General features: G+C 41.8%; 1 protein-coding gene across 2 annotated transcripts; it reads left to right on the top strand.

Annotated features, from left to right (window-relative positions):
* The first annotated feature begins 26713 nt into the window (after window positions 1–26713).
* PGM2 (phosphoglucomutase 2) lies at window positions 26714–57682 on the top strand. Of its 2 annotated transcripts, none has more exons than XM_045550510.1 (14): window positions 26714–26812; window positions 30748–30915; window positions 34754–34860; window positions 36327–36411; window positions 38491–38574; window positions 38705–38898; window positions 41351–41540; window positions 42257–42354; window positions 43593–43773; window positions 43863–43956; window positions 45016–45145; window positions 46018–46207; window positions 49956–50089; window positions 57101–57682. In XM_045550510.1, exons 1-14 carry the CDS (start codon window positions 26714–26716, stop codon window positions 57201–57203), a joined length of 1857 nt encoding a protein of 618 aa, XP_045406466.1. In that variant the 3' UTR covers window positions 57204–57682. The 2 variants fall into 2 exon arrangements, with proteins under 2 accessions (XP_045406466.1, XP_045406467.1); XM_045550511.1 differs by lacking the exon at window positions 26714–26812 and adding an exon at window positions 29144–29313.
* Window positions 57683–60948: the final 3266 nt, after the last annotated feature.

Genomic DNA, 60948 nt, shown 5'->3' on the forward strand with positions numbered 1-60948 from the left:
CTCCAAAGAGAATCATTTACAAATTAATCTCTGTTCCTCGATCCATTCATTCTCCCTAGTAATCATTTATTGCCCCTTAACAGAACTACTCATACCCCCCATCTCTCCCCGCCCCTCTGAAATAAGGCTAGATAAGTATTTAGGACCCTTTGAGATACGGGGGGAATCACTCTGTAGTTCTACCTCATGTGCACGCTAATAAATTTGCATGCCATTCTTCCTGTTAATCTCCTTTTGTGAGTTGATTTGTCAGCAAAATTTCAGAGGGGGAAGGGAAAGCTTTCCCTTGGCCCCTACACACAAATGTCCAAAAACATCTTACTGTCTCTGTGCCAACCCCAGGTCCTTTGTCAAACCTGTTCAGTACTTATTTTTGAAAAAAATACGTTCATTTCTCCAAACCAGTAGTTCTCTGTAAAGATGATTTTGCCCCCACTCCCACCCCAGGGGACCTTTGGCAATGCCTGGAGATATTTTCTGTTGTCACAGCTGGGCTGTTGTGGGGTGAGGGTAGGGCTACGCTGCTGGCAGCCAGGGGGTAGAGGCCAGAGATGCTGCTAAACATTCTGCAATGAACAGGACAGTCTCAAACATCAAAGAATTATCCTGCCCAAAAGCTAATGGTGATGAGGTTGAGAAACTCAAAGATGAGTAAAAAGTAAGAAAGAGAGAAAGAAAGAGTACTTTGAGTCTTCTTAGACTCATGTTTAGTTCTTAGTTGTACTGATGTATTTCTAATTTATTTGTTTTGTTATTTGTTGACAGTGTCTGTGATTAATTCTATTGTAACATAACAGGACAAAATATGTTCTTACAATACAATGACAGTAACTGCATATTTAGAAACACTTGCTAATATTGATTTTCTTGCCTACCTTCTTTTGTATCACATTTTTGTTTTTTAAGTCTTTAAACAAAATAATCCATTAACATCCTTTCTCCTTCTTCTTCCTCCTCCTCCTCTTCTTCTTCTTCAAGTTATTCAAACATCTTCTATTGTTATCCTTCCTTTTTTAAAATTTATTTTTTGTACAGATGGGGTCTGGCTATGTTGTGCAGGCTGGTCTTGAACTCCCAGCCTCAAGCTATCCTCTAGCCTTGGCCTCCTGAAGTGCTAGAATTACAGGCGTGAGCCACCATGCCCAACCAGCTTAGCATCCTTTCTAAAGTAGAATGATTAATCCAGTTTTGGACTTGTTCTTCATCACAATCTGAGCATTCTACCTAGGAAAGACTACAAACATAATAATTCATGATTGGCCCATAACAATTAGACAGCCATCACCGCACTGCTGTAATTAACCTCTTCCCTCTGGGTTGACATACTTTCCGATCCCTTGCTTGACAGACAAGTCATATTCTCTGGCTACCTGGGCTCACATCATTTCCTCTACTGATCCTCATTATTTTAAATTCTACCAGTCTCATCTATTTCTCCTTTTCAGAAGCTCCTCTTCTTCTAAAAAGGAAATTCGGATTGAATTTGTCTTCAATCAGCTCTCTGCCTTCAGAATTCTAAGTCTGTTCTCTCTTCCACTCGCACAGTGCTTAATCAAATCCATGTTTGTGATGGCTCTCACATTTTGGTCCATATGGTTATTAAACATTTCTTTTCTCTCCTACTAGAGAAGCTCCTTTGGGGCAGGGACCATGTCACTTTCGTGACATCCTGGAGCACCAGGTATAGGGCTCAAACAAAAAGGCATCCAATAAAAAGTGAATAAAATATAGATCATAGATGTGTATATTTAAGACAATGTAAACATACTATTTTAAGTCCTCAGATTCCTAACTGGCCATCATGAACTGAAGGAAAAGCATCTCATCTCCCTGAGAAAACCTTTCCTGCAATAAAAATCATAGGTAAGCTTGGCCAAATTTCACATGACTAAGTCCTAACCAAAAAGAAACTTGATCCATGACCTTCAGTGACACACTCAATGTAGAAAATGTGAATGAGGTTAATGGTTACTGGTGATTATTAAAAATTAAGGCTTTAAAAAATTTGTTACTAAAGCCGCACATACCTGGAGGTATTAGGTGATAGCCTTGTTGACCTAAAAGGAAGAGGCTGAGGCACAAAATGTAAGTTTAAGAGTTTACTTGAACCAAAATGAGGACAGCTGCCCAGGACACACTTCCCACTTGCCTTGGGGAATGTTTCATCAGCTTTTGTTTCAAGCAGACTTTTAAAGGCAAAGGGAACAAGAAGTGGGTTGATATAAGGTTGTTCGACAGGCGTTCTCATTGGTTTGCAGGGAAGACGTTGATCACACTGATTGGCTATCCATCATTGAACTACAGGGCATGGGCTCTGGTGTCCAGCACACGGCGTGTTGTGTCCAGTTGGCATCAGTCACTCTGAGCCCACGTGGCTGCAAAAGATAGTTGTTTAGCGCCAAGGCGAGTGGTGTGACTGCTGTTTCCTTCCAGTGCCTCTCTGGGCCTGGTAACTTAAAGGGTCTGGTCCGATGGCAGTGGGTTATCAGAACTTATTAACATTGGTGTCACTAAAGTTGGTATTCAACCCCCCCACTGCTAAATTTGACTGGCTTTAGAAAAACTAAAAGATAATTTAAAGGGGCTTGTATTCTTCAGATAAGAAGTTTCTTTTCTTCTTTTTTTCCCACATCCTTCTGACCAAATTTTTCTGTTTCCTGTATTATTTTCCTTCTAATGATCTTCAGAGCAAACGGCACAGCTAAGCCAACCAGAACAGCTGCAGAAAACACATTTTCCATACACCTAGTGTGTATTTACCTCTTAAATGCATACCTGATACTAGGACCAAAGACTTGTCTCAAAATAAATTCATTTAAAATACACGAAAACATTATTTCTTAGAAAATTTGAAGTTTCATAATAAAACAATGTCTACTATGCATGATGTGAGTTTTTATAACTTTCCAAAAAAGTTTCTCTTTTGCCAGTAAATGCCTATCCTATTTCCCACAGCCCTGGGATAGTGTAGATTTATTATACACTATTTATCTCTAAAATATTTTTCTGAACCAAAAAGGAAAGAACTCGTCACATGCAACAGGCCGCTGTTCGGGAGGGAAGTACAGAGACACTGTAGAGCAACAGTCGAGAGCTATTGGCCTGCCCTGAGTGGAGATGTCTGAAACAGGCATTGCTCTCTGCGTGCCCTTGTTAGCGAACAGTGTTACCCGCTGGCTGACAGCCCTTGAGCAATTGAAAGTGCTGCACCTGCAGTAAACAAACACAGGAAGACTCACCCCCCACCCCCAACGTTAAAGTGCAAGTTTCAGTGCAGCCCGAGGGCTACAGGGAAAAGACCCAGGATTTGTAGTGTAAGGAGCAGCAGTTGCACATCTGTGGACGCCTTTGACTTCTTGAAGAGTTTCCCACACAGTGCCTGGGCTGGGAGAGCCGGCCTGCGCTGGAGGACACACCGTGACCAAGGCAGGGAGGACCTCAGAGAAGAGCAGCTGCCAGTGCGCCGGGAAGCTGGGGTCTCGGAGACTGGCCTGCTCTGGCTCCCGAAACACGGACTGTCCCCGTCAGTCAGGGCCTCAGTTCCTGTGGGAAGTTCCATTGTCCCCATGGCAAAGTAAGGATATGGGGACACTATACATTTTCCTTAAAATTTAAAAGTGCAAGCACCTTTATTCTCCACATTCATTTGTTCATCCATTCATTTATTTAACAAACATCCGTTAAAGTGTCCTTTTGCTGAGCGCTGAGGATGCAAAGGCAACAAGGCAGGAACTCCCTCCCCATAAGAATCTTGCATTCCCACGGGGGCCAGGTATGGGGTGGGATATTCCCTGGTGTCCCCCCAGATTCATCCTCCACCTCCCTGCACCTTGCCCAGTGCCCCTGGCAGCTAAGTTTTATGGGCAGCATCAGCTGGGCTCCCTTGCCCTCTGTCTTTAGTTGGGTTCAGTCAGGAGAAAGCACAGCAGGAAAAGAAGAGTGGAAGAAGAGAAAGATGAAGCTTGTTATTCCCCGACTCCCTCCCTGCCCTGCTGGGCTTGGCAGTGGCTCAGCCACTGAGAGGCAGCCTCTGCCCAGAGCTACAGGAACTCTTCCTTCCTGGGTTTGGCAGGCCTGGGTTGATAGTGGCTCCCTACAGTGCAGCCTTGGAAGAGCTTTTCATTCCTCTTGGTTCCCCTTGACCTGTAAACGGCCCCTTCATTAAACTTTCTTTCATTTATTTCCTAGATGCCGATACAAGGATGCAAGCTGGGCAGTAACAAACGTCCCATGGTGTCAAGTGTGCAGTGAGGAGGAGAAAGGACCCATCGGTCCTACGTGGGAGGTCAGGTGAGGTGTGGCCTATGCAGTCCTGCTCCTATGTAACCTTTCAGTTGCATGCTGAAGTCTCCCCAGGAAGGTGGAATCAGCCGCGTTATTTCCCAGCAACCGCAATGGGAAAATCTGATGACATCCCCAGGAAGCAAGTTCAGTGGCCATGTGATTGACTATATCATGAAGTTCCAACTGTCTAAAAATAGGACTTTGCTCAACTTACATTGATGCATCTTCCAGTTCTGTGACACACTACCTACTTAAAATAGCACACAGAGCAAGTAAAGCTATTTTTAAGGTCTAATCTATTTCTAGGTGAGTAGTAACAAAAATGGCTAATGGTTATTGAGTTCCCAACTAATTACATGCAGTATAATGTAGTAATTATGTATGGAATTACACTATAGATATTATGTACTTTCTTTTTCTTTTTTTTTTTGATACAGAGTCCCACTCTGTTGCCCGGGCTAGAGTGCCGTGGCGTCAGCCTAGCTCACAGCAACCTCGAACTCCTGGGCTCCAGCGATCCTCCTGCCTCAGCCTCCTGAGTAGCTGGGACTGCAGGCATGTGCCACCATGCCTGGCTAATTTTTTCTATATATTTTTAGTTGTCCAGATAATTTCTTTCTATTTTTAGTAGAGATAGGGTCTCACTCTTGCCCAAGCTGGTCTCAAACTCCTGAGCTCAAATGATCCTCCTGCCTCGGCCTCCCAGAGTGCTAGGATTACAGACATGAGCCACTGCACCAGCCTACAGTAATTTCTTACAGCATCAAGATGGAATAGACTATTATTATTCCCATTTTATAGTCAAGGAAACTGAGGCTTAGGGAGATTTAGTGACTCACTGGAAGTCACACAGCTAGTAGGTGGCAGAGCGGGGATTTCAAGCCCATCTACCTCCACTCTTGACCACTGTGCTCCCCAACAAAGCATTTTCTCATGTCATGCATTAGTTAAGGCAACACCGGATGCTGTGACGGATAAACCCCGCCATCTCAGTGACTCACCATAGCAATCTTCTCTCTCTCGTAGCAGGTGCGTTTGGTAGTAGTTTGTGTGGGGAAGGTCGGTCCCACTTAGACAGTCAAGGACGCAGGCAGACAGGGGCCCTGACCTCTCCGACATGTACGTCCAGGGTGGGCCTGAGTGTTAAAGAACAGTCGCAGAAAGAAGAGAGAGAGAAGGAAGATTTTTGTGATTCAGGCCTGGAAGCTCCAGGCATAAATTTTACCCATCTTCCCTTTGTCGGCACTTCATTGCGTGGCTGGGAAACCAAGTCTAGCTGAGCGTGTGGGAGGAAAAGGAAAGGATTTGATGGACGGCGAGACACACACCGCTTCTGATTGTAACTCCCCGCTTGAACAGAAGCGCTCTCAGCTGACAGGAAGCTCTTTCTGAATCCGATGACCTTAGAATGCAGAGGAAGATCAAGCGAACTCTACAATATTTAGTTTTTGCTATCAATATTGCATCCGTCAGGGTCCAGTCAAGAGAACAGATAACAAACACTCTAGACCTTTCAAACAATGAAAATTTAACAAAAGGAATTTATAAAAAGGACTGAGAAGCCAAACAGGGAACAGAGAGACTACCCAGGGGCTACAGGTCCAGGACTGGAAGGGCAGTGGGAAGAGGGGTGTCGGCAGAGCCGCAGAGCTGGGTTTTCCAGTGCGAGACCCCAGAAGGAGGGCGCTGTCGGGCAGGGGGGCCACAAGGAGAGGGGGGGAGAGAACACTGAGACTGTCTTCCTCATTGCCCCAAGCCCTGCAGCTGAACCTGTCAAGAAGCCACTTGGCAAAGAAGCCTGAGAAAGGCGGGTCCTGGCAGTACAGAGCAGAGCAGGAAGAGGGCAGAGAACGGGCCCAGGAGCAGCCAGGCAAGTGACCTGCCGCAATGTCCCACCCGCGCCAAGTCTACCCTGTACACCTACCAGTGGACACGTGAACTCTAATTGTTTCACTGATGTCTACACAAAGAAAGCGGTATTAATACCTAGTTAGGGTCAAAAGCTAGTGAGACCTTTATAGCCTTTGGTGGCTCTGCTATATCGTATCTTGAAGTCATGCAGACAGATTAAGTTATTGTCAGAGTAAATATTAGGTTCAACTATCTGCCTTTATAAAAATTAATCAAAAACTCTACAAAAGAAAAGAGTCCATTCAACATTCACTCACCTACTCATTCAGGTGTGAGGCTCTCTGCTATGAGCTGGGATAGGTCTACAGCCTAACAGTGGTCCAAACACCCAGCTGCTTTCTTACCACAATGAATAATAGCATTTCGTTGTTGTTTGTTTTCCTCTTCAGTGTCTACACGGCCTTTCTAAGTATGGACAATTCCCACAGTGAGAGTCTGCTGGAAGGTAGAGATTCACCCCGCTGTGGAAGCTGAAGACGCCAGATACTTCTCTTTCCCTCCTGGAAGTAGCGACGGGCCACGTGACCAAGGCTTAGCCAGTTGGATGCTCGTGCTGGAGGCCTCAGCTCTCAACTGCCAGAGACAAACGGACAGTTGAGGAAGTGTCCTGCCTGCAGCTTCCAGACAAGCCAGGTCCAGAGGTGGCAGTGGGGCCCCGTGGCAACACCACCGCCCTTCCGGCAGAGGCGTCCCCGCTGGTCATTCCTGTGGTGGCTGTCTGATCTCCCTCGGCTGCCATCTGTTCTTTCAACCCGGTTCATCAGCCTTCCCTTTGATCCACCAGCTATTCCTTTTCTACTTCAGTTAAGGGGTCATATCTATTTCTTCAACCAACTAACTGACACATTTACCAATACTTCAACTCACTTGCCCCTTTGTTGTTCTTTTCGTCTGTCTGGAAACTTCAGCCTTTGTTTGTTGACTCTGTCTCCCTTCTTTGTTCCCACATCCTAAATTTGGATCAGTACCAGGAAAAAAAAATCAACTCTCAGACTGGAACAATTTCAGAAGTTCAGGCTCTGTGACCTCAGCCATCATCCTTCCAGGAACACTTGGCTCCATGCCCCAGTCCCCCAAACAGCCACTGCAACATTTAGACGTCCTACCCAAGCCCCATCTCCGCCATCTCTTGTCCTCGTTGTTCTCAAGAACTTGCAACAAACTTGACCCCCTGTTTCACAGGGAAAATATTAATAGAGACCATGAGATATAAACTCAATTGAATAAGCAACCATCGCATGAATTGCGACAGCCGCACTCAGTACATGACTACTGTCTAGTGCGTCCCTGTTTCACCTTAAGATTCTTTTCTTTTTTTTTTTATAAACTTTTTTAATTTCGGCATATTTGGAGGTACAAAAGTTTAGGTTATGTATATTGCCCTTGCTCCCCCTAGATTATTTTCACTAAAACAATTCCAAGTCATTGTCAGAGCAAATATGAGGTTCAACTTTCTGCCTTTTTAAAAAATAAATCAGAAACTTAGGAAACCCTACAAAAGAAAAGAATCCATTCAACATTCACTCAGCTACTCATTTAAGTGCCAGGGTCTCTGCTATGAGCTGGGCTAGGTCTACAACCTAACAATCGTCCAGACAGACCACATAAACTTTTTCTGTCCACAGAGTATGTCAATGTGTGTATTATGTGTGTGTGCGCGTGTGTGTGTCACATTGCATCTTTTTGTTGGAATAAACTCTCTGTTTCTATTTATTTCGTACTAGAAATGGAGTCAGCTATATTTGTGCTGTAACTAATGTTGTTTCTTTTAAGTTTATTTATTTAGGGTATACTTCCAAAATAGAATTACTGGGTTAAAGGGCATGAAGAATTTTTAAAGAAGCAGCTACATATCATAAACTTATTCTCCAGAAAGATATAACCTTTCTGCGGTAGAAAAACATATTTTGTTTTCTGAGGGTAACCATGCAGTGCTGGCTACATTGGATATTATTATTTCTATTAATTTTTGCTAACCTTATTTTATATTCCTTTTTTTCTAATAGCACACAGACTCTTTTTCCATGAGACAATGTATTATCTCTTCTTCTAGATCACCTTTAATTGCCTACTGAATGTATTCTACCTGTTGATTCTTATATTCATGGGCTTGCTATATTGAAACAGTAAAGCTTTTACCAGTTGTCCCATTCATTTCCTCTATCTTGTTAATTTCTTTCACTATTTAGTAAACTGTGCATATGAAAAATTTGAGTTTGACTTGACATATTTGATTATATTCATTGCATCCCTGATCAGAGCAATACTTCTTAAAGCTCAAATACTTCTCTCTCCTCCACAGCTGGATTAGATTGGCAGGATGTTTTCCAAAATATTTTTTTCTTTAATAGATTGTTATTAAATATTTAACTCTTTGAACCTCCTGAAGTTTACTTCAATATATCATGTGAACTACAGATCGAATCTAATTTTCCTCCATACTGCTATCTGCTTGCTTGACAATATTTATTAAACAGTGATTTATCCCCCACCGCCACCCTCAGCAATTTTTTTTTAACTCCTGACAATGATTTTTCAATCCAATAGTTTTCGTTTTGCAGTCAGAGGAGTGAATCACTGGAGGAAGCTAATATAGATAATTTAGACCTAAAAAATTTCCTTTAAAAATCAGAGATTTTTGGCTTCAAAAAACCAACTGATAAGCACATAGAAAGTTAGGGCTAAAAGGGATTTTAAAATTATTTTGTTCAACTCTTCTCTCCTATTACAAATGAGGAAACTGAAGCACCAGGGAATTAAATATGGTACAAGCACTCTGCTAGGGATATGGCAAAGTATGGAGAACTAAGGCATGTAGCCAGAAATTAAGGAGATGGATTGCAGATGGAAAATGTATACAAGCATAAAAAATACTGCCAATAAAAATATATAGCTTATGATATACAGAAATAGACAGCTAATAATAAAATATACCACTACTAATAAAATATATACAGCTAATAATAATTGCAGCTACTATTAATTGAAGATTTATTTGTGGTCCAAGCACTGTGCATCTCTTTTAAGCCCCATAATGACCCTATAGACTATGTATTATTATTCTCATGTATATCCTAGTAATTTGCCCACGATCTGCCAGGCAGAAGCCAGGTCCCAGCTTTGTCTCTCTGACTTGGAGGCCTTTTCCCACCACACAACACTGCCTCCCAGCTACCCGGTGGTAAAAGACATGCCAAGCTAGTAGACCCTACACTACAGAACCTATTCCATTAAGACAAAACCCAACCATCTACAAAGTTCATTTGAAACTGGTTAAAAGAGCTGTCTCAATTACTAAAATTGTGTGATGTGGGACAAATCAAGGGGCCTTTCAGAACTCAGTTTACTCAGCTCTGAAAAGAGGGCATCAGACAAGGTGAACTTTAAAATCTCTTCTGGTTTTAAAATTCTAGGATGCTAATTTCTACTCTCCACTTTTTGTTCTTCCACATATAATAAAAATAGAATAAAATTTTAAAAGAAATAGAACCCATTTTTGACTGGATTAAAAATATTTTTCTGAAGCATAATTTTAGGACCAATAAAACACTTTATACAAATTAAGTTTAGAATGGTCATAAAAGGAAAATCATAAATTAATTAAAATATTTTACAACTATTTTAAACTAACATATAGTGTAAAAAGCTGATTTATTTTAACAGATTGAGTACTATGATGCTGTAAGATGATATGAGAGAATAAACATCATGTTTGATGTAAAGTTACAATAATATTATAATAATAAACATATGCCTGTTCAATGAGTTCACAAGTGAGCAAATTTTATTTAACTAGGTTGTAATGCCTGGTCAAAAAGATATATTTATTAATTCTGAGCTACTAATGCTACAACTTCAACTATATTTTTTAGCAATTATTAACTAAATGATAAATTTTGTCTAAATCATTTTCATGTGAATGGAAGCATATGCTAAATATTCAGGCTAACCAGAGTAGCCCCACCAGATCTTAGATCTGAGTAGATTTTTTCCTTTTTGAATAGAAATAGAATTCTGAAATACTTGCGAGAATATATAAGCTACTGCCAATAAGCAAGAAATTCAAGCTTTTGCACCATTGGTGCTACTACAGGTCAAAAGAGGTATCTGATGATACCATTTCTGTAGCTGGATCTTAAATCTTCCAGGAAGGGAGCCTAAGGGGTTTCAAATATTCAAAAGAAATAGAAATTACAATAAAAAGGAAATGAGGATTTAAAAAAAACTGATTAAACTAGGTCATATTATTAAATGGAAATAGAAAAAATTCTTTACCGGAGATTTCTAAAAATAAAATACTTTGGATTGATTAAGAATGGACATTAAAAGAAAGAATAAACACAAAACATCTCACAAAATTCCACTTAGTCCTGTGTTCTGAGTTCCTGGGATTTTTAAGTCCACATTTTCTAGTCAAAATCTTTAACAACATTGGAGACATATTGCCTGAAGAGGGCACTGTTTCCTTTAACACGAAGATCCATTTGCTAAACCCCTAATAAGCAAACAAATCTGTGAAATAGCATTATGTCAGCTACATAGCACTATATCACTACATCAGATTTCCAGTAGCAATGCTTTCTAAAAAATCACGTTAGGCCGGGCGCGGTGGCTCACGCTTGTAATCCTAGCACTCTGCAAGGCCAAGGCAGGAGGGTCCCTCAAGGTCAGGAGTTCAAGACCAGCCTGAGCAAGAGCGAGACCCTGTCTCTATTAAAAATAGAAAGAAATTAGCTGGACAACTAAAAATATACAGAAAAAATTAGCCATGCATGGTGGCGCATGCCTGTAGTCCCAGTTACTCTGGAGGCTGAGGCAGGAGGATTGCTTGAGCCCAGGAGTCTAAGGTTGCTGTGAGCTAGGCTGACGCCACGGCACTCTAGCTCTGGCAACAGAGTGAGATTCTGTCTCAAAAAAAAAAAAAATTTAATTGAATTGAATTTAGTAAAAAAATAGTCACAGTGTATATTTTTATATAAATAATACAGCTTAAAGCATGAGAAGGAAAGGGACTCCTGCAGGTCCAGAATTAAAATTAGGAAATAGAACAATTCCAGTAACTTGGAAGCCCCTCTACACTTCTTCCAGTGATGGCCAACTCTTCCCATCCTCGAGGGAACTCCTTTCCTGAATTTCATTTTGGCAATTTCCTTGCCTTTCTTTATAGTTTTATTACCTACATATTGTTTAATTTTGCCATTTTTCAGCCTTAACTGTATCAAACTGCGTGAATTCTGTGACCTCCTGCCTTGACCGATATTAAGTGTCTGAGATGCAGCCACACTTACATACGCAGCCGGCGTTCTGCGTTTTGGGTGCCGTGCAGTGTTCACAAGCTCCTACCTACCGTCCACGCCTCCATGGCAGGCTCTGTGCTGCGGCCGTTGTCAGTGACACTGCTGGAGCCTTTCTGCGCGAGCCTCTGACACACGCGGGCAACAGCTTCTTTAAGACAGGGATTGGCAAACTCCAACCCACAGGACACAGCCAGCCCACTGCCTGACTGTCACATTTTAAATGGTTGAAAAAAGGAAAAAGAGAATAATATTTTGTGATGTGAAAATTATATGAAATCTAAATTTCAGCATCCGCCCATGAAGTGATGATGCGACACACACGCGCCTGCTCACCCACGGTTGTCTGTGGCCGCTCTCGCCGGCACTGCAGCTCAGCGGCTGGGACGGAGCTGCGGGCCCTGAAGCCAAAGCGTCTACTGTTTGGCCTTTTATGAAAAACGTTTTCAGATCCCTGCTGTAGGTTATGTAATTAAGACAGAAAGGCTGAAACAGAATACGTACATTTTAAATTCCATTTGTTTTCCAGGCGACTCTAGCAATACATACCCCATCACCAGTGCGTTGGCCTTCTCATGTTAGAGCCAGTTCCCCTCGGCCCGGGAACAGAAAGACAGAGTCACTGAGGCTGCAAAGGCAAAGGAGTTTTATTTTGACTAGCTCGAGCTAGGGTCCAGGTCCCAGAGCACCAACGCAGTGGTCTCTTTACGAACCAGGACCCCGCCCTGGGGTAAAAACAAAGCTTTTATACTTTTTTTTGCTGGAGTCTGTTGCTAGTTATTTCCGATAAGAGACTCCTTCCCAAGAGATTCCCTCCTAGGAGATTCTCTCCCCAAGGACGCTTGCCCTGCACAGCCGGCCTCCCTATCAGGAAGCCACCTGCGGTGCGGTTTTTTTCTTTTTCTTTTTCTTTTTAACTGCATTTGAGCAGGTTTTAGCTCTTTATCGTAATCAAGCAATACGCAAGCAAGCTTTGTGTACAGAAGCGGAATTTGGCTGTTAGCTAAGAGCAAAAAACAAGTCACCATCAAACAAACTAAAATATTGTTTTAGTCCTACTCTACACTCAGTGTTCTCAGGGCAGAAACAGGAAAAACCCATCAGCTATAGAAATAAAGCTACTTTTCTGTGTACGTATGGCTTGTGGTAGTAGTTTGCAGCACTCTTGCTATAGTCGCGATAAACTATTAATAATAATTGCGGTGGTCTGAGCTAATCTTGGATAATCTTCCTTAGTTTAAGCCTGTCTGTCCTGGAATGTTAACATTGTCTAGTTAAAATCCTCCCCTGGTGTCTCGGCCAAGGCCATGCCCGGGGCACCCAGCCTTCCCACGCAGGGCTCTAATCTGGCTGAAACCATCCATGTGTCCTCACGCAGCAAGTATGTCAACAAATATTCTAGTATCTACTGTATTATTTTTTAACTCTTTGCTCTTTTATATGACAAAATTAATTTCAACAAATATGTAATAATTAGTCATACTGTTCAATTTCTTGATTTTATAATTTAAAACCATTAACAATTAAAAAGATGAATACAATCCAATTGTAAAGATATTTGTTCAAACACACTAAACTGCTTCACATAACCCAAATTTGCATTTTACCAAAAAATATTACACCTCATCGTTTCTATGACATTTCACTGTTTTAAAATTTAAACACACATAAAAACTCTAAGTAGTCATAAAGAATGATGAGGCCGGGCGCGGTGGCTCACGCCTGTAATCCTAGCACTCTGGGAGGCCGAGGCGGGTGGATTGCTCAAGGTCAGGAGTTCGAGACCAGCCTCAGCAAGAGCGAGACCCCGTCTCTACTAAAAAAAAAATAGAAATTATCTGGCCAACTAAAATATATATATAGAAAAAAATTAGCCGGGCATGGTGGCGCATGCCTGTAGTCCCAGCTACTGGGGAGGCTGAGGCAAGAGGATCACTTAAGCCGAGTCGTCTGAGGTTGCTGTGAGCTAGGCTGACGCCACGGCACTCACTCTAGGCCGGGCAACAAAGCAAGACTCTGTCTCAAAAAAAAAAAAAAAAAAGAATGATGGAGTGGAAGTAACTCACGTTCTGTTTCTTCTCTTTATGGGCACTGTTTGTTTTGAATCTGCTATTTACATGCAGGAGTACCTGCTGCCACGGGGATGGGGATGGAAATGCAAACTGGCCTGGAGCCATCTCTACTCATCCTACCCCTACACGGCTCCCCCAGAGACCGCACCTGGGCTCGCTGCCGCCCGTGCGCCAGGGCAGTTTTAGACTCTGGGAGTTCTCTTCATTACCTTCCATGTGGAATTCAACACGTATTCAGGAATCACTAATAAAAATGCACTACATTGATGCTGACTTGGATAGAGCTAGGGATGGGATAGAGGCAGAGACAGAAAGAGGTTACTGAGACTTGCTGGTAGCTGCAGCCCTCGCCTTGCGGTGTCCCTTGTGGAACCACCTGCCCCACACAGCCCCGAGCGCTGGAACCGAGGCCAGTCTGCGCCGAGACGCCATGTCACAGTCAGATGCTCATCACAGTCGAAGGCTTAAGATGATAAAAGAACGGAAAACATTTGTTGTTTTAACCTGCTGAACTCTAGGGTAGTTTGTTACCTAGCAATAGAAAACTAATACAATAGAAAAGAAGGAAACAATAACATGTTTCAAGATACCCATAAATTGTTTTCTTACTATTCTCTTAATATTTATATTAGCTTTGACTAACTTAGCCAACATTTAATTTTAATGGACATTGAACACATAATTATTTTTAGATAATTAAAAAAGAAATGTTTTCATTCTCCAGATGGATATATTCACAACACTGTGAATATACTCAGTGCCACAGAACTATATGCTTACCAAAGATTAAAATGGTAAATTTAATGTTACATATACTTTACCACAATAAAAAATGTTATTAATAGTTTAACATCTTCAGAGAAAATTATACTATTATGTTACATAATAGAAATGAATAGCCATTAATATTAATACAAAAAATTATTTGTTATTCTTACTGTTACAGAAAGTCACAGTCTCACTCTGTTGCTCCAGGTAGAATGCAGTGGCATCATCACAGCTCACCGCAACCTCAATCTCCTGTGCTCAAGCAATCCTCCTGCCTCAGCCTCCCGAGTAGCTGAGACTACAGGCACACACCACCATGCCTGACTAATTTTTTCTATTTTTGGTAGGGATGAGGGTCTCACTCTTGCTCACGCTAGTCTTGAACTCCTGAGTTCAAGTGATCCTCCCACTTTGGCCTCCCAGAGTGCTAGGATTCAGGCGTGAGCCACCACGCCCGGCCATACAGAAACACTTTATGACTTAAAAGATGTCTGCAGGATTAAAAACTGAACCATGAACTGTTGGATGGCTAAGTTCTTCTTTTACAAAAGCCTTTGAAATATTAAATAACAGTTTGCCTCTCTGTCTCAAAGCCTAACACATATCATCAAAAGGAAAGTCTTTAATATAATACTGAATGACAAGTGTGGTTATGCATGAGAATAGATGCCACTTGTAGTAACATGACCCTCTTGAAGAAAAATGCCTTACAAAGAGGAGTCCATTCACTTTCTGTAATGCAAAATGAATATTTTAAAATAAGATGCTCAAAAACAGGCTGTATATGAGGCCAATATCAATGGAAGCTTCACATATGTGAAGTATTAAGGACAAAGTATCTAAAGTTTGAATATCTGAGAGATTTGAAGGTGCGCCCAGTGCCCAGCTATCAGCTACTGCTCTTGACTTTATCAGCCAAGCCAGTGCCCCCCAAGCCTTGTTGACCACAAGAATCAGCACTGAGACTTCCTGAAATGCAAATTTCTAAGCTCTACCTCCTACAGGCCCAAGGTCCAACATACAGCTCAGGTTTTGAGTGTGTATCTATGTGTGCATATACATGAGATAGATTTGTTTGTTTCTTAAGGTTCCCCAGGTAATTTTGGTTTGGGAACCACTGACTAGGAGGCCAATGGCTTTTTTCTGTAGGCTGGAACTATCAAGCAAATGCCTGGGATTTATCTTCATCCAATGGTAATTTCAGGACTTTCTGACTTTCTTTTCAGCAGCATTTGAGAAAGCTGACCATTCGTCCTTGAAACGCTTGCCCCACTTGGCTTCCAGGAAGCCACACTCCCTGGCTTTCCACCTACAGCTCTGGCTATGCCTTCTCAGGTGCTTTTGAAGTTTGGGGTGCCCCGGACTTTAGTCCTCGAATGAAAACCAAGTGGACCAAATTGATGTGCAGCACACTGGGCTTCACCACAAAGCCTCTTCTTTGATACAGATTTTTTAAATTATATTTTTCATCAAAGTTATACTATCCATAGTTTAAAGAGTTACATAATTCCAAAAGGCTTGTTAAGGAAAGCAGCTGCCTCTACAACGCCACCATTTCAATATAATGCCACTACATTTCACTCTTTTTAACCGACATTTTGGTATTTCACTCAATAGCTCTAAATAGTATTCTTATATAGATATGCTTTGATTGATTTTTAACTTTTAAACATTATTGATTTCTCATCATAGGAGATGATGATATTACATGTTTTTTTAATGCAGACACACACACACACACACACACACACACACACACACACTCCTCTCAATGTTCCCCCTCCCACTGTGTTTTAAGTTTGGTTAGATCAATATTCGGTGTTTCCCTTTTGTGACTATGTAATTTGTAAACACTGTTGATAGCTAATTCATATATTATTTATTTTCCTTTCCTGTACAATTTATTTCTCTAGAGCTTATAACTAACTGCCTTTTTAAAGAATGTGCCTAAATTTCTAAGTACTTAATGCTGATTTATTAGCAACTTTTCTTCCACTTGAGCAAATCTCCTCTCAGTACTTTCAGACACATGGGCTGGAGGGTAGAAGATTTTGAAGCTGTCTTTCCCAGTGCCTTCTCACCTGCTCGCCTGGACCGAGTGACGTGCCGGCGAGCTGCACAGAGCCGTGCTGGTCTCCCCGCAACACCGCCCGAGACGTACATGCCCTTCATCTTTCTCTTACGGACCACCTGTTTCTTGGATCCCATGTCATCTTGTTGGGTTCACTCCCTCATTTAGGTAGAATGTTCTGAAATTGCACTGTCATGTGTCTTAATGTGAATCTCCTTAGATGTATCAGGTACTCAGTGAACCCTTTAAATCCGGAAACTTGGCTGGGTTCAGTGGCTCACGCCTGTAATCCTAGCACTCTGGGAGGCTGAGGTGGGAGGATCGTTTGAGCTCAGGAGTTCGAGACCAGCCTGAGCAAGAGCGAGACCCCGTCTCTACTAAATATAGAAAGAAAATTAGCTGGACAACTAAAAAATATATAGAAAAAATTAGCCGGGCATGGTGGCACATGCCTGTAGTCCCAGCTACTGGGGAGGCTGAGGCAGGAGGATCGCTTGAGCCCAGGAGTTTGAGGTTGCTGTGAGCTAGGCTGATGCCACAGCACTGTAGCCCGGGCAACAGAGTGAGACTCTGTCTCAAAAATAAATAAATAAATAAATCTGGAAACTCATGTCTGGGAACTTTTCTAGAATTATTTATTTGATGACTTCCTTCCCCTCCATTTTCTCTATTATCCTTTTCAGTAACTCCTAAATTATGCCTTTAATTTCTCATTTAAAAAACATTTTTCCTTTTCTTTGTTTTTTTTTTTTTTGTTGTTGTTCTACTTTCAGGAAGACTTCCTAAATTTTTTCTTCCATCTATTCTTTGGAATTTTTCATTTTTACTAATATGTTTTTAATTTCCACAAACTATTTTCTATTCCCTAAATCTTCTCTTATTTTTAATTATCCTGTTCTTAACACAAATTTTCCTTATCTTTCCCAAGATACTAACTTTGCTTTTGTTTCTCTTTCTCTTTTCTGCCCATAATCTCCCTTTTGTATAGGTTATTTCCTTTTTCTTGTCTGTTTATTTTGGCCTCTGTCTTTCATAACGGAGGATTTGCTCAAAATCTAGCGATTCTTAGCTGTCATCTCAGATTTAAGAGTAGGGGACAGAAAGCTGATTAGAAGTTCTGTGTGCCGCATGGGCTTCGCTCACGGTGACTTGGCTGCCCATTGCATTGGGGGAGCTCTCAGTATCAGTAGTTCTTGTTCTTTCTTCTTGGATGGTTATACTCTTCATGTAATGTTCTACCAGCACTCCCGGAAAATAGATCAACAAGATGCATGGGGTGGTATCAATACTCAGTATACACACTTTTCCTTATTCCCCCTGTCTTCACTTTGGTATCCTGATCTGAACCCATACCTGAGGTTCTTCAGTCAAGAAACCCTCAATTTACACATCAGAGACTAAATCTCCAGTCTTTCACTGGTGTGTGTGGCAGGGGGCAGTCACCACTGACACGGTCTGACATGTGCCAGAAGTCTAGAGATCTGGCTGCTTCTTAAACAGGCTTTCAGCCAGTCTTTCTGCTTTTAGTGCCACCTTCACCTTGGCTTCCAAGGGTACCTGGGTCTACCAATTCCTGAATCTTCTGGGGGTTCTGCCTCTAAACAGGCTGTTCTTGGCTTTCCCACTGCCAGTGTGGGATTCAGCTCTCTTTTTTTCTCTTATCTTTTTTTTTTTTAATTTGAAAGCAATTTTATGTGTGAGTGAAAGAGAGGAGAGAGGAGCCCCAAAGAGAAGAGACACAGGGCAAAAATCATGCAGCCCCAGCACCCATGTCTGCGGCTGCCACCTCCCTCAGTTCTCAGCCAGAACCACGTGGCCCAGCCCGTGCCGAGCACAGGGACTCAGCCCTCTCGAGGCTGCTGTCGGTTCCCACTGTGCCAGCTGCTTTCCAGCCTGCAGAACTTGCTGTGGTTTTCCACCTCTTCCTATTCTCTTTGTCCCTGGGAATTTTTAAATCTTCCTAAAATATCCCTTTATTTCCATCTTAGCGTGGTTTTAAAAGAAGCAGAAGCAAATGTTTGTGGCCAACTAGCTATTTTTGATGCAAAGCCTCAATTCACCTTTTGCCACTAATAAAACTAATATTTAATGTTTATCTGTCAGATTGATTCTGTGATTTGGAGTTATTAATTAACCTTTCTCAGCCCTTTTTTTTCTGTTTTATCACATTCATTGTAATATCCCCTACATCTAGCCTTCCGTGTACTAGATATATCATTAATGTTACATAAAATTTACCATGCACTGTTTTAGCAAATTCTTATGAAAAACAACATTTTTTTTCTTTGAGACAGTCTTGCTCTGTTGCCCAGGCTGGAGTGCAGCATGATAGCTCACTGCAACCTCCAACTCCTGGGCTCAGCCTCCCCAGTAGCTGGGAGTGCAGGCGGCCACGATGCCCAGCTAATTTTTCTATTTTTAGTAGAGACAGAGTCTTACTCTTGCTCAGGCTGGTCTCAAATTCCTGAGCTCAAGCAATCCTCCCCCCTCAGCCTTCCAGAGTGCCAGGATTACAGGTATGCACCACCGCACCCAGCTGAAAAACATTTTAAAAGGCCATTTAATAAAAAGCCATTTTATGGTTGAGTATGGAATTTTTTCCTCCATAACTAAAACCAAAAACTAATATGTACATACATGAACACATATTTCTATGGACTGCATGTTTGTGTCCCCCAAATTCATGTTGAAATCCTAACCCCAAGATGATGATATTAGGGAGTGGGGCCTTTTGGAGGTAATTAAGTCATGAGGGTGAAGTCCTCATGAATGGAATTAGGCCCCTTATAAAATAAGTCAAAGAGAGACCCCTCACTACTTCCACCATTTGAGGACATAGTGAGAAGGTGCGGTCTATGAGAACGTGGGCCCTCACCAGACACCAAATTGGCCAGCACTTTGATCTTGGACTTCCCAGCCTCTAGAACAGTAAGAAGTACATTTCTGTTGTTTATGAGCTACCCAGTCTATGGTATTTATCATAGTTGCCTGAACAGACTAAGACATATACATACATAAAAATATAAGTGAACATTAAGACACAAAACTATGGGAATAGGATATTTGACATACAGAAATGATTAACTGTACTGAAAACCTTCAATTATTTAGATGTCCAACTATATAATTACCTAAGCCTTCAATTTCAGAAGGAGCTAGTCTAGAGCAAATTATAGTTGTCAAACCACATTTTAATAAGATTTCATCAAGTCAAACTGTGACACATTATTTTTTAGACTGTGATAATTACCCTTATTCAAGAATTGGAAATTTTTTTTCTTTGTCCTTTTTTGCAGAAGTCTTTATCTCTGTGCCAGTCAGAGGACATTTTGTAAAGCAAAACATGAAAATTTTGATAGTAAAAACTTTTTAATTATTTTAGGTATATGGTATCTGGGGTTTGCTAAAAAATAATTGGTTTTCTTATCATTAAGAAGGGGTTAAAAAGTCTGGTTTTGTCTCATAAAGGACAAAAAGTGGATGTATAATCCTCCTACAAGGAAGAGGATGCATGAGTCATTTAAAATAATGATATCATCTCTATAGGTGGAAAATGGAGAGAGCGAGAAAGAGCAGGAGAGAGAGGCAGAGAGAGATTGAGTACTTAAATCACTGAAAGAAAATGGGATTAGAGAAAACTTGCATAGCAATTAGTATGGGAAAGCTCACAGGTTTAAATTTTTTTTTCTTGAGTAAGACACAATAGTACTTTAACAAATTTAAGGCTGTATGATCCACCTTAAATTATGACTTGTGGGTTATCTTTGATACATAATTTTATTTGAGGTTAGCATTTCTTTTAATAGTACACATAGGTCTCCTTTCTAATATTGTTCACTTCAGGAAGTACAGACTAAATTCCATACTAATGCATATAGAGTTGGAAATGACAGAGCCGAGAAGGGGGTAGATCAAAGTATTCTTGATGAAACAGAAAAACCCAGTGTATCAGGCAGCTTCATTTGGAGCACGGTAATTTCCCAGTGGCTGCCCAGACAGACACTTTCGGTTCTATGGGTTCTGACTTAAAATGCAAGGCTGAATATTCAGTTGCCCAAACAGTGATGTTTCAGAAACATCAGGAATGATGTGGTGCTCAGAAAAAAGCAAAGAACAAACAGACAACCAAAAAGCACCTTTTCCTTCCTGCTAAGTCTCTTAAATTCAATGCTTTGTAGAGATGCAGTTTTTAGTGCAAGGCTTAGTCCCATGCTGCAATGAGTATATTAGCACTTTAGAAACTTGAAGTTTTCAAACACAAATCTTAGAGGGTTTTATGGGTAGGGCATGTGTCTGACCAAAGCAGAAACTAAAGCATATAGCAATTTGGTGATATTGCTTCCCTAGGTGCAAGAGCTCATTAGTGTCTGGTCCAGCACCTAAATGCCTCAGGCAAAAGGACACAGTGATGCTTAACTGGACACCAGCCCCTTAATGAGAATGTCTGACTCTTGCCCTGAGATCTGGCTGTGCAGGTAAGGGTGGGATAGGGTGGGGCGAGCTAGACAACAGGGTACCCTTAGGAGGAAAAAAGAGGAGGAGGGAAGAAGCTGGAGCCAGCTCTGGTATTAAATTGTTAATGATCAGAAGGCCTAGTGGTAATTTAAGTGCAAAGAATTACTGAAATGGATAATGAGAGAAAGCTAGACAATTTTATGAATTTAATGAAAATAGGCATAAATAATTGATAATTTAAATTTTCACCGAGAAAGACCATTAAACTCCAGCTGGTCTGCAGAAACGTTTGCTGTTGGTGTGCTTTGGGTTTACAGCCAGCACTGAGCACACTGATAAAGTCCATTGGCACATTATTTACTCACTCTCTCCACAGCCTTGAAATGGGGCACTGAAGAATAGTGACAAGAGGTTCATTTTTCTTTGTTAAATTCAGAAAGGTTAACTTGTTTTAGAGAAAAGGTTTGTGTAGTTTTTGTACTTGTATCATATATTGTTATTATATTCTATTTTTATTTTTTCTTCATGAGTGTAAAGGAACCCAGTGATTCCTTCTTCAGCAAATACTTATTGAAAATCTATTATGAACTAAGCACTGTTCTAGGTGCTGGGGACTCAGGAAAAAAGAGCAGAAAAGATAGACAATAGTTTAAACAATCAAATATATAATACCATGGCAAGGAGCAATAAATGCTTTGAAAAAAATAAAGTAGGAGAAGAGGGTGGTGAAGACTCCATTTTGACCACAATGAACAGGACAGTCAATGGTATGCTGACAAGAGCTCGTGCCAGTTCATGAGAACTCACTATTAAATTTCTAGGAATTTTGTGTGCCAGATGTTAAATGCAGCCATTATTGAAAATTAATTGTATAAACTTGAAAGTAAATACATTATATTAAAAACAAAGGTTATAAATACTCGAACTCACCACCTTTTATTTAGTTTACTATCTCTTCCCATTGTGTGTGCTTTTTAAGTTATTTATATCTATTATGTCTGTGCATTGGACACATTCCATAATGATGTGCTATTGTGATCTCTGCACATCTCCAGGTTTGGTGATGTCACATATTGCTTGAAATCAGCCATGACGGATGCATTCACACCACGGAAATCGGCAAATACTGCAAATCAGGGCTTTTTATCCCAGAGAGCCAGTTGTTAAACATTTCCCAGCACTTTACAGAAAAGTGGTCCTTCTGATGGACTGATATTTGAGCAGAAGCCTGAATTAAATGCGGACATTAGTCACTGGAATATCTGGGGGAGAGCAACGTAGGCAGAGACCTGAGATCACTTGCTTGACATGTTGAAGCACCAGCCCAGAGAACAGCACGGCTGACCACAGTGAGCGAGGGAGAAAAGTGACAGGCAATCAGGGGACAGATTAAGTAGAACATCAAAGCCCATGGCAAAAGACACAGATTTTATTCGGAGTACGTTATGAAGTCATGGGAGAATTGAAAACACAAGAGAGACATGATCTGATTTATATTGCAAAGAATTACTCTACTGTGTGCATGAAAACAGACCGTTCTATCAGGTGGTGGTTCTAGATTTCAACTAGTAATTGAAATTACTAAGAATTACTCCTTGCTTGTTAGAAATATACTAGAACCATTGATATTTGCAACCATCCTAACATTTAATACAGGCACCACGGAATGCATGCTAGTGCCCACAAGGGCTCATCCCTACTCAATTCTCTTCTCCTTCCTGAGCACAGGGTTATCCTATATTCCAGCACCTTTTTGGTTCAGTGGGTTTATGTGAGGAGTTCTAGCTAATGAAATGTGAGCAAAAGTGACATGTGCCATTTCCAGGCGGAAGCATTTAAGAGCCACTGTGCGACCTCCATGCTTTTCTCTTGTCCTTCCATGGTGACTGCAGAGGCCACACATTAAGATTGGGTGGCTATAGGTGGAAGCCGAGGATGCGTGAGTGACTGCCTGCAGTGTAGCATCCATTGACCACCCTGGATGTGTAAAATAAGCAAGCAAAAAAAAAAAATCTTAGTTTCCTGGAATCCTGAAATTTAGTGATTAATTTATTACTTCAGCTTGGCTTGGCCTATCCTGACTAATGCAGAATGCCACGCCAGTAGGACTTCCGTAATAATAGCTATGCATTTATTTATTTACTCATTTATTGAGCATTTACTCTATGTCAGGCACTATGCTAAGCACTTTACGTGGATTTTCTCATTTAAGTCCCACATCCCCCCATGAGGTGGACACTATCATTGGCTCTGTTGTAGAAATAAGAAAACCGAGGCCAAGAGAGGTTAAATGACTGCCCAGGGCTGCCCAGAGAATAAAGGGTGAAATCGAGATCCCGTCCCTGGCAGCCTGATCCTACCTGAGGAAAGAACCAGCAGCCACCTGATTCTATTCATTTCTTTATCCATTTATTGGGCACTCACAGTGCCAGGCTCTGGGTAAGCAGAGATAAATAGGACAGCATTCCTGCCCTCCAGGAAGTCAGAGTCCAGGGAGGCAGAGCTCACAAAGAGAAACTCATAGTGGAATTGAGCCTACAGGAAAGACAGGGGAGAGCAGAATGCGCTGAAGAACACCGGAGTTGCAATCTGCAAAATCGGCACCAAGAAACCTGACAGGACGAACCACCTAGTTGCAACAACAAATAAATTGCAAAGACATTGAGGCAGAACCTACAGAACAAAAGAGACCTGAAAGACTTATCAACCAATGGGAAGATTATTTGGCTCCTGATTCAAGCAAATGGTAAAAAAAAAAAAAAAGACACCATAGACGTATGGAAATTAGAACACTAAATGGACATTTGATGATATTAATGACTTATTAACTTTAATTTTTAAAGTTTTAGGTGAGATAACGGTTTTGTGGTTATAAGTGTCCTTATGTTTCAGAGATGCATGCCAAAATATTTCTAGGTCAAATGATATGGTGTCTGGAATCCTCCTCAAACTAATATAGGAGGGGGAAGCGGGTGAATGAAACAAGATTGACCACGGATTGATCATTGTCGAGCTGCGTGACGGTTACATGGGGATCGATTCTAGTAAACATTTAAAACTTTCCAAAAAAAAGTTTTAAGACTGTTTCTGGCTGGATACAAAGGAACTGATAGAATCATTGACCAAGTGTTTGGGGACATTGGGAAGGTTTGCAAGGAAACCAGGATACCCACGTGTGAGAGCTCTTAGGCAACAAGGAGCATGCACAAACAAATGAAATTATTTTAAGCATCGCCTAACGCTATCTATGTCAGACATAGTTAATATTTGTTTTTCATCAAGAGCCTGCTGTTATCACATGGAAACAGGTTACCAGAGTTCATGGAACTTTCTCTGAAATGGACATGTGTAGAACGGGGCTGAATGGAACGGGAGAGGGAATGAACATCGGACTAGGAAATCCGGAGACCCAGAGCGAGAGTCCTGGCCCGGTCATTAACCGGCCGCGTGTCTTGGAAAAGGGCTCTTAAATTTTCAGTCTCCATTTCTTCACCTACAAAATAAGAAGATCTAAGCTGTTCCCTAAGAACCCTTCCTGGTGCAATAATCTACTATTCCACCTGGGCTTCTACCGACACGAAATGATAACTGTGGGGTCGTGTGTACTAAATCAGCACCTTCCGGTCACTGGAGCATCATTGTCAGACCCTCCGGTGTCAGCACCTTTGTCGCAGGAGACCCTGGAAAAGTCTCAGGCAAGTAGAGGAGCTCCTAATACAACCACCTGTTCACACCGGGAGCAGATGGGAGTAACAGAGTGTGACTATTGTGCATTGTTTTTTGGCAGCACCTAAGATCTTAAAGTCTTAGTAAGGAAGGAAAATTTATTTACAATTTCATAATTTCCTTGTTAAAAGTTCCTCTCTACTTGAAAAATACTTGCTTTCTACCCTTGTTTCTATAAAGGAATATTGGAGAAATCTGCTCCTTGGTCCACTTCCACACCTTTTGAAGCACAGCAGAGACTCAGCTGTAACCACCCCCCATCATGGAGGGACCAGTATGAACTCAGAGGCCCAGAACTGCTGGATATTTGAGACACTCCCTCCCCAGCTCCCTCCTACTTGGCAGAAGGCTGGAAGCCCCACCGGCACATGTGGGAGAACTCTGGCATTTGAGAGGAAAGCAGGGCTGCGTGAGACCAGCCTGGTCCCTGCTTCTCAGTGTCCTGCAATTTCAGCCCTAGCGTGACTGAGAAGGTTGGTCTGGTGCAGAGGGAGGAGACAGCCGTGTGCGGCAGACCCAGAGAGAACCTGACAGATGGGTGAAACCAAGGCTGCACACTCTCCTTCTCCTCTTCTTCCTCTGTGCTCCAGTCCCTCAGGCCTTTCAGTTCAGGGGACGGACCATACTCTGACTGAAAAGTGTTTTCCAGGCTGTCTGCCCCAGTGTCAACCACCGCCTTCTTCCCTCACGTCTCTCATAAGCTCCCGGTGCTCAGGGAAACTTCCTGACTAGGGCGGCCTCTGTTGTCCTGAACCCTCGTGGGATCTTGCTTTCCTTCCAGCACGATCAGTTTGCAATTCTATGACTGATATGCCTCTCTCATTACACTTAAACAGACATCATAGACCCTCCTTACATATTATTTCCTTTTTAAAATTGAAGAACACAGAAAATGCACAACTGGTATCATGACAGCAAAATATTACCAGGTGAACACACCTGTGCAACCACCACCCAGGCCAGGAAATGGAACAGTCCTAGAATCCCAGAGGCATTTTCCCTCGTTCCCAAAGGTAACCACTCTTCTGACACACGTAGATGAGTTTTGCTTCCTTTTTAGCTTTTAATCTTGACTTAAAAAAATTGCAATATAACTTACATACAGTGAACTTTACCCTTTATAGTCTACAGTTCTATGAATTTTGATAAATGCGTAGAGTTGTGCAACCATGAGCTCAATCAAGATACAGAACAGTTCCCTCACTCTGCAAATTCGCTTGTGCCCTTAGTGGCCAACCCCTCCTCCCACCCACAGCACTTGGGAACCACTTATTGTTTTCTTTTCTATTGTTTTTTGGGGGTGGGGCCTGACTTCCTTCAATGTTTGTGAGTCATCCATGATGCTGGGTATAAAGCAGTTCATTTTCATCGCTATGTGAATATACCGTAATTTATTTATACGAATTGGTATGACTATACCACCATGTATTTATCCACTGTAGTGTTCATGGACACGTGGGGTATCTCCAGTTTGGGGCTTTTACAAACAACGCAGCTAGAAACACCTGCACATGCCTTGTCACGCTCACGTGCCCGCATCTTTATGCCCAACGACATGGAAGATGTACCTCTATATTAGTTTCTAGAAGTTCCATTTTACCTTTCACGCTTAAAGCTACAATTGCCCTGGAATTAACCCCTGTGCGTGATGTGAGGGGGTCAAGGCCCCGCGTGGCCAGCCGGTTGACCCGGCACAGGGCTCCGCAGCGCCCCCTCGGGAATAACCCGTCCGGACCCCGGGAGCTCCGACTCCGGAGTCCGCGCTAGCTGCGCCGCTCTGGGTGTCGTGATCTCCCCACTCCGTCCTTGCTTCTGGGGCTCCTTCTCGCCGTTCTCGCCCCGCTGGATTTCCACGTGATTCGCAGGCTCGGGTCTGAGCGCGGCCGGCGCCCCGCGGGGCCTCGGTGGGGACCGCCGCGCACGGGGCGGCCGCGGAGCCTCCGGACGCCGGCACTGCCCGCCCCGGGGGCCCGGTCCCCGCCACGGCCCGCTCGCGTCGCCGTCCCCGCGCAGCCCCGGCGTCGCGCCCGCAGCTGCGGCCCCGCCCCGGCGCTCCCCGCCCCGCCGCGCCCCCGCGCGCCCGGCCGGAAGGGCGACCTCGCCTGCCACAGCCTGGCGGTGGCGGCGCGGGGATGGCGGCGGCGGCGGCGCAGGCGGCTCCGGGGGGCAGCGACGCGGGCACGGACGCCCGGCTGGACGGGGAGACCGCCCGGTGGCTGCTCTGGGACAAGGTGAGGCCGAGCGGGAAGCGCCGGGAGGAGGTGCCGTGCTCCGCCTCCGTCCCCTGCGCCGCGCCGGTTTCCTTTGGCGAGTGGCGGTGGCGGTGGCGGTGCTTCCCTCCCTCCCCTGCCACCCCGCAGGGTCCCGCGGGTCCTGCGGGAGCACCGAGGAGCAAGATGCCCCGGCGGCCTGGCCGGCGTGTGGCCTGTTGGGAGTTAGGCCGGGACCGCAGGTTCGGGGCTGCGGAGCGAGCCAGGGCGGTGTTGTTAGAGCCGGTTCCCCTGGGCCCGGGAACAGAAAGACAGAGTCACCGAGGCTGCAAAGGCAAAGGAGTTTTATTTTGACTGGCTCGAGCTAGGGTCCAGGTCCCAGAGCACCAACGCAGTGGTCTCTTTACGAACCAGGACCCCGCCTTGGGGTAAAAGCAAAGCTTTTATACTTTTTTTTTGCTGGAGTCTGTTGCTAGTTATTTCTGATAAGAGACTCTTTCCCAAGAGATTCCCTCCCAGGAGATTCTCTCCCCAAGGACACTCGCCCTGCACAGCCGCCTCCCTATCAGGAAGCCACCTGCGGTGCGGTTTTTTGTTTTTTTTTTTAAACTGCATTTGAGCAGGTTTTAGCTCTTTATCGTAATCAAGCAGTAAGCAAGCAAGCTTTGTGTACAGAAGCGGAATTTGGCTGTTAGCTAAGAGCAAAAAACAAGTCACCATCAAACAAACTAAAATGTTGTTTTAGTCCTACTCTACAGTGTGAATGCGGCGCTCTGGCTGTGTCTGGTTGAGGCGCGCCCGCCTTGCTGTCACTCAGACCGCTGGCTCGTCCTCTGTAGCCCTTGGTGCATCCCCGTGGACCCGGAATCGCTCCCTCCCGCCCATCCTTTTCGCGTCTGGGCAGGATTCCGGTCCACCTTCTCAAGGGCTTGGTTACAAATGTGGGTCCTCCCCGGTGGGCCCGCCTGGCTTCGGGAGTCTCCCTTAGAACTCTGACTTTGCTGAGGTGAGAAGGAGCCCTTTGGACACAACATAGCTGTTTTCCTCTTTTATTCCCTTTCTTTGACGCTAGAGCAAGAAGGGATCAGGGACCCAGCTCTGGACATCACTCCCTCTCTCCTCTCTAACTTGAGTCTCCCTCCCTCCCTTCCTGTTCCTTCGTGCATATTGTTGTCTGTTCCTCCCTGCTCTCTTCTGCTGACTTTGTTTCTCCTGTTGTGACTCATGTTTCCGGTCTGAACCTCAATGTAGCCAACAGAGAGAGTCCTTCCCTGGCTATGAAGTGTAAATTATTTCTCCCTAATGGCCTCTCTAAACTTGTTTTTTTCCTTTGTAGGTCTCACTGCAATTGGTAAAAACAACCCCGCCAAATCCACCCCACTTGTTTGTAGGTTTGTCCAATGTCTGTCTCCAGGGCTGACTTCAGGGTGTGAAACCTCTGCAGTCACGCAGGACAGGGTGCTCCTGGAACGGCCCATTGTTGGTTTAATGCTCTCCTGGCCTGTCTTGAAGTTTTTAATTGTTGAGCAAGGGGTCACCCATTTTCACCTTGCACTGGGCCCCAGCAAATTATGTAGTTGATCCCCTCTGCTCTCACTAACTTCCACGGTTTGCAGTGCCTGGCGCCGCACATGATGCTAGGAGGTCCCTACAATATTTGATGAATGAATGAAGGAGAGTGCAAGCTCTGACGGATCTCTGTTTTTATTTACTGTTCTCTGGCTCCTGTAAATGAAATGGCAGCAAACCCCATTTTCATAATGCTGTTGGCAACTCCTTGGGTGGTTTTTCTTTTCCTGGAACTCTGTGATTCTTAGTGGGGAAAATGTTTCCATTTCTGATAAGTTAGTAACTTACAGAGTATAGAATTCTTTTGAAGTCAGACTTGGTAATGCATTATTCCATAAAATTTTCCCTTTGAAGCAAAAAAAAAAAAAATCCTAAATTCTACATAGTGTTGCATCTATATATAGAAAGACTGTACTTCCTGGGTCCAAGAAGAGGGGATGTTGTCGTTCTTTAATTTTGAATTTTTGCCACTCCTCATGTTCTTTCCTCTCTCAAAATTTCTTCTTTGGCTTGAGAGAGGCACCTATGTGGGAAGGAGCCCTTTCATCCTCCAGTGACCCTCCCAGCCCCCAAAAGCATGGCAGCCCTGTAATCTGATGCCCCCCACGAGTGGCAAGGCACCCCAGTGGGTGTCTCGCGTTTCCACCGTGCCTTCATTCCTGCTGTCTTCTCTGCCGTTGGTTTTGGTCACTGTCAGGGCTGGTTCTGATCTCTGTTCCCCTCTTGACTTTTCCTTCTTATCTCTGTCTCCTTTGTTCCTCTTAGGCTACTTGGTCTTTTATAGATATCAAAGGCCAATTAGGGTTTCCCAAGTCTACACTGAACAAGAGAGGATCTCTGGATATTGGGTGTGACAGTGAAGTGTGTTTTCTCATTTGCTCCGCGAGCATGTATTGAGCCTCTTTTATGTACCAGATCTGAGCTCTTCTTTGGGGCACCTGACAATCTGATAGGTAAGACTGTGTTCTGTGATTAATGCCTATTGCTTTTAACAAAAAAAAAGGTGGGAGTTACTTGATCCTTGTTGAGCCTGGAACAATCTGGAAATGTGGGCTTAATTCCAAAAAGCCAAGGTTTTATTGCATTAGCATTCAAAGTTTAATTGTATGGCCACATCTTTCCTGAGTGTTCATCTAAATGGATGATGACTGTAAGATAGGAACATAAAGTACTTTCTCTGTTGTTCCCCTGAACTCATAATTTAAAAGTCTCCTGTGAAATTAATGTGATTGTCATTATTTTTCTCCCATCTTAACATTATCTGCAATTATTGAACAAAGAAAATAGAGCAATGTATAATGAACTTAAATGATTCATGTTAGTGTCCATTTGAAGCAGTTAATGTTATAGAAGAGCCACTACGTTAATGCTTATCGTGCAGCCTAAGCAAGTCACTCAGTCTCTGAGGCTTCCGCATCTGTAAAATGGAGTTTTTGTAATTTGCCTGCTTCTTGGTGTCGTTGCAAGATTCAGACTTGACCACATATGTGAACGCATTGTACAAATTATAAACTATTACAAAAGTAAGGGGTTTGTTTTGTTGTTGTTGTTATTTATTTCTTCAGACAAAGTCTTGCTCTGTTGCCCAGGCTAGAGTGCAGTGGCATCATCATAGCTCACTGAAGGCTCAAACTCTTGGGCTCAAGTGATTCTTCTGCCTCAGCCTCCCAAGTATCTGACACTACAGGTCTGTGCCACCATGCCCAGCTAATTTTTTTCTATTTTTGGTAGAGGCGGGGTCTTGCTCTTGCTCAGGCTATTCTCGAATTCCTGAGCTCAAGCCATCCTCCTGCCTCAGCCTCCCAGAGTGCTAGGATTACAGGCGTGAGACATCCCGCCTGGCCAAGGTTTTGACTTAGATTGTATAATCTATCAATCTCTGGGAAATATGAGGACATTAGAGAAGAAAATGAACATTTAATTGCAACAAAGTGCCAGGCAGAGAAAAATACTTTACATTCATTTGATATAATCTACCTAAAACCTTAAAAACTGTGTAAGGAAGGTTCTGGATTGTTTCCATTTTACAGATGGGGAAACTAAAAATTTGAGAAGCTAGGTAATCTGCCAAGCATACAGAATTAGTTGGTAAGTGGTGTGGCTGGAATCCCATTCTGGGCGTTAGACTCCTGTGCTAAAAACCTCTATTACCATTTCTCCAAAAGTGCTTATTACCTTAGCAGGGAAGAAAAGAATACTTACATTTTAGTGTCAAATAAACTGGTTTCATGTTTCAAATTTCAAAAGCATCAGAAAATTGAAAAGCTTATGTGTATGTATGTAATTTTTCCCCATAGGTTAGAATTATTGCAGGGTTTTTTACATTTCATACTTTTCTTTCTCTTACTTGTCTGGCTGTATCTGGTCTATACATTTCTGTTTTGCAGAATCCTTTGACTTTGGATTTAGTGAAACGACTGATAGCGGAAGGTAACACAGAGGAACTACAGAAATGTTTCGGGGCCCGAATGGAGTTTGGGACAGCAGGCCTTCGAGCTGCTATGGGAGCAGGCATTGCTCGTATGAATGACTTGACCATCATCCAGACCACACAGGTACCACATTTTTATAATTCCTAGTTACTCCTAGCTTATCCCCTGGTTCCTTTTGTATCTGATAGAACTAATTTGTTTTAATCATGAACGAGTCTTACCAGCTTGGCTGGGCACAGGGAGTCCCCACCGCGTACTCTGTAAATAAGGCTTGCACGGTTGGTTGAAGCAGCACTTGTCTCAGGACTCATATACGCATGCATGCTCCATTCATTCATTCCTTCATTTAACAGATTCATTGAGTGCCTGCTATGTATGTGTCAGGCACTGGGGATGTAAGAATGACTAGAACAGACAGATTCCCTCATGGAGCTTTCATTCCAGTACAAATGCACCAACTAAGCGGTGCAGCTTTTAAGGTCTTATAATTTTTGCCATGGTTCTATGGATGCAAGCACTAAAACGCTTTTCCAACTGCCAAAATTACCAAAAGCCGGTTCTATTTATGGTATGGGTTGAATCTATTATTGAATTTTCTTGCCTTAATTTATGAATTTTGTTGTCAGAGACTAGACCTAGCTTATAGGAATAGAGATGAAAACTTTGACAAACCGGAAGAGCTGCCACTGAGTATTGGGAGTACTGTTTGTAAGGGAAATGAAATAGAACAGATTATTCTCACGATTGCTTCAACTTAGACTTGTTAAAAATGAATGTCACTTTAATTGTGGGAAAGTAAAGGCTAGAAAAATTGCCTAATAATGATTATGTGTGCCTCCCATGTACATCCCAGTGTGAAAGGTAGAGTCAGGCATGTTCTAGCAAAACCCCAATAACCTAAGGGTACAGAATTGCCATGGGAACTCCTGCCCACAAACTCTTACTAAGCTAGAGATCTTCTTGGAGGGAAGGTTTAGAGTGGAGTGAGTGTGGGAAGCCCGTTCCAGTCACTAGGGCTATAACACATCGTCCAAAACATAGTGATTTAAGACAACAGCCACATTTATTTTGCTCACGAATATGTCATTTGGGAAGAGTTGCGTGGGGACAGCTCATCTCTGCTCCATTCAGTATCAGCTGGGCCAGTTTGGGTTGGAGTCATTTGGAGACTCCTTCATTTACCTGTCCAGTTATTGCTGGCTCTGGGCTGGGATCTTAACTGGGGCTGAACACCCACATGTGGCCTCAGCTTCCTTGCAGGATGGTAGCTGGTTTCTAAGGGAGCTTCCTGAGAAAGAGGGAATGTGCCAGGTGGAAACCGTACTGACTTTTATGACCTAGCTTTGAAAGTCACGCAAAGTCACTTCCCCATATTCTATTTGTTAGAAGTGAGTCGATAAAGCTGGCTCATATTCAAGCAGACGGCACACAGACATCCACTGTTCACTGGAGAAACTTCAGCATACATTGCAATACCATGTGGGATGGGGTATGTTGCTGTGGCGATCTTTGGAAAATCCATCTGGTCCCACCTGCCATGAGGCCTAATTGTTAGGGGGTTCTAAGGGATTCTAGAATAACCTTGAGACTTTTTTCTTGTGTTCATTTACATCTAGTTTCCAAGAATGATGAAATGTATTTCCATTTAGGACCTATCTCACCCACCCACCCTTTCCCCTAGAAGAATTGGAAGTAGACCCTATGGTAGTTAAGGATCCTATAAAACCAAGACGATCAATAATTTGAAGATCATCTAGTTCAATCAGCCACCCCCTTGGAATAGTTTTCTCCACAACCCCACCACTCTGCAGTGGTCACCTAGCCTATACTGGGATGCTTATAACAGGAGACAAGGATGTTAAGAGTTAAGAAAGTTGTATCTGAGCAGCAGGTGACTCTGTAAGATTTTAGGAGTGGCTGCAGAATTAGAGGAAAGAGGATTCCCAGAACAGACCACTTAGGCTTCCACCGTGAGCTTGGGCAGCGCTCGCTGGCAGAGTGCTGATGTGCAGATCCAGTGGTCCCTTTTCGCCGTGCTGACTTGCACTGTGGCGTAGGGCCCTTCCTGCTGGCCTTCAGGTGTGGAGTCGCAGCCTGCTGTGCCCCCAGGTTTGCCTGCTCAGGTTAAGGAAGCAGGTGTGTGTGATTCAAGAACATCTCGCAGGAAACAGGATAGAAACTGGAGGACAACTTTTGTCTTGTTTGCCTCATTTACAGAGGTTATAATTTCCTTTTATCAATGAATTTCTGCTCTATTTTATGCTTGATTTGTGACCTATGTGTTCTTAGTTACTTAATCTATCCATGTCACATCAGTGATGGAGAACTCACTGTCCCCTGAAATAGCCCATTCTGTATTTTGTGCTATTCTCATTAAAAGATGGTTTCATTATTTTGAGCCCAAATCTGCCTTTCTGTAGCCTTTACGTATTTGTTCTAATTTTTGAGGCCATATAACAAGCTTGATTCTTGTGTTTTATAGTACTCCAATTCTGAAAACCTCCCTCTTCTCCCACTGAGTCTTTTCTCTAGAATACGCATTCCCTTTTCCCGTAGCTGTTTTCTCAGGTCCTCATCCTCAGCAGGCCCCAGAAACTTTTAGAGAATCTGGAGATGGTTTTGAACTGTGACCAAATGCTTTTGCCCCCTTGAGCACTGGGTCTGGCCTGGCGGTTAACCAGGGAGGGGGAGGGGTGCTGTCACTGTGAAGCCTCAGAGTGTCAGACATCTGAGTACCTTCTGGGGAACCCACAAAACCAATACACACGTGTCTTTATTTCCTGGTGTCACTCAACCTCAGAAGACATGCTCAGTGCAGTGTTTGTCAAAGAGAATTCTAAAGTCATTCTGGGGGTGTGATGTGTCCGCCTACCAAAAATTAGAATTACATATATTATTTATGACACTTCCTTTAACCAAAGTGAAATAAATAATAATAACCGTCATTTTTGCCGAGTCAACCAGAGTTCTCTTTGTTCTGCAAGGCTTTGAAGGAAAGTATCGGTAAAAATAATGCTCATAATGGCAGACACTTGGTGTTGAATTCTCAGCACTTTGCATGTTTTAATTAATTAACTCCTTATAACAGCCCTATGAGTTGGGTACTATTATTTTCCTGTTTTACAGAAGAGGAAACTAAGGCATCAGGAGATTAAAGAACTTGTAATTTGCTTATAGGGGTCAGAGTGAAGTACAAATCCACAGATTCTGATTCTAGAGTGTTTATTTTTTTATTTTTTTTTTTTTTTGAGACAGAGTCTCACTTTGTTGCCCGGGCTAGAGTGAGTGCCGTGGCATCAGCCTAGCTCACAGCAACCTCAGACTCCCGGGCTTAAGCAATCCTACTGCCTCAGCCTCCCGAGTAGCTGGGACTACAGGCATGAGCCACCATGCCCGGCTAATTTTTTTTTTTTTGTATATATATTTTTAGTTGGCCAGATAATTTCTTTCTATTTTTGGTAGAGACGGGGTCTCACTCTTGCTCAGGCTGGTCTCGAACTCCTGACCTCGAGCGATCCACCCGCCTCGGCCTCCCAAAGCTAGGATTACAGGCGTGAGCCACCGCGCCCGGCCTAGAGTGTTTATTTTTAAGCCCTACATTGAGCCACCTCTTACCAGACCTGGGCACAAACCAGGCTCTGCTATTGTGTATCTGAAACTAGGCACGTGACAGTATCTCTCTGAGCCTTTGTTTTCCCATCTGTAAAATGGCATTTCTTGGCAAACTTGATCGGGGGTTAGAGATAATAGATGCTAAGTGCCCCACACAGATAGATAGGCAATGATAAAGCTGTTATTTTCTTACTGTTCAGTTTGTTTAATTACTGAGAGGTTTTCCCCCCTCTGCTATAACATTCTCCTATGAAAGTTGAGAAAACTTGATTTTTGGTTAATTATTCTATATCGTATAAATAAAAGATGTGTTAAACATACAGTCTTTCAAGCCATGGGGTATTTTTAGGGATTTTGCAGATACCTGGAACGACACTTCAGTGACCTGAAGCAGAGGGGTGTCGTGATCAGTTTTGACGCTCGAGCTCATCCATCCAGTGGAGGCAGCAGCAAAAGGTATTTAAACATTTTTAGGAAATGATTTTTTTGTAGTTTATTTTGCAGTTTTATTTTTAATCACCATTTCAATATCTTGAGTCTTGACTTTAAATACATCTGTTAGCTACCTTGCTTAACTGTGAACTGACGAGTAAATTCTGTTTGCAACTTTGTAAAATTCTGGTTATATACTTAGATTAAGAAAATAATATTATCTGGATGATTTAGAATATAATACCCATCTAAATGAAAGACATTTTTTAAACTGGCAATATTATTTTTCCCTCTCATTTACTTCTTTTTATGTAATTTTTTTCCGCTGCTATTCATAAGTCTTATGACCCACTTCTCATGTCAAGCTGCATTTTTGTAACATTCCCGAACTGATGGGACTCTCTCGTGTAGCTGTAGGTATGAGATGATGGTGATAGTAATAGTGGCAGTCATTTGAGTACTGATTATGAACCAGGCACTTATGTATTTATTCATTGAATCCTCCCAACAACCTATACGGTATGCACTTTTATCTCTTTGCCCTGCGATCATAAAATGAGAGGAGGAGTCACAACAGCATAAGGACACTTGCACCAGAGGTCAGCAAACTTTTTCTTTATAGGGCAGATAGTCCATGTCTTACACATTGCGCACCGTATGGTCTCTGTCCCACTACTCAACTTACTGCAAAGCACAAAAACACCCATAGACAATACATAAATGAATGGGCATGGCAGTGTTCCAATAAAACTTTATTTACAAACTGGGCTGTAGTTTAGCAACTCCTGCTCTTAACCATGTTACATGAGCCTCTTCTTAATTAAACACTTGCCCTATTATGATGAATTTTTTATCATTCCAGAGCATAAGTATTAATGGTTTCTCAGATTGGGAGAACATACAGATACTTGTTATTAATGAAAAGTCTCACTGACTCTGCAGAGCTGGATGAATTTATAGAGTCCTGTCTTTGCCCACCCAGAACTTCCGATCTAAGAGAGAAGCCTTGATGGCAACAAATGTGTGGCCGTGAGGAAGGGAGTGTGGCCAGGGAGAATCCCCAGATGATGTCAGCCCCCAGACTGAACTCAAGAGGGCATAAGGTTTTTAGTTTTCAGCTTTGCAGGCTCAAAAATGTGATTTTTTTCAATAGAGCAAGAAAAATGTTGTAGCTCTGGGAGATGAAGGCGCATGAAAGACATGTGATGTGGCATAAACCAGGTATCAGCTTGCGATTTGCAGTCAGTGAATGTGCATTTGCAGTTAGACCCAGATCACAAGCATGTTCTGCTGCCTCGGGGCGGTCAGATCCGCTGGCCAGAGCAGTACAGGTATGTGCACAGTGAATACCGAGGCTAAATCTGCCTGTCGTCCTTAATCTGGAGGTTGTGTTCTACCTAAGGAAGTGTCCGGCATTCATTTCCTTCTTCCTGTCGCCTGAGGTCTTGACAACTTGACTCTTTTTCTTCCCTGTCACTCTGCATTCCCAGGTTTGCCCGACTTGCTGCAACCACATTTATCAGTCAGGGGATTCCTGTGCACCTCTTTAGCGATATAACCCCAACCCCCTTTGTGGTAAGTAGCTGCTTCCTTTTATAGTTTCCTGTCACGGGATCGGGGATGAGACTTGGCTGACTTTTACAGTCTTAGGGCTGCTGGGGTTGGACTGTTTGAACGACAGAAGAACTTAGCATTTATCAGGCGTTCTCTTTTCTCTCCAGGAATGCTTCTCCCACATCCTGGCGATTTTTCTCTGGTATTCAAGTTTTGATTCGTCAGAATTGGGTTTTTAAATGTGCAATTTTCCTTTTGCTTGCGTTCTGAGGGTGTTTTAGCAAGTTAGCAAAATGATGTTTTGTCTGTTGGTTTTTTAATTTGATGTGTAGTTCTTTTTCCCAGCTATCGTAATTAGGAAACTTCTTGTGTCTAAATCTGAATTCACCTCAAATCCTCTCTTATGATGAATATTTTTGACAAATTGAGGCACCGGCCTTTTATACATATGTTTCACGCTAAATGCTATTCATGGTTCACACAGAGAGCATGCTTGGCATGTTTGAGTAAGACATTTTATCAAATTCTTCATGTAGCAGAATCTAAAGAGAAGCTGTTGCTTTGATGTAGTCAGACCTTTTAAGAGCTGAACCAGATGCTGAGAATATATGTTTTTAGAAATGATTTGGATGCAGTTACTTGCATCAAGTAGAAACGAGAGTGTATCAATACAGAAGTCAGTCCCACTTGTTTTGTGTTTGCCATTTCTAGTGCACTGGCAGGTAAATGCAACACCTCCCAGATTGTAAATAGCCCAGGACACACACTCTATGTCACATCCAAATGTAGTTCAAGTTGCCTTGGTTTTTTGTTTGTTTGTTTGTTTTTAGAGACAGGGTGTCTCTCTATCAGCCAGGCTGGAATGCAGTGGTGCAATTACACCTCACTGTAACTTCAAACTGGGCTTAAGAGATCCTTCTGTCTCAGCCCTCCAAGGAGCTGGGACTACAGGTGTGCACCACTGCACCCGGCTTTTTTTTTTTTTTTTTTTAATAGAGACAAGGTGTCACTGTGTTGCCCAGGCTGGTCTTGAACTCCTGACCTCAAGCAATCCTCCTGCCTCAACCTCCCAAAGTGCTGAGATTACAGATGTGAGCTACCGTGCCTGGCCAAGTTCATTGATGGAAAAATTACAGTGTGTTCAAGCATCCTAACTGTCTTCTGTACCAAGTATTAATAGCTATTATTTTTATAACAGAAATGAATTAAATGAGTGTCTCATGATCATTTCCCCACACCGTGGAGTGGTTCCCCCCTTTCCTTTGCCCCAGGGTACCTGGAAGATGTGACATAACTTTTAAGGGGACAGGAAACTGCAGTGATTCTCGGCGGGTGGCTGGAGGGGACCGGTGGTTGGATCTCAGGTTGCCTGTGTGCAGTAAATCTCATTTGCAGCCCCTCCCCCCACGGTGGGCAGTCGCCTTGTAAAGATGGGAGCTAAGACACAGTGTAAGGGAGGGATATTTAACCCTGGAGTGAGAGATAAATGTGTAACCTATAAGAGCACTTTGTTTCCTGAACTTTCTGCTCAACTGTTTCCTTAATAGCAAATGAGAAAGAGGAGGAGAAGGAGAAGCAGTTGGAGGGAATAAACGGAATTTATAAGCTCCTGCACCAAGTGGAAACCTAAAAAGAACACTGAGGGAGGCTGGACATGGTGGCTCATGCCTGTAATCTCAGCACTTTGGGAGGCTGAGACAGGAGGATCTCGTGAGCCCAGGAGTTCGAGGCTGCAGTGAGCTATACTCAGGCCACTGCGCTGTAGCCTTGGAATAGAAGTTTAGACCATTTTTTTATTTGAAGTGTTTTCTCGCTCTAGCACGTAGAAAGAAGACAGAATGAGAAGACGACGCCTAGGAAATTACTCACCTTTCCGGTTAGGACACAAGTCCTGGAATTGTGAGCAGCCAGTTAGTTCCAAGGGTAGTAAGAGTATACTGCTTGGGTGTGGCACAAAAATACTGGATGAGACGTTATGATATTTATATACTGTGTTTATTGAAAGGGAACAAGTTGGCACAAACAGTATACAATAGACATTGTATATATATCTAATTTTTTGTTAAAAATTGTTTGCTTTTATTTCCTGCTACATTACAGCCCTACACAGTGTCACATTTGAAACTTTGTGCTGGCATCATGGTAACTGCCTCCCACAATCCAAAGCAGGATAACGGTTATAAGGTATTTTTATTTTTCTCTCCACATTATGTCCTTCTGTAGGAATCCTGTACGTTACTGTTTGGGGGCGTAGGTAATGGATGCTTTATTTTCATTAACTCTAAACTTTTCGAATGTGTTCTGGGCTCTCTAGGTCTATTGGGATAATGGAGCTCAGATCATCTCTCCTCACGATAAAGGGATTTCTCAAGCTATTGAAGAAAATCTGGAGCCGTGGCCTCAAGCTTGGGACGATTCTTTAATTGATGGCAGTCCGCTTCTTCACAGCCCAGGTGCCTCTGTCAGGAAAGCCTACTTTGAAGACCTTACAAAATACTGTTTCCACAGGTAAATGGATTGTGTCTTTACTGACCTTGAGTTAAGTTAATGTGATTCAGCCAAATTCTATCAATTTTCATGAAATTTTCCTCTTTAATTGGTGCATATAGTGCATCTGATTTTAGAGGCTGTAGACTGGGGTTGGCAAACTTTTCTTAAAAAGGCACACAGTAATTATTTTTGGCTTCGAGGGCTGTGTGAATTCTTTCTGCTGTTGTAGTACGAAAGCACCCATAGATGATACGTCACTGAAGGAGTTTAAACACAAAAGCGGGTAGCTGGCTCTGTCACCTAGACTGGAGTGCAGTAGCATCAAAATAGCTCATTGCAATGTCGAACTCCTGGGCTCAAGCAATCTTTCTGCTTCAGCCTCCTGAGTCTCTAGGGCTACAGGGGCACGCCAGCAGGCCTGGCTAATCTTTTCTATTTTTTGCAGATGTGGGGTCTCACTATGTTGCCCAGGCTGGTCCTGAACTCCTGGGCTCAAGCAATCCCAAAGTGTTGGGATTACAGGCATGAGCTACCACACCTGGCCCTTCTTTTTTTTTTGTATTTGGTAGAACTTCTTTGTTTATGTAGAAAACTACCTTTATTTATTCTAATTACACTTATTTATTTTAAAATGTTTTTCCTTGTTACCTTTGAAAAAAAATTTTTTTTTTTTTTGAGACAGAGTCTTGCTCTAAGGCCCGGGGCTAGAGTGCCGTGGCGTTAGCCTAGCTCACAGCAACCTCAAACTCCCGGGCTCAAGCAATCCTCCTGCCTCAGCCTCCCGAGTAGCTGGGACTATAGGCACCACCACCACATCCAGCTAACTTTTTCTATTTTTAGTAGAGACTGGTCTCTTTTTTGCTCAGTCTGGTCTCCAACTCCTGACCTCAGGCAGTCCTCCCACCTTGGCCTCCCAGAGTGCTAGGATTACAAGCATGAGCCACCATGTCTGGCCACCTTTGGAATTTTTTTATTAAAACTTTTGCTGAACTGTTTTTAAAAGTTTGATAATATTTATTAATCTTTTAATTATGGCTTCTGGGTTTTATGTCATACTTACTTAGGAAGATCTTCTCTAGACCAAAGTTATTTTTTTTTTAATTCCCCATGATTTTTCTAAAACTTTCATGTTTACATTTCATAGTATTTCAATCTTTCAAGTGATTGGTAACTTTTAATTTTGTATGGGGTGCAAAGTAGGAAAGTGGATTCAGTTTTTCCTAAAAGGTTTGTGGTTGTACCAATACGATAAATTGAAGAATCTATCTCTTTTTTTGGCTAATTGGATACGATACCTTTATGAAACTGTTTCTAACATTAATCAAGTGCTTATTATATTATATATAAGATAATTGCTAGAGGCGCTTCACATATAGTTTCATTTTAATCCTCATGGTAATGCTGAGGGTAAGTTCTGGTACATTACCATGTTATAGATGAGAAAACCGCAGCAAAGTGTGATTAAGTGAATAGGCATCAGTCACACGGCTTGTAGGTGTCAGAGTTCCACGATTTAAATTTGGGTCTGATTCCAGAGCATGTTAACCACTAAGCTTTACTGCTGCAAATGTGCATTTCCCATTTCAAATTGGATCAGCTTCTGAACTCTCTATTCAGTTCCTTTTGTCTGCCTTTTTATATATAGTACCAAACTGTTTTAATTATTGTAGCTTTATAATGTATTTTAATATCTGAGAGTTTTTTTCAGATTTGTCCTCCCTGATCTTGCATATTTATTTTACTAAATGCATTTTATTTTCAAGAGTATGTTTGTTTTAAACCACTATTGTCTTAGAGAAGACCTTGTTTGTTTATTCATTTCTAAAAGAAATGGATAATAACCTCAGATTCTAGCGGTCAGAGCACTGGAAATTTTAAAAATCTTATGTTTACTTTTCTATAACTTCTTTCAATTTTGATGTTTCTTGTTATTCTACATTAAGTCCCTAGATCATGGTACTTTGCCAAACAGAATTGTTACTTGGCAAAGAAAAGTTTTATCTTTTATCTGTTCGTGTATGGGATAACCCATCACATTCTGTTAAAGGAACAGCTTGAAAATCATTCCTGAAGCTAACCCAGGCTGTGCGGAGCCCTGGAGCTGGGACCCTCAGCTCCAACTCTGCCGTGGCGGCCGCCCACCCCGTGCTGGAGCCGGAGCCTGAGGTTCTCTGCTGTGTCCTACTCTGCATGTGAAAGCTGCTCCATAAAAGAGAATCTGTAAATAATCACATTTGCTGGAAATGACTATGGAGTAAAATTTAAAACTTGAGTATGTTGGCGGGGATATGTATATTTGAGAGAGGGTGGATTGTTTTTAATAGAATTGGAAAGATATTCAGTTGTACGTGCTTATGACACCAATTTCTTACATTCTTTTGACTCTGGCTCCTTGACATTTTGCAAACCTTCCAGTTGCGAGAGCCGTATTTCTGTCTTTTCTCATTTTCCCTGGTGTGTCTGATTCTAGGAGCGTGAACAGGGAGACCAAGGTGAAGTTCGTGCACACCTCTGTCCACGGGGTGGGCCACGACTTCGTGCAGTCGGCTTTCAAGGCTTTTGACCTCGTTCCTCCCGAAGCTGTCGCCGAACAGAAAGATCCTGATCCTGAGTTTCCAACAGTGAAATACCCGAATCCCGAAGAGGGTAAAGGTGTCTTGGTAACCACATTTTTTTTAAATTCTAAAATCTACCTTTTATATTCAAAGCTATTACTGTCAAGTAAAATATGTTTTTATGTGTTTTCATTGTGTTGAATAACTGATTTCATCGCTGGAAATATGTATATTTGTTAGTCATTAATTTCTTAAAGATCTTTCAAATTAGATATCCTAGCATTGGGATCTGAGAGCTGAAATCTAAATGCTGCTTTAAATTTAATTAACTTAATGTAATTTTAGTTTAATTTACTGTGCTTCCTTAATGCTAGAAAAAACAGTAATAGAATGGAGTTTTATCACATTATGACTTTTATTCCTTAATTGTCATTTTTCTGATATGAAGAAGTATTGTTTACATTGTTACAAACCTATAGCATTTCAAAGGTTGGAGTACCGTGATATTCAGAGCGCTAGTGGTTTGGCTTGTTTGTGCGGCTGACCACATGGCAATGCCTACAGCCGTCCAGCCACACATAGACTGTCTTGTGTGCAGTGGATCACACGGGCGCTTTTGGGCCACACACGGATGCTCCCGTTGTCTGATCTCTGACTTAGGAAGGTGATGTGTGACCAATCAAGACCAGCTCCAGAAATAAAATTCAGCCTTCATTTGGGGAAAGTACTCTTTTAATTGTTAAAGAACTGAATGTTTTTAAAGACTACCATATGCTTGGTTCTTGATTTAAGTAATCGTTTATTTTCATACTCTTTTTCAGACTTTATCTTTTGCTTTGGCTGACAAGACCAAGGCCAAAATTGTTTTAGCAAACGACCCAGATGCTGATAGACTTGCTGTGGCAGAAAAACAAGACAGGTAAATTAATTGTGATTACCTATATTATAGAAAATATAATGCAGTAAAATGTTCCTGGGGTCACCAGACCCATGTGGAAACATTTCCCATTTATTTTGCAAATGATCATCTCACTGACCCTTCTGTGGAGTCCTCTGATGTAGAGTGAGGTACTGACCTAGCCGGGGCAAGGGGGGGGCGTCACGTGATTGGCAAGCGTAACTTAGGGTAGGTAACCCAGTATGTATTTGGAATTGAAGTTACTATTTGTGATCTTCCCTTGATTTATGATTTGGAAGGGTGGTGGGGAGGAAGAGGAAGAAAAACATTTATAATTGAATACATTATAAGTGATGTCCCGGTGCCTACTGAGGGCAGAGTACTTTGGTGCTGGCTTTGCAGTTCAGTGTTTGCTGATGGGTTTGGTAAGGAGCTGAGCCTTCAAGGAACTGGTGGATTTAGTTTGGACAGACCAGAGAGGAATGCCTGTGGGTACCGGCACAGTGTTTACGACAAGTCTGACCATAGAGTTTGTACAAAGGAAAGTAAGTAAGTGGGAGAAAAAGTTGAAAGGTGGGCAGGGTCCCAGGGAGTTTGGGTGTCAAATAGCCTATGTGATGTTTTGGGGGCAGTGGGTACTGCCGAAGGGGTAGGGTTTTAGATTATGATAAAACAGGTTCCATTCTATATAAGTGTTTAGAAAGTTAGGCTCAGGTGATACATGACGATATGTGAGATTTACTGCTAGTCACCTGGACCCCAGAGAGGAGCAGAAATCACATATCTGTTCTTTGGTGTTCTGACCGCTTTGGGGCTGAGCGTGATCTTAAGGAATGCTTAGCTATCACCTCTCAGAGTCAGCAATACTAACCAGTCCAAAAGTTGAGATATCAACACTTATTTTACACATGGGGGGATCTTGCCAGCATATTTCTGTTATGTTTAAAACCAAAGCCTTTGCCAAAGATTAAAATAAAAGCATTATGTGTCATCGGTGATATCCTTTAAAAATAAGTATAATTCTATAAAATCAGAATCTTCAGACAGGATGTGTGTCTAGGCAAACTGGGTGATATGTAGGAGCCACGCAGTGTTTATGAAATGGTAGGGACATTAGTGACCAATTATTTAAAGATGATGCATAACAAGAACAGACTGGCAGAAAATACTTTAAGACTTCTTTGCTTAATTGTCCTATTCCAGTGACTTCTAGTGTCTTCCTTACGATCACGGAAATGAATAGTTTTTTTTTCCTTCAGGGGTGAATGGAGAGTGTTTTCAGGCAATGAGTTGGGGGCCCTCCTGGGTTGGTGGCTTTTTACTTCTTGGAAAGAAAAGAACCAGGATCGCAGTGCCCTCAAAGACACATACATGTTGTCCAGCACTGTCTCCTCCAAAATCTTGCGGGCCATTGCCTTAAAGGAGGGTTTTCATTTTGAGGTAAGGTATTTGTGGGACTTGCTCATTTCCTTTCTTTTGCTCTGTAGAAGATCTAAGGCATTTCTTATTCTTTTGGATTATCCCTTCAGGAAACATTAACTGGCTTTAAGTGGATGGGAAACAGAGCCAAACAGCTAATAGACCAGGGGAAAACTGTCTTATTTGCATTTGAAGAGGCTATTGGTAAGACGTGATAATGAGGATCATAAAATCAGTTGATATAGAATGTAAGTAAATGAGAAAAAGGTTTGGATTTGGGTTTAAAAGATCCGCAGTGAAACAGGAACACACAATTTACTTTGCTGTTCTAGTGCTCAGGTTGAGCGTTGAACTGTCCCGCTCCAAAATTAGTATCTCAGGTATTTTTAAGCAAAAAGGAGTATCTTACAAATAGTCAAGCCACTAATGTAAGAATCCTTTGTCCAGGTGACAGTGACACCAAGTCCAGCTGAGTGACTGAGTAACCCTTGCCTTAAACTGTCACTATAAACGAGCAGAAAGGAGAACTCACGATAGAAATTTGAAATTCATGTTTGTGCCAGAAATTTTTTAGCTATTACTTTAGTGAAAACTAACATGCATTAAGTTTATTTATTCATACATTCATCTGTACATTCCCTGCAGCACCAACACACGCACATGCTCTGACTAACTGAATAAGGGGCAGTAGCTCAGCCTCTGCTCTTTTGTTGTCAGATTTGGCAGACTTGTCTCTCTGTAGCTTTTTAGTTTTTTAATAAAAAACTTTTCTTACATTCATTTATCAAATATTAATTGCGTATCTATTACTCAGTGACTCTGAAAGAAATGGATGACCCTGACCTTAGCCTACAGCAGCTTATCTAGATCTAGTTGGCAACCACACAAGAGTATAAGAGGCCAGGTGTCAAAAGGAATAATGTAACTAACAAGAGTATTGGGATTCAGAGAAGAAGTGTCTGTTGACTAGAACTGGGAACGATCTCGTGTGACTGGAGGGACTCCAGCAAAGCTAGTGAATGAGCCCCATTGGCCGGGAGAGGAAACCTCCTCACGGGCTCTTCAACAAATACTTCCTGAAAGCCTGCTGTGTGCTGGGCACCAGGCTAAATTCTTTCATATGTGACGATAAATGAGAAACATGCTTACACGTGACACCATGCAGCCTCTGGCGTGCGGTGGCCAGACGCACATGCATGTGTGGCTGGACACGGGGCTGAGCAGGAACCCGCTCCTGAGGCCGTGTGTGATGTGTTTCTGCAGGATACATGTGCTGCCCTTTTGTTCTGGACAAAGATGGAGTAAGTGCGGCTGTCATAAGCGCAGAGCTGGCTAGCTTCCTAGCAAGCAAGAATTTGTCTTTGTCTCAGCAGCTGAAGGCCATCTATGTGGAGTAAGTTGCTGTTGACTGATTAAAGTCTTATTTTTAAGTGTTCTATTATGTTCTTGTGCATGAGGCACTAATATTCTTTCTAATGCTCTTTGGTGATGAAGTCTATTTTTTATGAAGACTAAGTAAGAGATTACCTTTTCCTTCTGATACTTAACCACTTATTAGTGATTACCATTTGTGATTGCATTAATTCTTAACAAATGAGAACAACATTAGTCACAGAAATAACTAAAGGAATTAGTCATTAAGTGACCAGTGTCAAAAAGATGAAATGTGTTCACATTCTATCTACTCCGTCTTTGTAGCAATCACTCCACTCTGCCTGTGCAGCACAGAAGCACCCAGAGCCTGCAGGAAGCCAGCGTGGGAGCGGTGCGGCTGTGCTCCAGTAAAACTCTGATTTACAAATGCAGGCAGAGGGCCAGGCTGTCATGTTGTGATCCTGGGGTAGATTGTTGGACCTCTTTTTTTTTTTTTTTTTGAGACAGAATCTCGCTGTGTTGCCCGGGCTAGAGTGAGTGCCGTGGCATCAGCCTAGCTCACAGCAACCTCAAACTCCTGGGCTTAAGCAATCCTCCTGCCTCAGCCTCCCGAGTAGCTGGGACTACAGGCATGTGCCACCATGCCCAGCTAGTTTTTTCTATATATATTTTTAGTTGGCCAGATAATTTCTTTCTATTTTTAGTAGAGACGGGGTCTCACTGTTGCTCAGGCTGGGATCGGACTTCTTTTTTAATGCTGAATTATTCCTTTGAAATTAGTTATGATTATTTGTTTCATTTTTTTAGAACACACTGGTTGATACACATGTCCTGTGTCCACTCTGGAATTATTTTGTTTCTCACGTTGCACAAATTTGTATTTTTTTATAGGTATGGCTACCATATTACCAAAGCTTCCTATTTTATCTGCCATGATCAAGACATCATTAAAAAATTATTTGAAAACCTCAGAAACTATGATGGAAAAAATAATTATCCAAAAACTTGTGGCAGATTTGAAATTTCTTCCATTAGGGACCTTACAACTGGCTATGATGATAGCCAACCTGATAAAAAAGCTGTAAGTAATGTTTACTTTTATCAACTAAACCTCTTTTTCTATTTTCCTTTTTTTAAATCATTGAGTAGATTAACTTATTTAATCATATAATTAATTGAAGCTGATTTTAGGCATTTAGGCATGATTATAAATAAGCTGCAGAAATATATGGAAAGCTAAAAATCATGGGCTAGAACCGGAAGAGATCTTACTCCTCATCTAAGATCCTACATCCTCACTGTCGTTTAACGTCTTAGGAAACCAGTGCATAGAAGTGCAGAACTTGTCTGTGGTCGCACAGCTCGTTGGTTGTGGCCCAGGAAGAATGTGGGTCTTTTGACTCAGGATTCAGTTCTTTCTCCCCATCAGCAGCGCTCACATTTGGATGAGCGTCAGTCACCCAGAAGGCTGGTTCTAACTGAGTGCTGGCACCCGGCCTGGGAGTTTCGGATTGAGCAGGTCTGGCGTAGGGGCCAAGACTTTGCATTTCTAACAAGTTCCCAGGTGATGCTGATGCACCTGGTCCTCAGTTTGAGAACCTGTTTGCTTTCCAGTTAGCTTTCTCCTGTTCTCTGAAAGCACGGGGTCTGTGCTATTTACCTTTTTACGTTTTTAATTTTCATCTCCCCCTAATATATTTTTAAAAGATAAATCATATTTAAGAAGGTAGTGATGAAACATGGCAGTCCTACCTTCTGCCACCTCGCTCTCAGTTGTTTCTCCTGGTGTTCATGACCAGATTCCTAAATAATGTGCTTTTATGGTAATGTTTTGACTTATCAGTGTTACAGTGTATCAGTTTTCTCTTATTGAGATAAAGATTTAGTTCTTACACTTTCTGCATTCAGTGCTCTCCCTTCTCCTCTGTCCTCACAATACGTGTACGGCAACTTTTGGTTAAATCGGATTCCAGGCCTTTATTATCATGACTAGTGATTATCGTTGCCTGCCTAGCCAAGCAGTGTATTTGGATTAGGTTTCCCTAATATGTATAAAGAGTTATATTTCCTGTAATTAAGAGTTGCTTTGTTCTCTTGTTTGCCTGGATTTCTGTGTAACTATCACTAGTTCTTCCCAAATCCTTCAAAAACCTCTCAGTGGTTTTCCCTCTGGTCTGTTTCCAGTGGCCTCACTGCAGGGCCCTCCGTCTGGGCTGGGCCAGCTGTCATTCTGGGACTGTCCTTCTCCAGGGTTGAGTCCCTTGCTCCCAGACCCCATGGCTTGCTTACTCTTTCTGTATTTATTTTCCTAGATCACATCTTCTAGAAGCTTTCTGAGAAAAAGCGAGTGGGAGGCAAAATTTTGGAAGCATTAGGTTTGCAAATGCCTTATTCTACCCTCATACTCTGTTGCCTCGCAGCTTCGAAAGCTGTGCTCCACTGTTTGGTTTCCAGTGTGGCTGCAGAGCCATCGGTCACCCAGACAGCTGAAGCCTGCTGTGTGCTGGGAACAAGGGTGTGGACGCCGCACTGATTCAGTCCTTTTCCGTGCAACGTGGTTTTATTTTTGTCTCTGGGAAAAATTTAGGAACTTTTCTCTAAGCTTCAGGTTCGAAAGCGTCACAGTTGTGTGGGTCTATTTTTATCCATTTTTTCCTGTGCACTTGGTCTGTAGAGTTACGTATTTTAGTTTTGAGAAGTTTTTTGATCATGTGTCAAGAAAGGGGGCTAGTTAATTGGTTTCTTTAAGCAACTGCTTCCCCTGTGTTTCTGTTCTCCCGTTGGTTCTTAAGCGGCTCCCGGTTAGACGCCGCTGTCGAGCCGGGCACTGCTGCTCTCCTCTCTTCCTGGCGTCCGTCCCTGTCCCCGTGTTCCCTTTCTGGGAGGTTCCCTCGACTTTAGCTGTCAGCGACTCTTGGCTATTTCAGTTCTTACTCTCTAATTTATTAAAAATAGTGCCCTGTTCTTTTTTTATGCACACAATATCTTATCTAAGGATATTAATTACAGCTTTTAAAAATGTAGATCTTTTTCTCCTATATTCTATTTCCTCCAGTTTCTTTTTTTAAATTGTTTTTGGACTTTGTATTTTATCTAATGTCTTTTCCCAGAAGTCTGGTGATCCTTGATTGTCCTTTGGGCATGTAAGAGCGGATTGAAAACTGTGTGCGTGTGGCTCTGTGTACACATGCAGGCCAAATGACTCGCTTCACTCAGGGGATGTTGGACAGCAAGTCAGCTTTGTAATGGGCCCCACTGCAGGGCGTCTCCAGAGATGCCCGGCCTCACCAGTGCGTGCGAGGGCTGCGAGTTGGGATGCCAAGGCCCTGGCTGGCAGCATGGCTGGGGCAGGGCTGGTGTCTTAGCCTGGGGGCTTTCACCTGATCCCTCTGTTTTCACCATACCCTGCTCTCCAGGGTGCCTTGTGTCCCCAACTCCTGAGCCTTCCTGGTTCAGTCTCCAGAGGATTAAACCATCTCCTGCAGAGATGGAAAAGAGGTGGTTTCCTGACTGTGAGGGCTGGGGCGAGGACCTGGGAGTCCCTGCCGGCTTCTTTCAAACGCTGTTCCTGTTTCTGCCCTGCCTCACACCTGCCCTTTGCTGTACCTGGTTCCTGAGCCTGGCCAGGGTTCTGCAGAGCCCTTTGTCCTGCTTCTTGTCCCTGTCTCCTTCCGCAGACACTCAGGTTTCATTGTCTTATGTCCCATCAGACCAGTTCTGATCCGCCATCTGTTTCCTGACTTGCACGATTGGTTGGCAACCCCACCAACTCCTATCTTTCCTTTGCCTCTTTGCCCCTGTGTTTATGCTTTTTTAAATACTTCTGTAATTTCAGTAGTTTTGGGAGCTGCCAGCTACAAATACACCTGCCAGAAGCTTTATCTTAAAAAAAAAAACCAAAAAAACTCTTTATCAATTTTTTTTTTTTTTTTTGCAAAATTTCATTTTGTAACAGTGAAAGATGCTCTAGTTTGGGTGTATTCATTATAAATAGACTAATATATTATTAGTCTATTTAAGTCAATTTCTTGTGAAATGATGTGTTTCAATCTTAAAAAACTTTAAGTAACTTTAATAGAACTAGGAAGGTAAAAGCTAGTATACAAAGTTACTTCATTTTCTTTTTTTAATTAATCTAGTTATATTAATTGACAAGTAAAAATCGTATCTGTTTATGTATATGTAACTATGTATACATTGTGATGGTTAACTTAAGGTAATTAATACATGCATTACCTCACATACTTTTCATTTATTTGTAGTAAGAGCACTTAGAATCTACTCTCCTAGCAATATTTAAGTATACAGTACGTTGTTATTAACTGTAGTCACCATGTTGTACAAGAGATCTTTTGAACTTATTCCTCCTAACTTATCTAACCAAAACTTTGTCCCCAGCATCTCTCCAGCTGCCCCTCCCCTCCTCCTCCACCATCCCCTGGTAAGCACCATTCTATCTCTGCTTCGAAGGGTTCAACTTTTTTCGATTCCACATATGAGTGAGATCGTGTGGTATTGGTCTTTCTGTGCCTGGCTTATTTCACCCAACATAATATTCTCTAAGTTCGTCTGTGTTGTCACAAATGACAGGATTTCCCTACTTTTTTAGGCTGAGTAGTATTTCATTGTGTATATATACCACATTTTCATAAATTATTCATTTAGTATTTCATTTGTATGGAGTACATTTTCTGATTTCCTCAAAAATGTTCTTTCCTGACCAATATATTTGTTTGGCATTTATTTTCTTGTTTATGCAGGGGAAAATATTAGGCCAGAAGAGTACATGTTACTATTTAGATTCATAATATGTGTAAATTAATTCCTAGGTTCTCCCTACTAGTAAAAGCAGCCAAATGATCACCTTTACCTTTGCTAATGGAGGTGTGGCCACCATGCGGACCAGCGGGACAGAGCCCAAGATCAAATACTATGCAGAGCTGTGTGCCCCCCCTGGAAACAGGTTTGATGTGGATGGCAGCTGGTGGGATTTTTATTCCTCAAACTTCTAACTGGTTATTCAAATGCTAAGTAAAGTGTTTCATCTTTCCAATATGTAGTTTAATTAGAAAGACTGTTTCAGAACCTGCAGCAATATTGTGATATTAACAGCTGCTGTAAGCGTCCAAGGATAGGAGTGCTTACTTCTTCCTTAATTACTTACTTCTGTCCTAACTTTCTTTGTATGGGAAAATTTCATCCCTACTTTCAGTGATAGTAATAAAACTTCCTTTTTCTAAATACTTTTCATTGGTGGCTAGCATCAGTGAGTTTTTCTCTTTTTCTCAAATTGCAGTCTTTTCCATGTCTCTGATAAAGTAAATTAAAATCCATTCCATATACGTTCAGCGAACATCTTTGAGCACCCCTTGTACATAGGCTTGTGCTAGGCCCCAGGGAGAGTAAGGAACCTCGTCAGGAAGAATACTTGCTGCCAACGAGCTGATGGGCTGGTATTAATAGCCTCGGGGTCATGTTTCTGTGACCTTGGGAAAGAGTTTGAGTTGGTCACTGTCCAACAACCTTAACATTTTGAACTTTGACACCCTCAGTGCATGTACTTACCACGTGTAAATGTGATGATATTGCATACCCGGCTGACCCCACCTAATGCGCAGTTAACCTGCACTTCCCAATTTAGAATACAGTTGTGAATCAGGAAACAATGTTTTTTAAAGATGACTTAAGGCAATGTTGTCCAAGAGAAACAAAAATGCAAGCCACGGATGCAAATTTAGATTTTCTACTTGTCACATTTTAAGAGTGAAAAGAAACAGGTGAAATTAATTTCAATAATATATTGTATTTAACCTAGTTTATCTAAAATATTATCATTACAACATGTAATCCATGAGATGTTTTACATTCTTTTTTTCCACAGAAGAAAAGACTTCTAAGTCCCCAAAATCCATTCAGCATTTTACACTTACAGCATATCTCAATTTGAATGCTAAACTTTTATTAGAAATACTTGATCTGTATTTAGATTTCATAAAATTTTGAGTAGAAGAAATAAGTTTTAATACCCAAGTTGTTCCACACATACTTAAGTTTTCCAATAACTGAATCAAATGTCAGTTTTTAAATTTTAATTTTAATTAACTAAAGTTGAATAAAATTAAAAATTCAATTCCTCAGTGGCACCAGCCACCACATTTCAAGTGTCCAGTGGCCACACATGGCTAATGGTTGCTGTAACAGCCGGCGCCAGTCTAGGTGATTTTGACTACAAAGACAAGCAAAGGCTTTGCTCATAGAAAAGTTTTTCCAGGGCAGGCACCGTGGCCCATGCCCATAATCCCAGGACTTTGCAATGGCAAGGTGGGAGAATCTCTTGAGCCCAGGAGTTTGAGACCAGCCTGGGCAATATAGCAAAACCCTGTCTCTACAAAAAAATAATTTAAAAAATTAGCTGGGCATGGTGGCCACCTGTAGTCCTAGCTACTTGGAAGGCTGAGGTGGGAGGATTACCTGAGTCCAGGAATTCGAGGCTGCAGTGAGCTGTACACCACTGCACTCCAGCCTGGGTGACAGAGTGAAACCATCTCTAAAACAAATTTGTTTTTTAATGAAAAAAAGAAAAGTTTTTCCAGGCTTGTGAATCAAATTTGCAATATGTGGGAATAAAAGCAGAGGAATTGCCAGACTAGTAGCAGATGAAATGCAGCCAGGGAAAGGAATGGGGAAAGAATTGTTACAGTTAGACTTTCCTTAGGCAAGCAAAGGAAGGCAGCAAAGAAGACAACGCGAAAGCAAAGCAAAACTGTATCACATGTACAGCTTAGAAAGCTCACCATTTCCAGGAGCTTATCACAGGGGAAATAGCATTCCACACCCACATGTGCCCTGACTCTTTTCTTCTGAATGATAGCTCCAGTCTAATAGTGAAAGTCATGATTGTGGCTCTCAAACAACACGATGTTCAATAAAAATGTATTTAAGAAGTCATGAGACTATGTAATATATTAAATATTTTGCTATGGATTCCCATTCAAAACCTTTTTGTGCTTAAGAGACAAAAAACTCAGCTATTAAGTGAACGTATAAAACAGCTCATTTTCTAAGAATCCAGAATTTTATTGGAATATTATACAAATATCATTTCTATGTGCATTAAATAATATGCTATTTGCTACTATATTGAATATGGTTTTCTACAGACATTTCTTTGTAATTCTCATTTTCTTTTTTTTGAGATGGAGTCTCACTCTGTTGCCCTGGCTAGAGTGCTGTGGCATCAGCCTCGCTCACAGCAACCTCAAAGTCCTGGGCTCAAGCTATCCTACTGCCTCAGCCTCCCGAGTAGCTGGGACTACAGGCATGTGCCACCATGCCTGCCTAATTTTTCTATATATATTTTTAGCTGTCCATATAATTTCTTTCTATTTTTAGTAGAGAGGGGGTCTTGCTCTTGCTCAGGCTGGTCTCGAACTCCTGAGCTCAAACCATCCACCCGCCTCGGCCTCCCAGAGTGCTAGGATTACAGGCGTGAGCCACCGTGCCCGGCCTGTAATTCTCATTTTCACTTAGTGTTTCCATATTTATGTTTCATTCTTTTAAAAACAAGTGCAGCTTGAGGATCTATTTTGCCTGTATCTTTGTCCTTTCCTTTTTATTATCCTGTGAAAATATATCTAACATTTCAGAGAATTTTCCTTTATAATAATAACACTATTTAATGTTTAAGGCTCTATGGTATTTAAATTTTTCACTTGGTTCATTAAGGGTACTTAAATTCAAATATTATTTTATAAATTGCTGAAAAAACTTTGACACATTGTGTTTTTATTATGCCCATTGAAATGCTGCTCCCATTGAGGACTGCAGACGGGCTGTGAGGCGCTGTGTTGGTTGATGGGTGTGCCAGCCGGCTTCTCCGGCAAGGCACCCGCGTGCTAACGTAGAGTCGCAATGAAGTCATAACTGAGACTTCCTTCTTTTCTAATAAGCTTAAATATTCTTAATATAGTTTATATTATAGATTCCATTTATTCATACAATTCCATGACCTACTGATCATTTAAAATGGAAAATCCTTTTCAAGTATAAGTGTTGCTTTTTTTTTTTAAATGTCTTTTGTCCTTTTTTTTTTTTTTTTTTTTTTAATTTCAAAGTATTACGGGGTACAAATGTTTTTGGTTACATGGATCACTTTGGTAACACTTGAGCCAGGGTTAAAAGTGTGCCTGTCACCCAGAGACTGTTCACTGTACCTGTTAGGTAGGTTTTCATGCACCCCCCTCCCTCTCCCCCCTGCTTGATCTCCATTGAGATTTACTTCCCTCTGTACACATGTGTGCTCATCAGTTAGTTCCAATTTAATAGTGAGTATGCATGGTGTTTGTTTTTCCATTCTTTCGATACTTCACTGAGGTTAATAGTCTCTAGTTCCATCCAAATTGTTGCAAAAGTCATTAAGTCATCCTTCTTTATAGCTGAGTAGTACTCCATGGTATACATATGCTGTCTTTTGTTAATCCACTCCTGAATTGATGGGCATTTGGGTTGACTCCACATCTTTGCAATTGTGAATTATACTGCAATAAACATTCAAGTGCAGGTGTCTTTTTGATAAAATGACTTCTTTTCCTTTGGGTAGATACCCAATAGTGTGGGATTGCTGGATCAAATGGTAGGTCAACTTTTAGTTCTTTGAGGAATCTCCATACTGTTTTCCATAGAGATTTTACTAATGTGCAGTCTCCCAATAGTATACAAGTGTTGCTTTTAAAAAGAAAAAATTTGTTGGAGGAGAGATACCTTTAGTTTTGTTTAGTTTTTCAGGCTGGGTGCAGTGGCTCACACCTCTAATGCTAGCACTCTGGGAGGCCAAGGCAGGAGGATTGCTTGAGGCCAGGAGTTTGAAACCTGCCTGAGCAAGAGTGAGACCCCATCTACACCAAAAAGAAAAAAAGTCAGCTGGGTATTGTAGCACGCACCTGTAATCCCAGCTGCTCAGGAGGCTGAGGCAGGAGGATCGCTTGAGCCCAGGAGTTGAAGGTTGCAGTGAGCTGCAATGACACCACTTCACTCTACCCAGGGTGACAGAGTGTGACTCTGTCTCAACAACAGCAACAACAACAAAACAAACAAGAAAACTGTCGAGTTTTTTATTTTGAAAAATTTCAAACCTACAGAAATGTTGAAATAATAATGCAGTGAGTATCCCCACACCCTTCACTTAGACTGGGGCTTAGCAAACTTTTTCTGTAAAAAGCCAAACAGTAAACATCTTAGGGTTTGCAGACCATATGGTCTCTGTTGCCACCACTCAGCTCTGCTGTTGTGGTAAAAAAGCAGCCGTGCACATAAAGGAATGGGCATGGCCGTGTTCCAAGAAAACTTTGTTTACATGTGTCATAGTTGGTTAACCCAGACTCAGAAATAGCTAAAATTTTGTGATATTTGCTGTCTCTCACCACATATATTATGTGTGAGTTTTTTTTCTGAACCATTTGAAAGACCTCATGATACTTCACTCCTAATATTTCAGTATTCATCTCCTACAAACAAATACACTCTCTTAATATCTTAATGCTATTGGATAATTGTATCAGGCAGGGTTCCAACAGACCAACAGAACCAATGGGATATATTTGTTAAGAGACGTATTGCAAGAAATTGGCTTGCACAATGGATTGTGGGGACTGGCTCAGCAAATCTACAATCCACAGGGCAGGCTGTCCGGGAATTCCAGGCAGCCTAGAATTCTCAGGCGTGGGTTGAGTTGTAGTCTGCAGGTGGAATTCTTCAGGAAAACCTCAGTTCTGCTCCTAACGCCTATCAACTAGAATCCAGCCCATCCGGATTGTCTAGAGTAATCTCCTTCCCTTAAAGTCAACTGAGTATAGGCATTAACAGCATCTACAAAATACCTTCACACTAACATCAAGATTAGTGTTTGACTAGTTGGGGACTGTAGCCTAGCCAAATTGCCACATAGATTCAAACTTGCCCGAAAGTCCCCAAAATACCTTTTCCCCCAATCCATAATCAAATCAAGAACACTTCATTGCATTTAGCTGTTATTTAGCTTAAATGGTTTTTCATGATGATTAGAGAAAAATAGGTGCCTTATTACACATGATACTTTGCTATTCATTTCTATAAAGAGATCTGCCTAGATTTAGACTTTTCAGAAACAGAGATTCCTAACCCTATCTTAAATTATCATAGGCTGTGTCTTGTGTTTTAAAATGTTATGAAATATTCTCAAACTTTAAGAAATGAAACAGTTATCAATTAGGATGCAGACTAGCAAGACAAAATTTTGGTTTTAGGTATTATCTTACCCTTAAATCTTATACAGTAGTACTGACTTGTTTTTTTACACATAAGAAATGTAGTGTCAGAAACATATCAATATATAAATGAATCATAGTATACATACATGTCATGATAAAAACCAAATTTGAAAAATAAGTTAGTAAATTTACTGAACTTTAGTTGTAAGTATATGTTTTTAAAAAATAATTATTAGCTTACATGCCTTCCTGAGAACTGTTGCTTACTTCAGAGCATGTTTATGGAAAAGGAAAAAAAGACTGGTGTAATTCATGTATATTTATGAAGCATAATTATTTTACATGTTGCCAATAGGGATAGAAACAGTTTTAATGACAGCTGTATTTATTGAGGTCTTTGGGCCAGGTTTTGTGCTAATTGCTGTCTGTGATTTATCTCAATCTGTACAACATCTCTCTTGAGATGGTAAAGTCTTTATCCCAATTTTACAAATGAGGAATCTGGGCCTTAGAGAGGCTAAGCCATTTGCCTAAGGGCACACAGCTAGTAAGTAGTGGAACCAGAATTAATGTCTGGAATAAAATTAATTGTTTAGTTGTACTGTTTAGCTATTACAATGTAAAAATGATCTTAACTAACTATAGGAATTGCCACTTCCATTAACATAAACTTCGTGTATATTAAAGATAGTAGAGTATGAAGTGATGGAAAGTATGAAGGATTTAGTTTTTTAAATTCCACTTTTCAGCGTTAAGTAATTATAGTAACTCACGCTAGGCTACATAAGCTGCTGGAAACCTGTTTCACTGGAAGTCAGTTTAATACATTATTTATCTTCCGGTTACTTATATTTGCATATAAATTAGTGTTTCCCACATCCTTGAAAACTTGATTTTCTTAGAGGAATCTATCTCTCTAGATTCTTGTATATACATTAGTTGTGACTCTTGTTCTGGAAATAGTTTCATAATGACAAAACCTCAGGGGGTAGCAGGGAGATCCAATTTCCTGGTGTTTGACCCTCCAGACCTGCCTGGAAAGTCCCCATCTCTGGCCATCCTAGGCAGGCCGTACAGACAGGGCTGCGACAGCATCAGGAACATCCACATTCTAGGGCAGAGGTCCCCAGCCTTTTTGGCACCAAGGACCATTTTCATGGAAGATGGTTTTTCCACAGACTGAGGGGTGGGGAAGATGGTTTCAGGATGATTCAAGTGCGTTACTTTATTGTGCACTTTATTTCTGTTATCATTACATTGTAATATATAATGAAATAATTCTACAACTCACCATAGGTTGGGCACCCCTGTTCTAGGAGACTGAAGACTTAACAGAAATATCATTTGTAAAAGTAAAGCAGGATTTAATAACTGATGTTATGAAAGTTTTCTCTACACTATTAGGTACAAAATTTGTAGATCTTTTAGAGATGCTAGGGCAAAAATTATGTTTCATAAAAATTGTCATGAGAAGAGTAAGGGATAATTTTGTTTAGAGTTGAGAACTTGGAAAAAAAACCTTTGGAGAAAATAATGCATATTGTCTCAAGAGGGATTTTTGTCTAAGTCAACAGATGCGTTTCCCATACGTAAGTCACTGGAGTTCTGGTTTTCATGATTCAGTCCTCCCCTTAAGGTTGAATTTCAATGTCACTTGTTCAACAGGGGGAGCATTTACAATGTGCTTTGGAATAATCCCTTAATCTGGATTTTTTCTCCCTATTTTCCAGTGATCCTGAGCAGCTGAAGAAGGAACTGAATGAACTAGTCAGTGCTATTGAAGTACATTTTTTCCAGCCACAGAAGTATAATCTGCAACCAAAAGCAGAGTGAAATATTCCAGCCTTGGGATTAGTCACAGTTACCGACAATTAAACTGAGTTTGATTTGTGAAGCACTATTTTTGAGGGCCATATGATTCAAATTATCACTGTCAGTATTTATATTTTTAAGAAAAATCGGCGTTCCTCATTGTTTCATGTTTGATCTTTAAGGTGAATGAAGAAAACTTGGCCAAACCTAACAAACCAACATTCCTACTAAAAAGTTGAGCCTGAGCATTTTCTAAATTTTTAAAAATGAAGATTTTTAAAATTAACTTTAAAAATAGATTATAATTAATATGGATTAATTTGCATACATTATAAATGTATGTCTTCTCTGTAATTACGTGTACTTGAGATAGTGGGAAAACCATGCAGTTAGTTCTGCATGGGCTGGCATATGTAGGATAGTCACATTTTAGGTTATGTTTATAGATAGCTTTATGTTTCCATCATTCCTTCTAAAGTAAAATACATGAAAAGATCAAATATTGTGTTCATGTTTGGGGAAAAGACAGATTTGCAAGAACCTATAAAGTGCAGCAAAAGATGCTTTAAAAAATAAGTTTTTTTGACCTAAAACATTTTTAATAACCTAAAACCTAATAATATATCATTTTACATTGTACATGTGCTAGGGAAAAACAGCTTAACTGTCTTTGTTCGATGTGTTAAATGTATTTTATCTCTTTAAATCTTGAAAAGCAAACAATTGGTTACTTGAAACTTGAAAGTAGTTTATTATTCAGTTTTTTTGCTTTAGCACAATTTAGTGTAATTCTTGGTTCAGAGGCAGCAAGTTCTATGAAACTATTTACCTGACCTTGATTTTTTTTCTCTTATTCCTATGCGATCAAAAATCTAAAACCAGAGTTTATTATAATAGATTTCCTATAAATAGATTTCTGTTTAAATGGTATATTATTTAACCTGTGCCTTCTACCTCCTCATAATTCATGCTCTTACAACCTTCCAGAATGACTCCATTTGAGCACCCATGAGCTAGGACCAAACTGTTCTTGATATACTTTGTATATTTTGTGTCATTTTCTATTCTTAAAGCAAATGATTGCCATGATTATTATTATTATATTATAGTCAACCTAAATGGTTACTGACAGTTTCAGAACAATGACAAATTATAATATTATTGACAATCATTTTTCTAAAGTATGGGGAAAACATGTTTTCATATCAGTGATACGTAGTTTGTGTCCTTCCAGAATTCTTAAATCTACAATATCAATTTATTCTACCAGTTGTGTCATTGTAGGAGCCATATTTATTTTTGCCTTATAATGTTTTCCAGTCTCCAGCTGGACTCCGGAGAAAAGAAAGGTCAGATCTGTGTTCCGTCTACATTTTTTGAGCTGAACTCATACTCTGTACCCCATCATGGGTTTGTTTCTGGAAATACAAAGTCGATTCGGACCTAATTTTGCTATGGTGGCTCTCACATCTGGTTGGAGGGCTGGTAAGCAGCCGCAGAGTTACTTGCAAGTTCTCTGTGTTCAGAGGTGTGAAGGAAGGGTTCTTTCTGCCCAAGGAGAGCCTGGTAGGTGAGGTGATGAATGGGACGCCTCGCCTTCGGGATGGGCGGCAGCCGAAGGTGGAGGAGAAGGTCTTCCCAGCCCAGAGCACAGCGTGAACAAAGTGACAAAGCTAGCAGTTGTGGCAGGCGGGGCTGGAGGGAGCCAGGGGACCCGGCGAAACAGACCCCGGGCATAAACTCAGGATGGATGCCGTGTCACCCCCTTCTCTGCCCCTCTTGTGACCAGATGGTTCCTTCGGACGTTGAGGGGATCCCCCAACTCTGTTTCTCACCTGTATTTCTAAACCAATAGCGCGTCCTGCTCATTAAGTATTTCTTAATTTCTTCCTGTTATCACGGGGTGTCGGGGAGCTCTGTGTGCCCAAAGCTCCCAACAGCAAGGCCCCTGGGTTTTCATCTGGGCCTGCTGTGAACCAGCTTTGTGACCTTGGTCAAGTCAGTTAACCTCTCAAAGTCTTAATTTTGTCATTTTGTAAAAAGACCTTTTTTAGGGCAGTTTTAGTTTCACAGCAAAATTGAGAGGAAGGTCCAGAGAAATCCCATGTACCACCTGCCCCCCACATTTCGCTTCCCACACTGTCGGTGCCCTCGCCAGCGTGATGCGCGGGGTACACCTGAGGAACCTACACCCGTGCTTGTCACCCAAACTGTGAGACAGTAAAAAGATCAGGGGTTCAGAGAAAGGGCTGGAGGGATGAATAGGCAAGGCACGGAGGATTTTTAGGGCAGTGAAAGTACTCTGTACAGGCCGGGCGCGGTGGCTCACGCCTGTAATCCTAGCACTCTGGGAGGCCAAGGCAGGAGGATTGCTCGAGGTCAGGAGTTCGAGACCAGCCAGAGCAAGAGCGAGATCCTGTCTCTATTAAAAATAGAAAGAAATTAGCTGGACAACTAAAAATATATATAGAAAAAAATTAGCCGGGCATGGTGGTACATGCCTGTAGTCCCAGCTACTCGGGAGGCTGAGGCAGGAGGATCGCCTGAGCCCAGGAGTCTGAGGTTGCTGTGAGCTAGGCTGACGCCACAGCACTCTAGCCCAGGCAACAGAGCCAGACTCTGTCTCAAAAAAAAAAAAAAAAAGAAAGTGCTCTGTACGATGCTGTAGTGGTGGATATATGTCATGCATTAACCCACAGAATCAACAACACCAAGAGTGAACACTAATGCAAACTACACACTTTGGGTGATAGTTTTGTCATTTTTAAGATAAAGAGATTTTGCTAAATGATCTCTGAGGTCATTTCATTGCCCCAGGTCTTTAAAGTATGTGGAAATCCATAAAGGGGGATTATAGTAACAATAAATCATTGGCAGTTCTCTTTGGCAGAATGCTTAGTGAGACCTAACATATCTGAGATAGGGGAAAAGGACTTTGTCCCAAAGAGGGACATATCTTGTGTTCCTATCCTGCCTTGCCTCACAGCCTGAAGGGGGTGTGTGCTGAAATTGAGAACAAGCAAAACTGAACCACACGGCATGCAGATGTTGGGGAAAGCCTTTGCACAGGAGTAAGTCTTGGTCACTGGCCTGTGATCAGAACTGTGATAAGGAAAACAAGTCCGAAGTGTAAGAGACTGACTTGGCCGGGCACGGTGGCTCACGCCTATAATCCTAGCACTCTGGGAGGCCGAGGTGGGAGGATCACTTGAGCTCAGCAGTTCAAGACCAGCCTGAGCAAGAGTGAGACGCCGTCTCTACTACAAATAGAAAAAGTTAGCTGGGCGTCGTGGCACGCGCCTATAGTCCCAGCTGCTCAGGAGGCTGAGGCAGGAGGATCACTTAAGCCGAGGAGTTCAAGGTCGCAGTGAGCTATAATGACACCACTACACTCTACTGGGGGGTAAAAGAGCGGAGACTCTGTCTCAAAAAAAAAAAAAAAAAAAAAGTGCTGTGCAGGAGGAAATACAGGCCAACCTGTCTTTACTTTTCTTCCTGTGATCTCTGACCTTAATGGCTGTTCTTCTTTTCATTAAGAAATAGCAGGAGTACCTCTCATTTATCGCATTGATTTACCTCAGTCATGATGCTAGTGAGGGAAAGTTATTTCATTGCCATTGGAATCTCATGTGCTTTTGAAAACAAATGCTTTAAGTGACAACAAATATGTGTGTTCTATTTTGAAGGAATTTTGAAAGGATGGCTGGAGTCTAAATCATATTTATGATTTCTACTTCCTAAAAGATTGCGTGAGCTATTTGTGCAT

This window comes from Lemur catta, chromosome 4, assembly GCF_020740605.2.
Source record: "Lemur catta isolate mLemCat1 chromosome 4, mLemCat1.pri, whole genome shotgun sequence".
Taxonomy (NCBI): Eukaryota; Metazoa; Chordata; class Mammalia; order Primates; family Lemuridae; genus Lemur; species Lemur catta.

Excerpts from the sequence above, each read along its gene's own strand:
- PGM2 (XM_045550510.1), top strand. The coding sequence starts at position 26,714 with ATGGCGGCGGCGGCGGCGCAGGCGGCTCCGGGGGGCAGCGACGCGGGC. Across the intron at positions 26,813-30,747 it reads GGTGGCTGCTCTGGGACAAG|AATCCTTTGACTTTGGATTT; the intron begins GTGAGGCCGAGC and ends TCTGTTTTGCAG. Across the intron at positions 41,541-42,256 it reads AAGAGGGTAAAGGTGTCTTG|ACTTTATCTTTTGCTTTGGC; the intron begins GTAACCACATTT and ends ACTCTTTTTCAG.